The sequence below is a fragment of the Saccostrea cucullata genome, unplaced genomic scaffold (assembly GCF_032062105.1).
Source record: "Saccostrea cucullata isolate Sc308-1 unplaced genomic scaffold, CSIRO_AGI_Scuc_v1 ctg2133, whole genome shotgun sequence".
In the NCBI taxonomy this organism is placed as follows: domain Eukaryota; kingdom Metazoa; phylum Mollusca; class Bivalvia; order Ostreida; family Ostreidae; genus Saccostrea; species Saccostrea cuccullata.
The window spans coordinates 93,491-165,579 of record NW_026924360.1 but is presented as its reverse complement, the minus strand read 5'-3'; the positions used below and the strand labels follow the sequence as shown (position 1 = coordinate 165,579).

Sequence of the window (72,089 nt, the reverse complement as noted above, 5' to 3'; positions counted from 1 at the left end):
GGTTGAACATTTACTGGAACCTGCAATGTATCTTTGTTTGTAAGGATTCTTATGAAGTTTCGGAATCCAATATATATAAGGTAGTTCAAATTTATTTTGGCTCTGTGGAATATTAAAAGTATTCAAAACTGACAGGTGATTTTGAAGAATTTCTTCCTTAGAAAGAGTAGTATATGTATAAGTAGGATTACCACTTGTAGAATTAAATCCAAGTTCTTCTAAAATGCAATTTATATAATGAGCCTTACAAATAAAGACAATGTTGTTACCTGCTTTGTCGGCAGGAACCAGTACGTACTGATCGTGTAATCTATCTAATTCTTTTTTCACTTCTGGTTTATTGAACACAGAAGGATAGATGGTTTTCATTTTGCCCCTCAATCTTCTAATACGTGACTTTAACATGGATCTGATACATTTAATCCATTCTGACAAGGTGTCAATGTCTTCTTTTTCATATCTAGTCCATCGTCTGGCGTAATTTTCAACAGAATCCATAATATTTATGAAATTCCGACGCCAGTTGAAGGATCGGGGTTCCCTATATTTAGGACCTTTTAAAATAAGTGATCTAAGGTCCTCATTACGAACTATATTTACGTCACCTGTAATAACGTGTCCAGCAGGACTATAGTTATAGGGTGAAGAAGAACATGAACACGAAAGGGGATTATTTTTCAGATAGTCGATATCCAGGCCATGTAAAGTATTTTTGTAATTGAAAAGTTTGGAAGCAATGGTTGATGTATATTTGTAGGAAATACAAGGCGAAGTCTTTAAGCATATACCATAATTTCGTTGATTTCATGGAATCAATGCCAAAACTTGTCATAACTACCTCAAGTATCTTTCGAAATTCCTTGGATATTTCATAAGTGGTTCTGACCTTTACCAAAACGACATGCCAAAACGAAAACGACTAAAAGTTTAACAAACCATATCCAGAACATTGTTGGTAAGAGTATCTCAAAGGATGCATGAGTCCAATACAGGATGAAGATCCTCACTGCCCCTCCACCATTACAGCCACGACACATTGCTGAGCTTGTCGACCTTCTTCAAGAAAGGAAATGGATGAAATTTAAAAAGGTAGGTCATTAAATAGAGCTACCTTTTTCGATTTCATCCATTACCTTTCTTGCTGTGGCCTGAATAAGGATGACACGCTCAGCAATTAAAAAGATATAAAATTGCTTCACTCAACAGATACGTTGCTAGTGAGATCTGTTTGCGACAAGGACATCGGCTAGGAGTGGAAGAGTACTGGAAACTCTATACCTACATTGCAGCACTCCAGAACACGGACATCGACTAGATACCAGCCGAGTGATAATGGGACAAAAGATTCGTATTGTTTCAGTCCATGAGCACAAGACCGCTGATAAATTCCTTGCCAAGATCATCTTCAATCTTTTCCTGCAGATATTTATGGAGAAGTACCTGCGACTGGTAAGATGCAAGATCCGTATTTAAACTAGGGGCACGAGTGATAATGTCCTTCTGCAAAATTCTGGAGATGGAATTAGAGCATTGCATGAACAGCACAAGTTAGGTAAAGAAGATTGTATAACTGCTTCAGATGCTAGAAGGGTGGTTGAATCCTTTAATAATGCAAAATCAGGTGAGGACCAAACGGGCATTGCAGACTTCCTGTACCATTCAGAGGACACAAGGGACAAGGTGTTCAACTCTATCGACTACGAAAAACCCCTAAATATATAAGGAAATGACGTCACACTTCAACTTACCAAGGGAAGGAACTCCTCCCTCTACGTCTCTATCACACTGACTAATGGGACGAAGTTCTATGAATTATACAACCAGATCTCTGTTGATGATGAAACCAACAACTACAGACTTTTTCTTGGAAGACCAGCTACCAGGACCCTGGGTAGATAAACGGAAAAAATGTGTGAATGACGATCAAAAAGACTGAGATATATCTATGTGGAACAAAATTGTTTATTGACGGAATTTGACATGACAAAAGAAATAATACTCGTTATGTGAATTGAGTATTCAAATTATCTTCTCATTATTTGATCACTTGATTGTTAAAAATATATATTAAATGCATGCTATTATTTATTATTCACTATACATTAGCCAACCCCTCCAAACACAAGAACTGTGACTCAAGGATCATGAATTTGTAAGCTTTCATACTTTCCTAAATACATGTAAATACTGAAACTGCATGTTGTCCAACAGACAAGAGAGACTTGCAAGGGAAGGTCAAGGTTACTTATCATCAATATGAGATATATAGTCAGAGCGTCAGTCGCCATTTTTCATTGTAAACAGAAGTCTTGGGAAGTTTTTATTGTTTTTTTATGCGTCTTATGCGACTGAAATCCGGGAATAATTAAGCTTAACATGCCTCGGACATTGGATCCTAACCAAAGATTAAACCCAGCATTTCTAGGTAATTTTACAAGAGGCTATTCTCGGAGAACTTCTCTATGTCTAGCCTTGAGTGTTGTCGTCTGTATAAGTGTAATGCGCCTAAATACACTCCAAACCTATCATCGGTTGGATTACAGGACGGGCGACAGCTTACTTATATCTTAAATCTAGTTGTGATTTTTTCCTCTTGAGCACCAGACTTTTACATAAATTTGTCACTTAACATGATATGAAACAATATAAACGTGAACCTTACGATCACGTGACTCCGCAATAACCAGCCTCGGATCACAGATGACTACTCTCTGCATTGGTAGCTCACATGTAAGACGGTTTAAACAATTTATTGGCTCCCATAGGTCATCTCATATTTTTGACATTGAACACCTTCCCCCAGTTGTTTTCTATGGTATCGGCGGAGCTCGAGTGGGAAATCCCAGCCATTTACAAGAATTTAATCACGCAATTCAGCGTCATAAGCCACAGCATCTAATCGTCTATTTGGGAGGTAACGGCACAGACAATGAAGTGGACCTAGTACAACAAACTGTTCATGGCTTGGTAGCTTTCCTGACATAAGTGAAAAGACAAAACTGTCTTATTGCTGTGTTACGAGCAAATGCCCTCCTGAAAGAACTCTGTCACAGTGTGAATTTCAGTTATTGGCTACTAAAGTGATTTACTAACTGTACTGACATTTTCTTAGACGGTGTACACTTAAATTCATGGGGAATGCGAAAATATTTTCGCCAAATAAGGGGAATTTTGTTACAGATTCACCAACATCTTTGAGTCATGATGTCAGGTGCGTCTGGCTAAATTGATTCATTTGGAATATATTTACATACTCATGACTCATCATACCATCAAAAATATATAGCTTGTGTACAATCATTACTTACATAATTTGTTATTAGGTTATTGTATAGACTCACAAAGGTTCGGTAATATAATATTATGTCATTCAAACTAAGGGTCAAACATTTAGTCTCCCTGAACTCATATTAAGCTCCATGAAAAGTCAAATTTTTATGACTCAGCTTGTACCAGTAATTGCAGAGGCAATAAAACCATCTATTGAACAAGCTGTACAGCAAGTCTTCAGTTCCTTAAATAACATCATCAAAAATCAGGCAGAAACAATATCAAAACAAAACAAAGAGATTGAAGATCTGTCATCAAGAATTAACGGTTATGAGAAACACAATTCTGAATTGCAGTGTCAAATATGGAACTTAGAGGACACTGTTGATGATCTTGAACAGTATGGTAGGCGTAATTCTCTAAGATTCCATAATTGCCCTGTACCCGGAGAAGATCGGATACGGATAATACCGTCATCGCCATCTGTAAACAACGTCTTGCAATTGACCTCAAAGATGATGATATCTTCAGATCACATCCAATACGGAAGCCAAACAAAGATGGTAATATCCAAATCATCTGCCGTTTTAAAAACTGGAAGATTAAAAACAAAATATATTTGTCTAAACGAAATCTCAAGAAATCCGGCATCTTCATAACAGAAGACCTGACAAAATACAGACAGGGTATAGTGAAGGAACTTGCAAGTGCTAAAAGAGCTGAAAGAGTTCACTCTTTTTGGACCAGTGATGGCAGAATCTTCACCAAGCTGTATGACAAAGGTCATAAATATCTAATCCGCTCTGTTAAAGATATACACGAACTTCCGTGGACATCATCTCACCCTGAAGCTGAAACATCCGACAACCAGTATTAGTGTGAATTCACTGTATACCTTTTGTCACAACATGTTCAAAATAAACTGATTTGATTACAGACTCACTATAAATATTAAATTATAAATTCCACTCAAATAAATAAGTCCTTATCTCTCCTTTTGGCACTCATTAGAGTATGACCGCTGTTTTTTGCAGAGTCATGTATATAGTTTTCACGCTGTTTTCATTTAGCAGATATGTCCATATGCATTTTGCTCTTTTCCGTGACACACACCTGTCACTTTTGTACCCGTTGTTAACATTTTTCATTCCCAACTTGTTTCCTATATTTTTGTATATACTCTTTCGTTTGTTGTTTTTGTTTTTTCATCATTTTTAGCTCTACTGGTCAGAGACCAGAAGAGCTTATGCGATAGTAATGCGTCCGGCGTCCGTCCGTCTGTCTGTCTGTCTGTCCGTCTGTCTGTCCGTCTGTCTGTAAACAATTTTTCAAAACGCTACTCCTCCTACAATTTTAGTCTGATTTCAATTTAACTTGGCACACAAGTAGACTACACTAAGATACATAGAATAGTGCATGGGTTTTTAATTTTGATGAACGGTGTTGCCATGGTTACTAAAAATAGAATTTTTTGTGAAATTCCTTTAAAACGCTACTCCTTCCACAGTTTTGGTCTGATTTCAATATAACTTGGCACACAAGTAGACTACACTAAGATACATAGAATAGTGCATCTGTTTTTGATTTCGATGAACGGTGTTGCCATGGTTACTAAAAATAGAATTTTCTGTGAAATTCCTTTAAAACGCTACTTCTTCCACAGTTTTGGTTTGATTTCATTATAACTTGGCACACAAGTAGACTACACTAAGATACATAGAATAGTGCATCGGTTTTTGATTTCGATGAACGGTGTTGCCATGGTTACTAAAAATAGAATTTTCTGTGAAATTCCTTTAAAACGCTACTCCTTCTACAGTTTTGGTCTGATTTCAATATAACTTGGCACACAAGCAGGCTACACTAAGATACATAGAATAGTGCATCGGTTTTTAATTTCGATGAACGGTGTTGCCATGGTTACTATAAATAGAATTTTCTGTGAAATTCCTTAAAAACGCTACTCCTTCTACAGTTCTAGTTTGATTTCAATATAACTTGGCACACAAGTAGACTACACTAAGATACATACAATAGTGCATCGGTTTTTAATTTCGATGAAGGATGTTGCCATGGTTACTAAAAATAGAATTTTCTGTGAAATTCCTTAAAAACGCTACTTCTTCTACAGTTTTGGTCTGATTTCAATATAACTTGGCACACAAGTAGACTATACTAAGATACATAGAATAGTGCATCCGTTTCTAATTTCGATGAAGGATGTTGCCATGGTTACTAAAAATAGAATTTTCTGTGAAATTCTTTAAAAACGCTATTCCTTCTACAGTTTTGGTCTGATTTCAGTATAACTTGGCACACAAGTAGACTACCCTAAGATACATAGAATAGTGCATCGGTTTCTAATTTCGATGAACGATGTTGCCATGGTTACTAAAAATAGAATTTTCTGTGAAATTCCTTTAAAACGCTACTCCTTCTACAGTTCTAGTTTGATTTCAAAATAAGTTGGCACACAAGTAGACTACACAAAGATACATAAAATAGTGCAATGGTTTTTGATAAGTACATACCAGTAGAGCTACAGTCTCGACAGAGACTTCTGGTTACTTCTTAGATATTAGTCACAGTTTATCCTACATGCAATATTTTGATATTTGTCATTATTTGCGGCTCCGACATTCAACGTTCATCCTTTGTTCAAAATTTTTAGCCAATGACAGGTAACACAATGTCACAATATCGAGCCGCAATAGGTATCTATTATTCAAAAACTAGATGCACAGTCAAATCAATGTTATTTTGTATATTTGATTTTAAAAAATTATTTTCGTATCTATTACAATTGTATAATTATTACCTACACAGGTCCAGATGTATAGCAAACCAGATTATGAAAAGCTCTATCCATGTAATTTTTAGCCTGCAAATTATTCATTTTCTATTATTATTGTCCGGCGACATTGAAACTAACCCTGGTCCGATTGGTGCTTCTATTCATAGTTTAGATATTTTTCATCTTAATATTAGGAGTATTAGAAACAAAATAGAAAGTTTAACTACTTATGTAACTGACTTCGATATATTATGCTTTACAGAAACACATTTGGACTTTAGTATAAGTAATAGTGAAATTTCAATTGAGGGATTTAATACAATATTTAGAAAAGATAGGAATTCGCATGGAGAGGGAATTCTTGTTTATATATCAGAATCTCTTCGAGTTATTAGACGTGATGACCTTGAACCTATTTCAATAGAATGTATCTGGTTAGAAGTGTGTGTACCTACCTGTAATTTTCTTCTGTGCTGTGTATATCGTCCACCTAACAGTAGCAAATCCTTTTGGGATAATCTCATATGGTCTATTGATAAAGCTTCTGATATTTCCAGTAAATTGATTTTAGTTGGAGATCTTAATGTAGATTTTTTCAACATTCCTCGAACACATATCATAAACGAAATTTTGTTAAAATATAATCTCACAAACACTATCCGTGAAGCCACTCGTATCACGGGCTAGTCGAACACACTTATTGACCCAATTTTAGTCAACCCAGATATGTCAGTTCTTCACTCAGGCGTGTTAAATACAGAAAGTACAATCAGCGATCACAAAGCGACATACATTTTCCTCAAATCTACCGTTAATCTAAACCAATCTTATGAACGCAAAGTCTGGGTATATAAAAATGCAGACATGGAAAAACTTAACTCACTCATTGAAAATACTGGTTGGTTGAATCTCATTTGTAATGCACAAAATGTTGATCAAGCAACGGAAAACTTTTCTTTAACATTTATGAATATAGTTAGACAAGGTATACCTGAACAATCTGTTATTATACGGCCCAAAGATAAACCATGGTTTGATTCTGCATTGCGCAAAACTCTTCGAACAAAAAATAGACTTAAACGAAAAGCCCAAAAAAGCAAAAAGGAATCTGATTGGACAAATTTTAAACAAGTGAGGAATAAGTTTAATAATATGAAAAAAACATGCAATAGAAAACTACAACAATAATCTAGAATTACACCTTACGGATGCTAGCAAAAACAACTCGAAATTATACTGGAAAATACTGAAGGACGTTTTTAAAACTAAAATTGCCACTGATATTCCACCATTACAATATATAACTGATTGTGGTCGAACAGATATTGCTTATTCAAACGAAGAGAAAATAGAAGCACTTAATAATTATTTTACATCTGTATCATGTGTTGATGATAGTGGGTTAGAACTACCTTAGACATATCATGTATGTAACAGTAAAATTAGTAGTGTATGTATTACTGAACAAGAAATAATTGATATTATAACTATACTTCCTACAAACAAAGCTATTGGTCATGATAATATAAGTCATAAGATGTTAAAATCAGCAAAGTTTACTATTGCTAAACCTCTTTGTTTATTGTTTAATAGATCTCTAAATGAATGTATTTTTCCCTCTGCTTGGAAATTAGCAAATGTACTTCCTCTTTTTAAAAAAGAAGATCCATCTGTGATGTCTAACTACAGACCAGTGTCATTGTTGAGTTGTGTTGGGAAAATCATGGAAAGAGTTGTGTTTAAATATATTTATAATTATTTTCATGACAACAATCTTTTTTACAAATACCAGGCTGGTTTTTTACCTGGGCATTCAACTGTATACCAGTTGATAGAAACATATGATAATATCGTTAAAGCTATTGATGATGGAAAATTTTGCTGTATGAATTTTTGTGATCTATCCAAAGCATTTGATCGTGTTTGGCACAAAGGTCTTCTATTTAAGCTTAAGACATATGGAATTACTGGTAGTTTGTATAAATGGCTTGAGAATTATTTGAACTGTCGATACCAAAGGGTGATGCATCGTAACTTATTATCAACACCCAAACCCTTATATGCTGGTGTTCCCCAGGGCTCAGTCTTAGGACCACTTTTGTTCTTAATTTACGTTAACGATGTTGCAGATAATATGGTTACTTTTTGTAGATTATTTGCTGATGATAATTCTTTGCAGCATTCGTCTCATAATATGAAAAGAATTGAAAGTGACTTAAACAAAGACTTAAATGCTCTGGATCTATGGTCTAAAAAATGGTTATTGAAATTTAATCCCTCTAAAACTAAAGTAATAATGTTTAGTACAAAGAAAAATATAGAATATCCTAAGCTTCTTTTTCAACAATGTGAACTAGAATTCATTACTGAACACAAACACCTCGGAGTACTTTTTTCACACGATGCCAGTTGGTCACCACATATTGATAATATTCTGTCTACTGCCTACAAAAAATTGTCCCTTTTGAAAAAATTAAAATTTAAAGTAAATCGTAAAACACTCTCACTCATGTATACATCATTCATAAGCCCGCAACTTGAATACGCTTCAGTGGTGTGGGGGTGCTGCCAACAGGGTGATAGTGATAAGTTAGAAAAACTTCAACTTTATGCAGCTAGAATTGTAACAGGGTTAACAACTATAGCTTCTAAAGATTCACTTTATTTTGAAACGGGATGGGAACCGCTTAGTTGTAGAAGACAAGAAGCTAGATTAAAAACAATGTTCAAACTTCATAATAATTTAGTGCCAGAATACTTAATGGACATACTCCCAAATATGCGCCGTAACACATCTATCTACTCGACAAGAAATTCTCAAAATTATGATATTCCAAAGTGTCGATTACAAACTTATAAGTCTACGTTTATTCCTACTGTAGTTAATGAATGGAACTCCATTCCACTTGAAACTCGAAATTTACAGTCAATGTCGAAATTCAAATCTATAATTAGTAATAAAAATTCTAGATCTGCCCCACCTTCTTACTTTGATTACGGCAACAGAAGACTAAATGTTCTTCAAACCAGACTACGACATAATTGTGTATTAAATAACGACCTTTATAGATGCAATTTAATATCAAGTCCCTTATGCACGTGCGGTAAAGTTGAGGACACATATTATTTTTTTGTATGTCCCAAGTATGCGAACGCCAGAAATGAATTTTTACATAAATTTTTACAATTTGACAAAATCCACATACTAGATACACATGTCTTATTATGGGGGGCTGATTCACTGAATGCTGCTGAGAATGAACGTCTCTTTTCTTTTGTTCAAACATTTATTAAGCATTCTGGTAGATTTCCTTGTTAACTACTGTACCAATAATAATATATGAATTTTTTCAACTTTTATATATTTATACATATATGCAAAATGCATCAAATTGTTTACTTATGCAAATACTGAATACTTTATACATGTATAGCATGTTTAACTGTGACAATATCAATGTGTAATTTATATGTATAGGGAGAGGGCGTTATAAGTTTTCAGAACTTGTGCTCAATCCCATTGTAATTATATTACAATAAAATATGTTCAAATCAATCAATATTATGTCATGCATATAGATTAACTGTATTACTAGTGTATCATTTTGTTTATATCACTTTCATTTTGTTGCCCCGTCCATGTTTATTGGACAAGCCTACGTATACCGATTACCATAGTTAGTTTTCCAGACAGTCAATTACTACAGGTAAGGTAGGCTTAATACTCTGTGTACAGCCCAGAGAGCAGCACAGAGTCGTACATTGCCCTTTTTTGACAGAGGGCGAGGGATCGGCAACATCTAAGACGCGCTAGACGAGACACCGACAAAGGATATCTTTGAATAATAATATATGTGACGCGCCAAGCAAAAACCTCCCTTATGTCTATTATGACGTAACGTCAAAAGACGCGTCTAAAGTCAACAAGGTAAATGCGTCGTAAAAACGTCTCCCTGGGAGAAAAAAAATTATCCCTAGTGAAACAAGGGGATGTTGTTTTATTTATATTATAAGACAGATTCTTTGGTGTAATTTGAAGTAGTTTATGCATTACAAACTTAGTCTCCGTCAAGTGTCTGTGTGATCTTTCCTTTTCACAATTTAGTGTGTATTTTTTTTTTTAAAGATTTCCAGTGGTGGCTGAAAAAATCCAGTAAGGCCGTTTTTAAAATGAAATTTGTTTGCCCTCTCCCTATTCGGGTTTTAAAAAATCGCATTGGGCTTGAAAATTATAATGTACAGCATTATTTTACAAATAAGAAAACGATTACATGAATATAACATTTCTTACAATTTATTACATTTAAGGAACATAACATGATGGATAGAGTAAATCAGAAACCATAACAAAACAAAAAAGAAACTTCCTGTATTCCAGTGGCTGACACTCAGCTTTTTTTAAAAACCTAACCTTGTGATACTTTTGTTGTACGTTTTACTTTTCCTAATTTTCGAAAAAAAAAAAATTCATTATTTCGAATTAAATTGGATCAAGTTAGCCTGTCCCTTTAAAGAGATATCAGAGATAGCTCGTACACTTCACATTTCGTGTTGTTAAAATAGATACATCAAAGTTACTTTAATTTCCTCCCGATTAGCTGTTTAAATATATCAGAATGAAAATGGCTTTTAAATTAGGAATAATTACATTCATTTAGTCAGGAACATGTACAATTTCAAGTGATAAACTTCGATTGCAATAGATTGCACAGGTACACTTGGTTCGTACTACTCGTTGAGTTCTGCGAGAATCGTTTTCCTCCCCGACGTGCTGTGGAGAAGCTGGGAGTGGTGATTAATTCTCCTTTTGCTGATTTTCTCGACTGGATTTGCTTGTCACATGTAAATCAGATGGCTGATCCTCGCTACCACAGTCTTCACATTTTTTCTCTCACTTGACAGTCACGTTTCACACGCTTATCTGAATATTACAATATCCATAACATATCTGGTCACAGAAATTTTCTGCGAATTCGCAGGTACGTTAAGGCTACAACCAAATATTCTACTTGCCTTTATGATATGACGTCATAGTTAGCTATCTGACGTGAAGTTTAGAGATATAAGTTTCTTATAATTGATATCTAAGATTGATTTGAGGTCGTAAAAATTAATCAAAAAATGCAGTGGCATAATACAAACAGAATTTTGTCGTTTCTGGGTCTCTGTAGTTATTACAGGGGTTAAGTACAACACCCGTGACGTCATAACTGTTGATCATGCAGTAGCAGAGTGAAAGTGAAACGTAACGAAAATTCATGTAAACAAACACAAGAAATCGGAGTTCAAAAGCATTTAGAATGAATATCATGTGTGATTCATGTGGGAATAAAGCTTATGAATAAGGTATGGTAATATATTTCAACAATTTCTCCGTAAAATTAAAGCAGGGAGGGTGTTTATTTGCCGATCAGCCTTTCCTCTGTCGTTTGTAGCAAATAAGATGCACAAGTTCAACACTACGCCGCACACTTTGAAACTTAATTTTTGTTTCTATCTAAAGTTTTTATTCTTTTGTTTTTGGAAAGTGCTGCTAGAATCATATGGTTTACGGGAATTAATGCATTTTTTTCGATGTTCTGAACAAAATGTAAAAATTTTGGGAAGGTTTCATCAGAAAGTATTGAATAATTATTTCTGTGAGAGAACAGTAGGATTTTAGCAGCACTTTTCATGGTACTAAGATGTTTTTACATAATTACTATTACAGATTGAAATTAATCATCCCTGGGGTAGTGTTGAACTTTTCACTTTTTCATTAAGGTATATTTTCTAATTATAGACGTCACGTGGTGAGGTCGTGGTGAAGTGCTCCATTCAGTATTAATCCCATTTAATTCTATAGATTGCATAATTATAATAAAAGTTTAATGCTTGACTTATCCGATTTACCAGGGTTACATAATTATGAAAAATTCTTAATTCGCCGAATTTTGGTCCATATGCTGCCTTAACATACCCGCGTTTGCATTGGTTTTACCCGAAAGGTTTTGCATTGGTTAAGGGAATGAGACGTCTTGTTAATCGGACATGTTCTTCCAAAACTCACATCCGTTTTCATAAATCTTATAGGTTGTCTGAGTGGGGTCGTACTAAACGTCTCTTCCCTTTTCAAAAGGTATATGTAGCGCAGGCCGAGCTGCAGTGAAGTCGGCTTATACTGCCTAGTATCTACATATTTATTGTCCGAGCGGTTTTTCCTTTAAGTTCCAACTTTCCTTAGTATTGTGCTAAATGATAAGTCCGTATTAAAGTTCACTTATTATACCCCACGCAACTAGTTGCGGGAGGTATAATGTTTTTGACCCGTCCGTCAGTCCGTCAGTCAGTCCTCTATTTTTGTCAGCGCAACTCCTCATTAACCGCTGGACAGAATTTCGTCAAACTTTGCAGGTATTTAGGACACAATGTGTAGATGTGCATATTACCAGAAAATTCTGATTCCATTATTTTTTCCGGGAATTTCCGCACTTTTTAACTTAGGCATTTGGCCATACCTTGAATATAGAAATGAACAGTTTGTCAGCGCAACTCCTCATAAACTGCTGCACAGAATTTCGTCAAACTTTGCAGGTATTTAGGACACAATGTGTAGATGTGCATATTACCAGGAAATTCCGATTCCATTATTTTTCCGGGAATTTCCGCACTTTTTAACTTAGGCATTTGGCCATACCTTGAATATAGAGATGAACAGTTTGTCAGCGCAACTACTCATAAACCGCTGCACAATATTTCGTCAAACTTTTCAGGTATTTAGGACACAATATGTAGATGTGCATGTTACCAGGAAATTCTGATTCCATTATTTTTTCCGGGAATTTCCGCACTTTTTAACTTAGGCATTTGGCCATACCTTGAATATAGAGATGAACAGTTTGTCAGCGCAACTCCTCATAAACTGCTGCACAGAATTTCGTCAAACTTTGCAGGTATTTAGGACACAATGTGTAGATGTGCATATTACCAGAAAATTCTGATTCCATTCTTTTTTCCGGGAATTTCCGCACTTTTTAACTTAGGCATTTGGCCATAGCTTGAATATAGAGATGAACAGTTTGTCAGCGCAACTCCTCATAAACCGCTGCACGGAATTTCGTCAAACTTTGCAGGTATTTAGGACACAATGTGTAGATGTGCATGTTACCAGGAAATTCCGATTCCATTACTTTTTCCGGGAATTTCCGCACTTTTTAACTTAGGCATTTGGATATACCTTGAATATAGAGATGAACAGTTTGTCATCCTCATAAACCGCTGCACAATATTTCGTCAATTTTTTCAGGTATTTAGGACACAATGTGTAGATGTGCATATTACCAGGAAATTCCGATTCCATTATTTTTCCGGGAATTTCCGCACTTTTTAACTTATGCATTTGGCCATACCTTGAATATAGAGATGAACAGTTTGTCAGCGCAACTCCTTATAAACCGCTGCACAGAATTTCGTCAAACTTTGTAGATATTTAGGACACAATATGTAAATGTGCATATTACCAGGAAATTCCGATTCCATTATTTTTCCGGGAATTTCCACACTTTCCAACTTAGACTTTTTGGCCATATTTAGAATATAGAGATGAACTGTTTGTCAGCACCACTCCTCTTAAACTGTTGTACATATTTTTTTTTATCCCAAAGAGTTTCGCCTATTATTCAAGAAAATTTCTCCCCCCCCCCCAACCACTTCAAATTAATGTTTGGATATGTATAATGCCAAGAAATTTTGATTCCATTATTTATCTAGAAACTTCATCCCAAATTTAAATGTCCTCATATGTAAGACATTTTGATGTGAAAATTTTTTTGCAATTATTGCCCTTTTTGATCTATACTATGTATTTAAAGTGGACTGTGCCTTTCATTATATCCTTCACCGTCAAGTTTTGGGGGAGCGTGGGGTATGTGAGCTAGCTCACTTTTTCTTTCATTTATTTACATGTGATTGCCTACACACAATTTTTACACACACGCTTAGTCCAAATTTCACAGTAGAAATAATAATAAAATAATCCAAATGAAAATAAAGTATATTAAATCCTACAGAAAATAAAGGAAAAAAATCCGTGGTCAATTCAGTGTATAAATAATGGACTAACAATTGGTATGAAAAACGTCAGTCAGCATTTCATTCAATGATAAATTGTATTTGCTGACAAGGTCATTGTATCGACCATAGAATTTACGAAATGATGACTTTTCAACGAGACTGTTGATATTCTTGTTTCATCAACTTGCTTGTCAATAATTTACCTCGTTTTAGAAATTGTTCATACGTAGAGCATGCTCTTGTGTATCGAATTAACTGAGCTATTTATACTCCCTATGCAGGTGATGAAGGTATATTGCTGCATAGGTAAGGGAAGTTGACGATAGAAAAGTTAAAGTCATCACGTTTATCATATAGCTTGGTTGTTAGATTACCATTTCTGTCTTTTTCAAGTAAAATATCCAAGTATGAAGCAGAAGTGTCGGACTCTGTGGTATGCCAGTAGAATAAAATATATGGAGATATATATTTTAAAATGTAAAAAAGAAACATATGTGTTAAAAGCATTTTGTTTACTAATTGCGACAGGACAGACTGTTGTGACACCTTGAGTTACAAAGTAAATTTGCTTTTAGACATTTACATGTTCTGATGCAGCCACTTTTACATGTACATTTCATGAAGCCTTGTCCATATCCCCAACAGATTGTAGCCGAGCAGCTTCCCTAACACTAATTTCATTTTCTCTATTAATGTCATCAACCATTAAAGAATGTACTGATGATGGTAAAAAATGATTTCGAGAAAATGCTCCATGAAGAATACCATGTTTTGTGCCCAGTTTGAACTGTGCATTAGCCTCGATGAGACAAAGAAGATTTCTGGGGTCTCCGCGTCCTCTGTCTACAGCTGGGATGGGTATCGTTACATTATCATGGACCTGAACGGGGCGTAAAATTTGGTTGCTTCTCGTGATCATTTTCTGGGCTTGCTTACACATATTTGAAGCACTGGCATGGCGCTCTCTTTGAATGTTCTGTGATCGACAACAAATATCACAACTGTTCTGATTATTGTCATCAGTTTGAAACTCGTTTGGATGTTAAACTTTCAAGGATGCAGAACTTTTCAATTGATCCTGGTAATTCATAATCAATCTGTAATTCCCATCTGCCAAATGTCAAATGTTTCTTCAATGAAATAAAGTAACGAATTGAATCTTCTTCAGATTTCCTTCTCTTAATCAATTTTTCAAGATCTCCTATTTTTAGGACTACAAATCTGTAAACAGATGAAAGTATTTAAAGTAAATGTGTAAATGTTCTGCTTATAATTTATGTGCATAAAATATGCAAATACATGTACTCTATCATTATTGCTACCCTCTTTATTAAATTTACCCATGCAGTGAAAGCAAGCTCTATTTTTTTTGTCTGTTTACAAGATTTTATCAATTTATATTTATAATATTATAAACAAAGCACAAAATTTTTGGTCACTAAATCTAATGTACAATTATCTATTTAAAAATCACAAACCTTGAAAGAAGATAATAATCTTCTCTTGTCTTCTTTGGATTCTGTTCCAGAGTCAGCAAATTAAGCCTTTCTACAATTCCATTCAATTTTTCTTTTGGTAATAAGAGCTTGTCGGACTTATCATTTTGAAACCATGTATAGAGTTCCTGCGTAAAAATCCTCTCCTTTTCATTAGCCATTTTAAATGGAAAGTGAACCATCCAAAACCCTGTGGGCTTTATATCAAGTGTATGTACAACAAGCAAATGAACTCTACTCACGGAGTATTAGTCGGTAAAGGTAGAGCAAAGATTTAAATGACTGTACATCAATAAAAACAATTCATAGTATTAAAATAGACCACCAACACACTGTCATTAAATTCATGAAAAAAGTATAGAAAATTTTAGCAAATACATGTATTTCCTAATTAAAAACAGTAAATACATGTATTTCCTAAGCAGTATGGGAATTTCATGTATTTCCTAAAATTCAGTAAATACGTAAAATTCCTGATTACACATATTTACTGTAACATATATATTGAATTCCGAAACTTCATAAGAATCCTTACAAACAAAGATACATTGCAGGTTCCAGTAAATGTTCAACCAAGCATCTTTCGTTACTTCTCACTAAAATATTGACAGTAGTGAAGGAAAAACTTCAAGTGTACGGTACAACTATATATTCAAGAAGTGGTGTAAATCAGATGTGGATACTTAAATTCTAAAGAACTTTTGGACAATTTGAAATCACAAGACTTTACACAAATCAACAGCATAAAAACTTACGCTTTTTCAACTTTATACACAACAATTCCGCACGACAAATTAAAATCCAGGCTTTTTGATATCATTGACAGCTGCTTCTTCAACAAAAATGGAACTCTCAAGCAAAGCTTCACAGACTTGTATAGAAAAATCTAACGTTGTAGTAATTGCTATCTTTGTTTTGTGTGCTTTAAAAAAAAGCGTATCCCCTAGTTCGAACAAAAGAACAAAAAAAACCCACACATTTGATAAACTACAGAAGCCTCAAAATTGAATTGATTTGTATCATTTTCGTAGAGTATAATTTTCTTTCAGAATTTAAAAAAAAAACTTTTTGGGGGGATAGGATGCGGGTGAGCTTTAAAACAAAGATTTACGGATGTTATTTCCATCAATATACCTACGTAGATATGATAAAACGGTACAAATATAATTTAGTCTTACACAATCATAGATTGCAGGAATCCAAAATCATTTATTAAACTTTGCATGTTACAAATATACAATATATATATATAAAAATAAGTGAAATATTTTGTACCATTCTCTAATAAAAATGAATAAAAGCGAATGGATTGGAGGAAACTAAATGTGCGAGAATCTTTCTATTCAATAAAAAGTAAAACGAACAAATATAAAATCTCGAAAAACGTTTTATCCTCTCTCCCCCAACTTGGCTAAAAATAAAAGGGGGGTTCTAATCCCCGGACCCAACCCCTGCCCCCTTCTGGATCCGCCAATGTTGACCATGTTATCATGGGTAGCCTTTCAGTTTCCCATGCCGTCCAGCAAATATATGAAATATAAGTTGTTAATACAAATGTATTCACTTCAGAATAAATATTGGAAATTACAAAAAGTCTAGAAAAACGCAGATTTTAAGCAACCACAAGACAAAAATTTGATATCAACCCTAGTTATTTTATACGCCCGTGTAAGACAGGACGTATATCTAGTATTTCATAGGCTTCATGTCCGTCCATCTGTCCATTCCTGTCCGCGGCTCATAACTTGAATACTTTTAAGGTCTATGATTATCAAACGTTTAATTGACACTTCTTGGGTAGACGGTATGTCGCGCACAAAAAGTAGGTCGCTCTGACCTTTAAAAAAGATGCTATAGCCAAATGTTTACAATTAAGGTAGATGTGTTTTTTTACCTTTAATTTAAGTGGTTGTTTTTATTTTCTTAATTGTCTTTTAAATTTCATAATCCAAAAAAAGTGTGAAAATATAGCTGTATCTTATTAAAAATGTTAAATTAAGTTAAAACTTTTATCATATAATTAAGCCACAAATGTTAATGTTTTGAGAGGAATTCAGTCTGTCCCAAAGGCATAATAATCAAGCACTGGTCAAGAAGAATTTTGATAGCAGAAATGTACATGTCAAATGAGAGAGGTTATCGAGTTTCTTTTTGGGAATAACCGGTAAGAGCTTCTTTAGATTTGATCAGGCAGCTATTATTTTATTTTTTCCCCAACAACCTGGGCAAAAAATAATCGCCCCGTAGCTGCTTGTGTTAATTTAGGGTTCATAGTGGCTTTAGTCCATATAAAGATCTTTTAATCGGTTTAATATAATTAAAAGTAATTAATGTTTTAGTGTACGATTACAACTAAGTTAGTATCGTATTATATTATTAAAACTAATCTTCTGCATATGCTCGTCTAATGAACTGAAAAATTTTCCGATGGTTGTTATGGTTTTCACGGCAGGTTGACATTTTTACACATTTTTAGATCTACCCATGCCCCCATTCAGACCATCATCCCAGTATTTCAAAGTCATGCAATTTGACTGACTTCCCCTTGCATTTAGCAATGTTAACCTAAAAACCACAACATTTATTAACTTGGTAAAATATACTACAAAACATGATGACAACTTTTCAATTGTTATTTTAGAAAAATACCTGAGCATTTTGAATTCTTCTTCACTTGGCAACTTTGCTTAATTCCGAGAGACAGTATGTCTCTTATACTTTTTATAATAACCGATTCATCAGCACCAGCAAAAAAGGATGCCCAGAAAACTTGTAACACTTCAGTAAATATATTCATTTCTTGAGCTTCTTGGTCTTCTCTTTCCAAGTACATGTAGTAATTTGATTTCACAACTTTGCATTTATCTGTTATAAGGAAACAAAGGGAATTCAAACAGATCTTTACTGTATAAGCGGTTTGAAATTGAAGCATATAATCATTTATCATTTAACATTTTCCGACAAGAGTTCAAACTGCATGATGGATGGATTTTCTTAGTCATAATTTTCTTCAATTACAAAAAGATTTGGGCAAGTTGTCTAAGATTAGACATAAGTGAGCTTCGTATTTTCCCCTGTTCTCTGCACGCAATGAATTTTGAAATTTAAGAAATCCATACCTTTTTATCCAGTCATCTTTGAAAAGTCTTCCAACTTCAATGAAAACAATTATGAAAATCATGAAAACATTCCAGTATCTCCTGTCTATAATTGTCAGAATAACCTGAATCCGGTTGCAGAAGTCTCACACTGCATGACGATGGGTATTCAGTTGTTTCTTCACTTTTAAAAGCCTTTATTTCATGTAAAAGATAAGTAAAATCAGGATTTTTCTATGAAAGGACAGAGGCTTCTGCCTTTCGAATTCCCTCCTTTTTTGAATTTTGGAATTCTCAATCTTTTATTATTTATTACTTATGCAAGCTTTTTGATATCATTGACAGCTACTTCTTCAACAAAAAAGGAACTCGTAAGTTTACTTACGCAGTACGCAGCTAGGTTAAGGCCGCCCATAGGAAATAAGCCTTAAAATATTCCGAAAAAATCAATATAATGTTAATATTTTTTTTATTAGCATTAGTTTTAATTTAATGGGAACTATACTAATACATATGTATGTATGGGGTCTCAACCGAGTTCGGCCAACGCGACTTCATGTACATCAGCTGTTTGTCACGTGACACGTTTAAAATTAGAAAAAATATGTACGGATACAAAGATCGTAAAAGTTCAACGATATACGGATAATTTTTCACTATGAAATTGATTGTGTTTTATTTAAGACAAATTTCTTATCCCGAAAAGTGCTGGGAGCAACTTCTCACTGCCCGGGAATTATATAAAATTTAGCCGACTTTTGATAAAGTATGTGCATTTATACTATACGCATTGAAGAAATGTAAAACTACGGAAAAAATAGACAGCGTACAACTTGCTCCCAGCACTTTTCAAAATAGTAGGCACAGTACCTACATGTGTATAAAATATTATAATTTATAATCAAGCGGATATCGTTGAACTTTTGAGATTTTGGAGGGGTTTTACATATGATTGTAGTACGTTTCTATATAAAAGTGCATGACTGCGGCTTTATAAGAGACCTAATAGTTATCCATTAAATAAGACTATAAGCTATTGATTAATGCATTCAAAAATATGAATCAATTATAGTAAGATCACGCTTATATAGATTTAATTTTCATATTTTCAGTTCCACGTATAGCTTTATCTGCGTCTCAAGTACAGAGAAACTGCGTGTCAAACTAGCCTATGACGTCATATCTGTTAGTACAGCGAGATCAATTTGGCTTTGATTTTACATTCAATTAGTGTTATACTGACAAGATAAGTTACACATTGATTAATATTTACAATAATTATGAGAAATCAAAGTATGAAAGAGTATATGAAAAAGAAAATAATTATTAATTCGCCGCGATTCATTTGTACAATTTCACCGTGACGTCATAATCGAATTCCCGAGGCTTTGCATACACTGTTCTACCTTTGGGTAGCCCTTAACCTAGTTGCGTACGGTTAAGGCAACCCATGGAAAAAAATATGGTAATGAAGTCATAATGAGGTTTGACGTCATGACAGTTGCTCCGCCCTGATTGATCCTTATAAGGAAATAGAGCTCAAAATAACTATTTACCGATATTTGCAAGAAATTGTAACAAACGGCAATATTTCCATGTCGAAATAAATAATTATCAGTGATTTTCTCCTTTATAGAATGGCTTGTTTTTTAAAATAATCCGATTTCTTATGTGCCGTTTGGCTGCATTCGGCTTCAGCCAAGCGCTTGCACTCGATGACACGGAATGTTATTTACATCTAAAAACGTGGCGACATCAGCTGAGATATGCAGTGGATTTATATGCAATAATCAGACAATTTCTTTAAAGAATTAGGGATAAGATAAGAGACAAGGCATTGTTTATCCCTATTACGAGAATATGAGGACATTATTACAGAAAATAATGGAAGAGTGAGACGATCTGCACCAGCTTCCTAGATCCATCACTGCAGTGCATTCAGCCCAGGTATGTATGCACATGTTTGAACATTATGTAGATATGCTTCTGTCTGTTAACATCGAAGAAAAAAACGATCGCGAGTGTGTACGTGTATATTTAGATGTATTATCACGGTCAGTGAAAAACTGATGCAGTGCAGTGTGTGTCGCCCCCCCCCCCCCTCCCATCAGCCCACATAAAGTTGATCACTTTGTTTTGCTAAAAATTTAATTGTACTAAATATAGAGTCGATTAGCTTATTTTCTTTGAGACGACATGTGTAATAAGGGTGTTAATTAGTAATACAACCTTAGACTAAATTAAATTTGAAATTTCATTGCTGCAATCAATGTGTTGACAATGATTTACTGAACATGTAATGTTGTTGTCGTTTTGGCATACAAACATGCTAAATGTAACAAATATTATTTGTATCATTATGATGAAAACAAAGAACCTCCACTTTAGATCTATGGGTTTAAATTTTTAGAATTTCTAAATTAATGGTGAATAAAATATTTATTTTTTTTAGTATGATTTCAATTTTTAAGTCAATTAATTTCTGTCATTTATACATAATTTTTTAAAATCATATGACATATTATACTTTTATTATTGTAGCAGTCAAGGGATCCAGGCTTGAAGTATAAATAAATACAAAATGAATCAATTTCTCCACAGGGTATGTACACTTATAAGCTTACAAATTTTTTTGACCATGCTTGTTTGCATGATTAGGCCGATATTTATTTTTCATTTTGGTAAAGATGGAAGAATGTTTTTTTTTTCATATTCTAATCATTTGTTTTTGTAAATGTCCGAGGTTTTAATTTCCCAGAAAAGTTTTGTAAATGAATACAGCTTTGTTTCCATTTAACTTTTATATGACTTTTAATTCACTACAGTTTACAATATATCATGAATTGTTTTGTCAAATGTAAAGTGATTTTACTTTACAATGTATTTTATTTAGTAATCTCATAACAATAGCATATATAATGTGTTGCAGATATTCCTAAAGAATTAGACCAATGGAATCATTCATGATCAGGCAGCAAGTTAATCCCTGATGTAAGGAAAATGGTATGCTCCATATTAGCCATAAACCAAATTACCATGCAATATTCCTGGCAAACAATATATAGCAGTAGAATTGCAAACATTTAATTATACATGTTTCCATGCATTGATATGAATTTAATTAAATTTTAACCACCAATTTACTCTTAGTAATGGTATGTTACTACATGAATGTCCTGATTTTATCATACATGTATTTTCAGAATTGATTTCATCCACAAGAACATGAAGTGATGGAAAAAAATTGCAGCACCCCAGTATTCCTTGTACAGTCTATCTTAATTTGAAAAGCTGTTTATGAAATAAAATTTCTTCATAAAAAATAATTTGACTTTTTCATATTCATGTACTTACTGTACAGGTGTTGAAAAGGCTATTAAGATTTGATGGTCTTGACTTGCATATATTTGTGTGGTGCCAGGCTGTCAATGTCCATCAAGATTTTTTATCAGCATGTACATTGTGTTAATTTGTTTTTCTTAATAATAGTAACTAAAAAGGAGATTAAAGGCCCCTCTAATTGATTCAAAACAAGAAAGGGGACCACCATTTTATTCTAAAGGGAAGTGGGGGGGGGGGGAGTTGGAAAGTTTTACCAAGTCATTATGTTTTTTATTTCTTTTCATGTCAATGAAGGACAGGTCTACTAATATTTACTTTCAATATGATGAAAGACAGATTATTTATTTTCCTCCCTACTGAAAAATGTCTGACAAGCTAAACAAAATTATAGGAGGGGGAACACTGGTCTGGGGCAGATTAATTTTTTTTATCCTATTTGGGACACATTTAATTTCAACATTTCAGATCTACCCCCCCCCCCCCTCTTTTGGAATAAAATGGTAGTCCCTTTAATAAATACAGGAATTTGTATGTTTTCCACTTAGTCTTAGTTCTTAAAACGTATGACTTAAATCCCATAGGAGTTGAAGGTTTTAAAGAAAGCCATGATATAATCTTGTATGCGAAAAAAAAAAATTTGTACACAAGTGTATGTACATTAGTGACAGAGGGGAATGATTATCGAATTAATTATTGATGGAGGCTATCAATTGACTATTATAATTAAATATTCCCATTTTTAATCACAAACGGCGTTTTAGATTACATGCTGCGGCAAACTTACACCTACATTTAGCTGCATGTGTGTTTACACTGATTCGAGGAAATGCGGAAGGTCTGAAAGACGTCTTATATCATACCTAATTCACACATTGTATAGAGAACGAAGTCACAAAATAGAAAGTAATATCCAGTGTTTAATGCATACTGTTCGATTAAGTAAAAAGATCCCGGCGCATTATGCAACTAAAGGCCTGCATGGTTATTTAAAATCTACGAGGTAAACAAACTTTATCAAGTACGGAAGAGTTATCTCCCATGCTGGGTCAACGATGCGTTTGAAAACTATATTTAGACTGACAGTACCAAGATGTAAATTTTTAATCAAAAAGTTCAAGGGCAAGGCGACAATCTAATAAGTAGATTTTTATTTTAAATTATTCATTATACTGTACATTTTTCAGAAAGTGATGCTCATTTCTTTGTAATCCTTAAGGTAATTTATAATTTCCGATGATATTGGGAAAATACCCCTTTTTAGCTCTACTGGTCAGAGACCAGAAGAGCTTATGTGATAGTAATGCGTCCGGCGTCCGTCCGTCCGTCTGTCTGTCTGTCTGTCTGTCCGTCTGTCTGTCCGTCTGTCTGTAAACAATTTTTCAAAACGCTACTCCTCCTACAATTTTATTTTGATTTCAGTATTACTTGGCACACAAGTAGACTACACTAAGATACATAGAATAGTGCATCGGTTTTTGATTTCGATGAACGGTGTTGCCATGGTTACTAAAAATAGAATTTTCTATGAAATTCCTTAAAAACACTACTCCTTCTACAGTTTTTGTCTGATTTCACTATAACTTGGCACACAAGTAGACTACACTAAGATACTTAGAATAGTGCATCGGTTTTTGATTTCGATGAACGGTGTTGCCATGGCTACTAAAAATAGAATTTTCTGTGAAATTCGTTTAAAACACTTCTCCTTCTACAGTTTTGGTCTGATTTCAGTATAACTTGGCACACAAGTAGACTACACTTAGATACATAGAATTGTGCATCGGTTTTTGATTTCGATGAACGGTGTTGCCATGGTTACTAAAAATAGAATTTTCTGTAAAATTCCTTAAAAACGCTACTCCTTCTACAGTTTTGGTCTGATTTCAGTATAACTTGGCACACAAGTAGACTACACTTAGATACATAGAATAGTGCATCGGTTTTTAATTTCGATGAACGGTGTTGCCATGGTTACTAAAAAAAAAGGAATTTTCTGTAAAATTCCTTAAAAACGCTACTCCTTCTACAGTTTTGGTCTGATTTCAGTATAACTTGGTACACAAGTAGACTACACTTAAATACATAGAATAGTGCATCGGTTTTTGATTTCGATGAACAATGTTGCCATGGTTACTAAATATGGAATTTTCTGTAAAATTCCTTAAAAACGCTACTCCTTCTACAGTTTTGGTCTGATTTCAATATAACTTGGCACACAAGTAGACTACACTAAGATACATAGAATAGTGCATGGGTTTTTTGATTTCGAACGGTGTTGCCATGGTTACTAAAAATAGAATTTTCTGTAAAATTCCTTAAAAACGCTACTCCTTCTACAGTTTTTTGTCTGATTTCAGTATAACTTGGTACACAAGTAGACTACACTAAGATACATAGAACAGTGTATCGGTTTTTGATTGTGATGAACAGTGTTGCCATGGTTACTAAAGATAGAATTTTCTGTGAAATTCCTTTAAAACACTACTCCTTCTACAGTTTTTTGTCTGATTTCAGTATAACTTGGCACACAAGTAGACTACACTTAGATACATAGAATAGTGCATCGGTTTTTGATTTCGATGAACGGTATTGCTATGGTTACTAAAAATAGAATTTTCTGTGAAATTCCTTTAAAACGCTCCTCCTCCTACTGTTTTGGTCTGATTTCAATGAGATTTGATTTGGTACACAAGTAGACTACACTAAGATACATAGAATAGTGCATGGGTTTTTGATTTCGGTGAAGGTGTTGCCATGGTTACTATAAATAGAATTCTCTGAAATTCCTTAAAAACACTACTCCTTCTACAGTTTTGGTCTATTTCAAAATAACTTGGCACACAAGTAGACTACACAAAGATACATAAAATAGTGCAATGGTTTTTGATAAGTACAAACCAGTAGAGCTACAGTCTCGACAGAGACTTCTGGTTTCATATACTACTGACTGTTTCAGGTGAATAACTCAAATGTATCGGAAAACCAACTGAATGAGCATCACTTTTGCGAAAGTAAAGATACATAGGAACAATTTAAACCACTGTGCAGTTAGTTGTTTGTTTTCCTTGCCCTTGAACTTTTTGGTCAAATTTAACATATCATTTGTTGACGTAAAATCGGAGTCCACGTGACTTTAGAGGGTCACATGATCACAAAAATTCCTTGGGGAATAGCGATGGACATACTCTTCAAGATAACATAAAGCTTTTTTAACTAGAGTGTCTTGCTGAAAAATAAAATAGTTAAATATTAATTGTATCGTTTTCGGGGACTTTTTATAGAAAATGTTGCCTTAACTGTACAGCGACCTCGCCATTGGTCATTTGAAAAATTATTTTGTTAAAACAGATTCTGATTGTACACATAAGTACTCTGAAGTTGACATCAAGAAGATGCTTGAGTTTCTGATTGACAATATCTATGTGGTTTTTGGAGACCAGGTATTCCAACAATCTATTGGAATTCCCATGGGTACAAATTGCGCTCCGTTATTAGCAGACTTATTTTTATATTCATATGAAGCAGAATTTATACAAAATCTTTTACGTGAAAAGAAGAAAACACTTGCTGTGGCCTTCAACTCGACATTTAGATATATCAACGACGTATTGTCAATTAATAATGATAATTTCCTTTCCTACGTTGACACGATATATCCTGGTGAGCTTGAAATAAAAGATACCACAGAGTCCGACACTTCTGCTTCATACTTGGGATATTTTACTTGAAAAAGACACTAATGGTAATCTAACAACCAAGCTATATGATAAACGTGATGACTTTAACTTTTCTATCGTCAACTTCCCTTACTTATGCAGCAATATACCTTCATCACCTGCATACGGAGTATTTATATCTCAGTTGATTCGATATGCAAGAATATGCTCTACGTACGAACAATTTCTTAAACGAGGTAAATTATTGACAAGCAAGTTGATGAAACAAGAATATCTGCGGTCTCGTTTGAGTTCATCATTTCGTAAATTCTATGGTCGATACAATGACCTTGTCAGCAAATACAATTTATCATTGAATGAAATGCTGACTGACGTTTTTCATACCAATTGTTGGTCCATTATTTATACACTGAATTGACCACGAATTTTTTTCCGTTTTATCCTGATTATGACAACGAGCACACGGCGGGTGTGACCGGTCAGCAGGGGATGCTCACTCTACCATGGCACCTGATCCCACCTCTGTTGTTTCGGTTTCCGTGTTTGCTCTGCTCTACATTTAGTTTTGGCTCTAGTGTGGAGAGGACTCAACGTACTACATTTAGTTTTGGCTCTAGTCTGGATAGGGTTTCTCGCACTATCATTTCACAGTGCCATATGGTATACCTTTTATACAAAGACTTATTTTAAAAGTAGAATTCATATTTTACAAGGAAAAAAGAATGTTTAATAGTGATTTGTAAACTTTCTGTATAAATCTAAACAATTTTCCTGCATTACTACAACAAATGTAAACATCATCCGTAAAATCAGTCAGGACAACGTCCTCTGGCATTGTATTTTCAAGCTCATCTGCGAAATCTGGATCCAAGTTAGCGCAATCAAGATCCTCCTCACCTACTTGAACATTATTGTCAGCAACAATCTTTAGTAAAGAGAAAAGCATATTTTCTTTAATCTTTGTTTCAAAAGAAATAAATGAATAAATTACATAAATATCTGTTTAATTTTATTGACATTTGTATTACCTCACAGGAAGATGCTGGACATATCGTAAGTTGTTTCCTTGTTTGAAACACTTTTGGATAGACGTTTGTAACTGTTACCGTGTCCCGCAAATTGTAAAGCAGTCCGTTCTGAATAGTAATTTCTTCTCTGTAAGTCCAATACTCTTTTGCTTCTGTGGGCCCACTGTTTTTGTCTTTAGGCCATCATTTTGCTACGAGTGTTTTTAAGTCTGCAATGCACTGTCTCTCTCTGTGGATGTTTTTTTTACTAGCAGACTTTCGTAGGAAATATTTATGGTTTCTGTCAGTCCATGTCATCAAGTTCTTTCATCAGAATCTCTGATCACATTTTGTCCGTTGTCCGTCCGTCTGTCTGTCCGTCTGTCTGTCCGTCTGTAAACTTTTCACATTTTTGGCTTCTCCTCAAGAACCAATGGGCCAATTTTAACCAAACTTGGTACAAAGCATCCTTGGGTGAAGGGGAGTTCAAATTGTTAACATGAAGGACCAAAATCTCTTACAAGGGGAGATAATCAAGAAAAGACAAAAATAGGGTGGGGTCACTAAAAAATCTTCTCAAGAACCACTGGGCCAGAATTGATTGATTGTATATTGTTTAACGTTCCTCTCGAGAATTTTTCACTCATATGGAGACGTCACCGTATGCCGGTGAAGGGCTTCAAATCTTGACCTTTACTCGGCACTCAGGGCCATTGAGCAGTGAGGGATCTTTATCGTGCCAGCGCCTACCGCTGTCACGGGGCCTCGGTTTTTAAGGTATCATCCGAAGTACCCGCAACTTTCACTCCAAAATGCCGAGCGCATGGCGAAGGAACAGTTGCTACCAATTTTAACGACCAGGTCGGTCGGGGCCGAGATACGAAGAAGGATATGGAAATAACGAACAGTATTCAATCTCAACGTCCATTAAACAAATATACATAATAAGAGCAGAGCAAACACGGACCTCCGAAACATCAGAGGTGGGATCAGGTGTCATGGAACTCACGAGTTCCCGATCACGGAGCGAGCGCTCTACCGACTGAGCTTCCGTGAATGGTCACTGGACCAGGAAAGCTGAAACTTATGCGGAAGCATCCTTGGGTGTATATATTAAATTGTTAAAATCGTGACCGGGGTAGAGGGGGGACACTATAGGGAGTCCAAGATTTACATAGAAACTTATTGGTTCACTATTTCTAGATAATTTGCCATCTTAAAATTCTTCAATTTTTTTTTCAGTTTTGTATGAATGAATCATCACACTAACTCAAAAAATAAAGTGCCGCGCCACAGCATGATACGCCCGTCAAAAAATTACAATTTTCTTGAACAGTTTAGGTGCAAGAAAATCCCATCAACCTTAATTCTAAAATTTTTCCATTCCTTAAAATATTTATCCATCCCTTGTGATCTAGGCATCAATTATAATAAATATTACACCACTGATAGATTTCTGTGCTGGTTGTGTTAGACCTTGTCAAATGCCCATCATCAAATTAGTCTTAACAACTTAATCTATACCAAATTAATTTTGAAAAAAAGGCTGACCATCAAAAAATATGTTATAAACTGACCAGCAGTTCTTCTGTATAATCCTCAAAGGGCTGCTTAATCACTAATCAGAGCGACTGAGACAGCAAGCCTTCCTACATTGACCTCATTAATTAATCTTTAACTGAATGCTTGTCTACTCATTACTACCAAGAGATGAATGGGTGTGCACTATCTTCTATAATTTTTTTTCCAAAGACATTTTAAATACTCTCAGATTTTTTGTTTGGTTGAGATTTAATGTCCGACATGTTTTAGTATGTACAGGGTGTTTCACAATATATGTCACACAATCTGAATATCGAACATGATACCAAAAATAACAAAGCACTAAAGTTAAGCACATTGATCTAAAATTATTATGTTGCAAAATATCAGGAAAATTATAATAAACCAGGAAGTAACTGATGATATAATCAGTGATGTCATAATTTTAGCTATTCTCAAAATTGCGTAAAACGTGCAGCAAAATTTTGTTGTAATTTTTTGTTATAAGAACCGTTTACGATATTTTAACAGGGGTCCCAAGTCAAGACCTTTAATATGGATCCGTGGCATATTTATGTTCCCCAAACGGAGTTTGGGAACATATTGTTTTTACTCGGTTTCTTCTTATTATGTTCCCCAAACGAAGTTGGGGAACATATTGTTTTTACTCTGTTTCTTATTATTAAGGTCTTCCGTTTCCAACGGAAGACCTTTCTGTTATTCTTAGGTTTCTTTTCCACAGTTTTTTTCTTTTTTTTCTTACCGATTTTGTGCACGCGAGTTCTCAGAAACGGCTTGCTCGATTTTCATAAAACTTTCAGGGTTGATGGAACATGAAAAAATCTAGACATATATTTTTTTATTTTGATGACGTCACTTCCGGTTCCGAGATTTTTGCATTTTAGTGAATTTTAGAGGGTCAGTTTGTCCGCAAGTTTTCTCGAAAACGGCTTAAGATAGAAATTTGAGATTTTCAGTGATAATAGAGTATTAATTTAGTTGTGCGGAACGTATTTCATATTCACCGAAATTGCTGTGTACGGAAGCTCGTTATGGCCCAAAAATAGTCCTTTCGCGAATTAAAAAAAATTTGACACCTTTTCAACGATAACTTTTTATCTAGAAATATTTTGTTAAAACATATATAACAAAAGAAGTGTAGAATTCCAAGATCTTTCAATCGATATCTCAAAAAAGGGCTGGCCCCTAAAATTAAGGGCTTAGAGGGGCCAAACGCTTTTCTTTTATATCTCAAAAAGTATTGAGAATTTGTAATACGTCAAAGAAGCAAAGTTGTTCAAAATGTCAAGCTCTATCCACTGAAGTCGACAAAATACGTCCAGTGACGTCACTTCCGGTTAAACCGGAAGTAGTCGGAAAACACGTTTTTTTGCCTTTCATGACCAGTTTTTGGGTAACATGTCTCTGAGAGCAAAAAAGTAAATTTTCCGTCCGTCGTCGTCACTTCCGGTCAAACCGGAAGTAGCAAAAATGGCTAATTTTTGCATTTATTAACATAAATTTAGAGGATTCAAACCATTTTTGGACATTATTACTCATTTTTGTTGAAAATGAAAGCTACTTCCGGTCAAACAGGACGGAAGACCTACTCGTTGCTTTGCAACGAGCTTTGCTCTAGTTATTATTATTATTTTTTTTTCTTATTTGTTCTCCGGTACTTTTTTGTCCGCGAGTGTTCTCAGAAACTGTTCATCCAACTGACCTAAAACCTTTTTAGGGTTAATAGGTGTGTAGTGTAGGTGTGCGGAACGAAGGTCATTTTGTGCGCATTCGCCTCCCCGTGCGTGCGCGTGAAATGAGTGAATTGACTGATAAACTTAATATAGCTATAACTTTTACATTTTTTGATGGAATGATTTGAAACTCAATACATAAGGATATATTAATAGGGTTAATAATATGACATTGTCAAATTAGCACGAACTCACGCGCATGCACGTGCACCTTGCTCTGATTGGCTGAAACAAAAATCTCAATATCTCTTTTGTTTTCCGACGAAATGCTTTGAAATTTTTAACATTGTCATGAATTAGGATATCCTACAACATGATATGGAAAAAATTTCATGAAATCACGCGCATGCACGTGCGCTGCAATCTGATTGGCTGAAACTTTAAATGGCTATATCTCCTTTATTTTTTTACGAAATGCTTTGAAATTTAAAATATAGATATGCATTAGGGCATCCTGCAATTTGATATATAAAAAAATTAAAGAAATCACGCGCATGCACGTGTGTTGCAATCTGATTGGCTGAAACTTTAAATGGCTATATCTCCTTTGATTTTTGATGAAATGCTTTGAAATTTAAAACATAGTCATGCATTAAGATATTCTACAATGTGAGTTAGAAAAAATTCTTGAAATCACGTAGATGCACGTGTGCTGCAATCTGATTGGCTGAAACTTGAAATGGCTATATAATTCCCTTGGCTTTCAACCAAACAGGATGGGATTTAGAACATAGATAGATATAAAAGCCTCTAACAAGAAGGTATGGTCATCATGCACGTGCACGCACATGCGTGCATTTGGAACGAGTGAAATTAAAAATACACTTGAATGAGTGAGTTTAAATACTTTTGGACTAAATGCTATAATATAAAGTATATTTAACTAGTGCTAATTGTAACGGGGACCGTTACAGATGTTCCCCAAACGCTCCCCAACTCCCTTTTATAATCATATTCCCTGTAGGCGTAATTAAATAAGACAAACTCTATGCACTTGAGACTTTAACAACGTTTACCAAGAAGTGTACCATGTTCATTCAAATTTAATTATTGCACACTTGTGCATGTGAATGCATGTGCGTAATGACCATATCATATTGTCTACACAATCTATATATTTTAATATGCTAAATATAATCCAAAAGTATATTAAAAAAACGGTCATTCAAGTGTATTTTTGATTTTACCCATTTCACGTGCACGCACGTGCATACATGAGCATGGTGACCATACATTCTTGTAGAAGTCCATTACATCTATCTATGTTCTAAATCCCACCCCGTTTGGTTGAAAACCAAGGGAGTTATACCTGTTTAAAGTTTCAGCCAATCAGATTGCAGCGCATGTACACGCACATGTATGCATGTGCATAGTGACCATACCTTCTTGTAGAAGTCCAGTATATATATCTATGTTCCAAATCCCATCCTGTTTGGTTGAAAACCAAGGGAGTTATGGCTGTTTAAAGTTTCAGCCAATCAGATTGCAGCGGACGTACACGCACGTGTATGCCTGTGCATGGTGACCATACCTTCTTGTAGAAGTCGATTATATATATCTATGTTCCAAATCTTATCCTGTTTGGTTGAAAACCAAGGGAGTTATAGCAATTTAAAGTTTCAGCCAATCAGATTGCAGCGCACGTGCATGCACGTGTTTTCATGATAATTGCTATATACCGTGTTGTAGGATATCCTTATGCATGGCTATGTTCAAAGTTTCAAAGGATTTCGTCAAAAAACAAGAAAGATATAGAGACTTTAGTTTCAGCCAATCAGAGCAAAGCACACGTGCATGCGCGTGAGATCTTGCTATTTTGACCATGTCATCTTGTCTATAGTACTAATATATCTTTACACTATGAGTTTCAAAGCATTTCATCAAAAAATAGAAAAGTTAAGGCAATATACATTATATTGGTCATTTCACATGATGCACGTGCGCGCTCTTGCAAGCACGTGCGCACAAAATGACCTTGATTCCGCAAATCTACATAACATGTCTACTGACCCTAAAAAGGTTTTACCTACATCGGATCAACAGTTTACAAGATCACTCCCGGACAAAAAAGTACCCAGGAAGAAGAAGAAGAAGAAGAAAAATAATAATAATAAGAAACAGAGTAAAAACAATATGTTCCCCAACTTCGTTTGGGGAACATAAATATAAAGAAAGTGTAGACAAGATTATATGATCATTATGCACGTGCATTCACATGGGCACGCGTGAAATGTTAAAATTTGAATATAATTGGTATTCTTTTGGGAAAACGTTGTTAAAGTCAACAATGCACAGATGTTGTCTTATTTAATACGGCTTACAGGGAATATAGCACCAAAAGGGAGTTGGGGAGTGTTTGGGGAACATCTGTAACGGTTCCCGTTACAATTAGCACTAGTTATTATGTTCCCCAAACGAAGTTGGGGAACATATTGTTTTTACTCTGTTTCTTATTATTATTATTATTATTATTATTTTTCTTCTCGGGAAAATTTTGTCCGCGAATGATCTTGTAAAGTACACATCCGATTAAGGGGAAACCTTTTTAGGGTAAGTAGGCATGTTATGTAGATATGCGGAATCAAGGTCATTTTGCGCGCACGTGCTTGCAAGAGCGCGCACGTGCAAAACTTGAAATAACCAATATATAATGGATATAACCGTAACTTTTCTATTTTTAGACAAAATGTTTTGAAACTCATAATGTAAGGATATATGAGTAGTATGCACAAGATGACATGGTCAAAATAGCAAGATCGCACGTGCAAGCACGTGCGCTTCGCTCTGATTGGCTGAAACTAAAGTCTCAATATCTTTCTTTTTTTTTTGATAAAATCATTTGAAACTAGTGCTAATTGTAACGGGGACCGTTACAGATGTTCCCCAAACGATCCCCAACTCCCTTTTGGTGCCATATTCCCTATAAGCTTCATTAAATAAGACAAACTCTATGCATTTGAGACTTTAACAACGTTTACCCAGAAGTGTACCAATTTCATTCAAATTTTAGCATTGCACGCGTGCGCATGTGAATGCACGTGCGTAATGACCATATAATCTTGTCTTCACAATTTATAGATTTTAATATACTAAATAATATCAAAGTATTTAATCCAAAAGTATTAAAAAGATACGCTAATTCAAGTGATTTTTTTTATTTTACTCATTTCACGTGCACGCACGTGCTCACATGAGCATGTCGACCGTACTTTCTTGTAGAAGTCCATTACATCTATCTATGTTCTAATTCCCACCCCGTTTGGTTGAAAACCAAGGGAGTTATAGCTGTTCAAAGTTTCAGCCAATCAGATTGCAACGCACGTACATGCACGTGTATGCATGTGCATGGTGACAATATCTTCTTGTAGAAGTCCATTATATTTATCCATGTTCCAAATCCCATCCTGTTTGGTTGAAAATCAAAAGAGTTATAGCTATTTAAAGCATAAGCCAATGAGATTGCAGCGCATATGCATGCATGCATTTTCATGATAATTGCTATATATCTTATTGTAGGATATCCTAATACATGCCTATGTTTAGAATTTAAAAGGATTTCGTCAAAAAGCAAGAAAGATATTGAGACTTTAGTTTCAGCCAATCAGAGCGAAGCGCACGTGCATGCGCGTGAGGTATCGCTATTTTGACCATGTCACCATGTCTGTACTTCTAATATATCCTCACATTATCAGTTTCAAAGCATTTCATAAAAAAGTAGAAAATTACGGCAATATCTATCATATTGGTCATTTCACGTGTTGCACGTGAGCGCTCTTGCAAGCACGTGCGCGCAAAATGACCTTGACTAGGCAATTCTACATAACATGTCTACTGACCCTAAAAAGGTTTAACCTACATCGGATGAAGAGTTTACAAGATCATTCCGGGACAAAAAAGTACCCAGGAAGAAGAAGAAGAAAAATAATAATAATAAGAAACAGAGTAAAAACAATATGTTCCCCAACTTCGTTTGGGGAACATAATTTTGAACATAGTCATACATTAGGGAGATCTACAACCCGTAATAAAAGAAATATCATGAAAGCATGTGCATGCACGTGTGCTTGCAACAGCTCGCACGTGCAACATGAGAAATGTCCAAAATAATTGATACAGACGTAACTATTTAAATTATTGATGATATGCTTTAAAACTCATATTAGAAGTATATATTAGAAGCATAGACAAGATGACATGGTAAAAAAAGCAAGATCTCACGCGCATGCACGTGCGCTTCGCTCTGATTGGTTGAAACTAAAGTCTCAATATCTTTCTTGTTTCTTGACGAAATCCTTTGCAATTTTAAACATAGGCATGCATTAGGATATCCTACAATAAGATATATAGCAATTACTTTGAAAACGCGTGCATGCACGTGCGCTGCAATCTGATTGGCTTATGCTTTAAATAGCTATAACTCCCTTGGTTTTCAACCAAACAGGATGGGATTTGGAACATGGATAGATATAATGGACTTCTACAAGAAGACATGGTCACCATGCACATGCATACACGTGCATGTACGTTCGCTGCAATCTGATTGGCTGAAACTTTGAACAGCTATAACTCCCTTGGTTTTCAACCAAACTGGGTGGGATTTAGAACATAGATAGATGTAATTGACTTCTACAAGAAAGTATGGTCGCCATGTTTATGTGAGCACGTGCGTGCACGTGAAATGAGTAAAATCAAAAATACACTTGAATTAGCGTATTTTTTAATACGTTTGGATTAAATACTTTGATATTTAGTATATTTAAATCTATAGATTGTAAAGACAAGATTATATGGTCATTACGCACATGCATTCACATGCGCACGCGTGCAATGCTAAAATTTGAATGAAATTGGTACACTTCTGGGTAAACGTTGTTAAAGTCTCAAATGCATAGAGTTTGTCTTATTTAATGAAGCTTATAGGGAATATGGCACCAAAAGGGAGTTGGGGAGCGTTTGGGGAACATCTGTAACGGTCCCCGTTACAATTAGCACTAGTTATTATTTTTTTTCTTATTTGTTCTCCGGTACTTTTTTGTCCGCGAGTGTTCTCAGAAACTGTTCACCCAACTGAGCTAAAACCTTTTAGGGTTAATAGGTGTGTAGTGTAGGTGTGCGGAACGAAGGTCATTTTGCGCGCACGCCTGCACGTGCGTGCGCGTGAAATGAGTGAATTGACCGATTTACTTAATGTAGCTATAACTTTTACATTTTTTGATGAATTGCTTTAAAACTCAGTACATGATAATATATTATTAGTGTTAATAAAATGACACTGTCAAATTAGCACGAACTCACGCGCATGCACGTGCGCTTTGCTCTGATTGGTTGAAACAAAAATCTCAATATCTTTTTTGTTTTTCGACAAAATGCTTTGAAATTTTAAACATTGTCATGAATTAGGATATCCTACAATATAATATGGATAAAATTTCAAGAAATAACGCGCATGCACGTAGCTGCAATCTGATTGGCTGAGACTTTGAATGGCTATATCTCCTTTGTTTGTTGACGAATTGTTTTGAAATTTAAAACATAGTGATGCATTAGGATATCCTGCAATATGATATACAAAAAAATTTAAGAAATCACGCGCATGCATATGTGCTGCAATCTGATTGGCTGAAACTCTAAATGGCTACATCTCCTTTGTTTTTTGACGAAATACTTTGAAATTTAAAACAAAGTCATGCCATAGGATATTCTACAATATGATATATAACAAAATTCTTGAAATCACGTGGATGCACGTGTGCTTCAACCTGATTGCCCGAAACTTGAAATGGCTATAATTCCCTTGGTTTTTAACCAAACAGGATAAGATTTAAAACATAGATAGATATAAAGGCCTCCTACACTGTACAAGAAAGTATCGTTATCATGCACGTGCACGCACGTGCATGCATTTGGAACGAGTGAAATTGAATATACACTTAAATGAGTGATTTTTAAAATACTTTTGGACTAAATGCTTTAATATAAAGTTTATTTAAATATATAGAAAAAGTAGACAAGATTATATGATCATTACGCACGTGCATTCACATGGGCACGCGTGCAATGTTAAAATTTGAATATAATTGGTATCCTTTTGGGAAAACGTTGTTAAAGTAAAAAAAATGCACAGTTGTTGTTTTATATAATGAAGCTTACAGGGAATATGGCATCAAAAGGGATTTGGGGAGCGTTTGGGGAACATCTGTAACGGTTCCCGTTACAATTAGCACTAGTTATTATTATTATTATTAAGGTCTTCCGTCTTCAGCGGAAGACCTTACTGTTATTCTTAGGTTTCTTTTCCACTATTTTTATTATTGTTTTTTTTTTCTTACCGATTTTGTGCGCGCGATTTCTCGAGAACGGCTCGATCGATTTTCATGAAACTTTCAGGTCTGATAGAACATCTAAAAATCTAGATATATATTTTTTTATTTTGATGACGTCACTTCCGGTCCGGAGATTTCTGCGATTTAGTGATTTTTAGAGGGTCACTTTGTCCGGCAGTTTTCTCATAAAGCACTTAACACAGAAGCATGAAATTTTCAGTGATGCTAGAACAACCTTTGGAGATGTGCACTAAGTATATCACAACTACCGGAAGTACGAAGTGTCGACGCTCGCTATGGCCCGAAAATAGTCCTACCAAGAATTTCAAAATTTTTAACACCATTTCTACGATAACTTTTTACCTAGAAATATTTTGTTAAAACACGTAGAACAAAAGAAGTGTAGAATTGCATGATCTTTCAAACGATATCCAAGAAAAAGGGCTGGCCCCTAAAATAAAGGATCCAGAGGGGCCAACATGTTTTATCTGATATCTCAAAAAGTGTTGACAATTTGTTATGCATCATAGAAGGGAAGTTGTTCAAAATAATAAATAGCAGAGGCAGAGATCATTTAAAGTCGTTAAAATACCGTCACTTCCGGTCAGGCCGGAAGTATTTGTAAATGGCTCGTTTTTTGCACTCATAATTGTAAATGTCTATCAATCTCGATATCATCTTCTTCAGAATAAGACGGAAGACTTATTTGTTGCTTTGCAACAAGCTCGTCTAGTTATTATTATGTTCCCCAAACGAAGTTGGGGAACATATTGTTTTTACTCTGTTTCTTATTATGTTCCCCAAACGAAGTTGGGGAACATATTGTTTTTACTCTGTTTCTTATTATTATTATTATTTTTCTTCTCGGGAAAATTTTGTCCGCGAATGATCTTGTAAACTACACATCCGATTTAGGTGAAATGTTTTTAGGGTCAGTAGACATGTTATGTAGATTTGCGGAACGAAGGTCATTTTGCGCGCACGTGCTTGCAAGAGCGTGCACGTGCAACACGTGAAATGACCGATTTAATTGATATAGGAGTAACTTTTTACATTTTTGATGAAATGCTTTAAAACTTATAATATAAGGATATATTAGTAGCATAGGCAATATCACATGATTAAAATAGTAAGATCTCACGCGCATGCACGTGCGCTTCGCTCTGATTGGCTGAAACTAAAGTCTCAATATCTTTCTTGTTTTTTGACAAAATCCTTTGAAATTTTGAACATAGCCATGCATTAGGATATCCTACAACATAATATATAGCAATTATCATAAAAACACGTGCATGCACGTGCGCTGCAATCTGATTGGCTGAAACTTTAAGTAGCTATAACTCCCTTGGTTTACAACCAAACGGGGTGGGATTTGGAACATAGATGGATATAATGAACTTCTACAAGAAGGTATGGTCACCTGCACATGCATACACGTGCGTGTGCGTGCGATGCAATCTGATTGGCTGAAACTTTGAACAGCTATAACTCCGTCGGTTTTCAGCCAAACGGGGTGGGATTTAGAACATAGATAGGTGTAATAGAATTCTACAAGAAAGTATCGTCACCATGCTCATGTATGCACGTGCGTGCACGTGAAATGAGTAAAATTAAACATACACTTGAATGAGCGTATTTTTAAATACTTTTTGATTAAATACTTTAATATTTAGTATAGTAGAATATATAGATTGTGTAGACAAGAAAATATGGTCATTACGCACATGCATTCACATGTGCACGCGTGCAATGCTAAAATTAGAATGAACTTGGTACACTTCTGGGTAAACGTTGTTAAAGTCTGAAATGCATAGAGTTTGTCTTATTTAATGAAGCTTACAGGGAATATGGCACCAAAAGGGAGTTGGGGAGCGTTTGGGGAACATCTGTAACGGTCCCCGTTACAATTAGCACTAGTTATGTTCCCCAAACGAAGTTGGGGAACATATTGTTTTTACTCTGTTTCTTATTATTATTCTTATTTCTTCTTCTTCTTCTTCTTCTTCCTGGGTACTTTTTTGTCCGGGAATGATCTCGTAAACTATACATCCGACTAAGGTGAAATGTTTTTAGGGTCAGTAGACATGTTATGTAGATTTGCGGAACGAAGGTCATTTTGCGCGCACGTGCTTGCAAGAGCGTGCACGTGCAACATGAGAAATGACCGATTTAATTGATATAGGCGTAACTTTTAAAATTTTTGACGAAATGCTTTGAAACTTATAATATAAGGATATATTAGAAGCATACACAATATGACATGGTCAAAATAGCAAGATCTCACGCGCATGCACGTGCGCTTCGTTCTGATTGGCTGAAACTAAAGTCTCAATATCTTTCTTGTTTTTTGACGAAATCCTTTGAAATTTTGAAAATAGCCATGCATTAGTATATACTACAACATGATGTTTAGAAATTATCACTAAAACACGTGCATGCACGTGCGCTGCAATCTGATTGGCTTAAACTTTAAATAGCTATAACTCCCTTGATTTTCAACCAAACAGGAGGGGATTTGGAACATAGATAGATATACTGGACTACTACAAGAAAATATGGTCATCATGCACATGCACACACGTGCATGTTCGTGCGCTGCAATCTGATTGGCTGAAACTTTAACAGCTATAACTCCCTTCGTTTTCAACCAAACGGGGTGAGATTTAGAACATAGATAGATGTAACGGACATCTACAAGAAGATATGGTTACCATGCTCATGTATGCACGTGCGTGCATGTGAAATGAGCAAAATCAAAAAAACACTTGAATGAGCGTATCTTTTTAATACTTTTGGATTAAATACTTTAATATTTAGTATATTTAAATATATAGATTGTGTAGACAAGATGATATGGTCATTACGCACATGCAATCACATGCACACGCGTGCAATGCTAAAATTTGAATGAACTTTGTACACTTCTGGGTAAACGTTGTTAAAGTCTCAAATGCATCGAGTTTGTCTTATTTAATGAAGCTTACAGGGAATATGGCACCAAAAGGGAGTTGGGGAGCGTTTGGGGAACATCTGTAACGGTCCCCGTTACAATTAGCACTAGTTATTATTATTTTTCTTCTTCCTGGGCACTTTTTTGTCCACGAATGATCTCGTAAACTACATATCCAACTAAGGTGAAATGTTTTTAGGGTCAGTAGACATGTTATGTAGATTTGCGGAACGAAGGTCATTTTGCGCGCACGTGCTTGCAAGAGCGCGCACGTGCAACACGAGAATGACCACTATAATGTATATTGCCGTAACTTTTCTATTTTTTGATGAAATGTTTTGAAACTCATAATGTAAGGATGCATTATTAGTATAAACAAGATGACGTTGTCAATATGGCAAGATCTCACAAGCATGCACGTGCGCTACGCTCTGATTGGCTGAAACTAAAGTCTCAATACCTTTCTTGTTTTTTGACGAAATCCTTTGAAATTTTGAACATAGCCATGCATTAGGATATCCTACAAAATGATATGTAGCAATTATCATGAAATCACGTGCATGCACGTGCGCTGCAATCTGATTGGCTGAAATTTTAAATAGCTATAACTCCCTTGGTTTTTAACCAAACAGGATGGGATTTGGAACATAGATATATGTAATGGACTTCTACAAGAAGGTATGGTCACCATGCACATGCATACACGTGCGTGTACGAATGCTGCAATCTGATTGGTTGAAACTTTAAACAGCTATAACTCCCTTGGTTTTCAACCAAACAGATTGGGATTTGGAACAAAGATATTTGTAAGGGACTTCTATAAGAAGGTATGGTCACCCTGCACATACATACACGTGCGTGTACGTACGCTGCAATCTGATTGGCTGAAACTTTAAACAGCTATAACTCCCTTGGTTTTCAACCAAACGGGGTGGGATTTAGAACATAGATAGATGTAATGGACTTCTACATAAAGGTATGGTCACCATGCTCATGTATGCACGTGCGTGCACGTGAAATGGGTAAAATCAAAAATACACTTGAATGAGCGTGTGGTTTTTTTTTTATATACTTTTGGATTAAATACTTTAATATTTAGCATATTAAAATATATATATTTTGTAGAGAATATGATATAGTCATTACGCACATGCATTAACATGCGCAAGTGTGCAATGATAAAATTTGAATGAACATGATATACTTCTAGGTAAACGTTGTTAAAGTCTCAGATGCATAAAGTTTGTCTTATTTAATTACGCTTACAGGGAATATGACCATAAAAAGGAGTTGGGGAGCGTTTGGGGAACATCTGTAACGGTCCCCGTTACAATTAGCACTAGTTATTCTTTTTTTTTCTTCTTTGTTCTCCGGTACTTTTTTTGTCCGCGAGTGTTCTCAGAAACTGTTCACCCAACTAAGTTAAAACCATTTTAGGGTTAATAGGTGTCAAGAGTAGGTGTGCGGAACGAAGGTCATTTTGCGCGCATACGCATGCACGTGCGTGCGCGTGAAATGAGTGAAATGATTGATATACTTATTATAGCCATAACTTTTACATTTTTTATTGAAATGCTTTGAAACTTATTCTATAAGGATATATTTATAGTCTAGATAATATGACATGGTCAAATTAGCACGAACTCACGTGCATGCACGTGCGCTTCGCTCTGATTGGCTGAAACTAAGATCTCAATATCTCTTTCGTTTTTAGACGAAATGCTTTGAAATTTTGAATATAGTCATGCATTAAGATATACTACAATATCATGTATAGCAGGTATCGCGAAAACACGCGCATGCACGTGTGCTGCAATCTGATTGGCTTAGACTTTAAATGGGTAGAACTCCCTTGATTTTCAACCAAACATGATGGGATTCAGAACATAGATAGACATAGTGGACTCCTACAAAAAGGTAAGGTCATCATGCACATGCATGCACGTGCATGCACGTGAGATGGGTAAAATTAAAAATACACTTGATGAAGCATATTTATGCGATATTTTTATCTATATATATATATATTTATGCGTAAACGAAGTTTCGGGGGTATATAGTTTTTGTCGTGTCTGTCTGTCTGTCTCTCTGTTTGTCTGTTTGTCCGCAAAAACTTTAACCTTGCCCATAACTTTTGATTTAGTGGAGCTATGACTTTCATATTTCATATGTGTATTCCTTGTGACAAGACCTTTCTTTGGGTACCACCAAATTTGACCTTTTGACCTTGACCTTGGAGTTTGACCCACTTTTACATGAAAAATTTTAAAATTTTTCTTTGGCCATATCTTTTGAACAGTAGACACCAGGATATTTATACTTCACATATGTAATGTTTGTTAAAAAACCTTTCACTGGATACCAACAACCTTGACCCTTTGACCTTGACCTTGTAGATTTTGGTACTTGTGAAAAAACTTTAACCTTGGCCATAACTTTTGAACGGTAAGGGATAGGGCTTTCATACTTCATATATGTAATCCTTGTGAAAAGACCCTTCATTGGATATGAAGATCCTTGATCCTTTAACCTTGACCTTTGAGCTTGACCTACTTTAAAAAAGCAAACCTTGACCATAACTTTTAAGAGTTAGGGCTAGTGCTTTCATACTTTACATATAGGTTCCTTATGACAAGACCTTTTATTTGATAACAATAACTTTGACCCTTTGACCTTGACCTTGGAGTTTGACCTACTTTTTAAGAAAATTTTTAAAAGTTTACTTTGGCCATATCTTTTGGACAGTAGACACCAGGACTTTAATACTTCACATATGTAATGTTTGTTAAAAGACCATTCACTGGATACCAACAACCTTGACCCTTTGACCTTGACCTTGTAGATTTTCTTACATGTGAAAAACTTTAACCTTGGCCATAACTTTTGAACGGTAAGGGCTTTTATACTTCATATTTGTAATCCTTGTGAAAAGATCCTTCATTGGATATGATGATCCTTGACCCTTTGACCTTGACCTCTGAGATTGACCTACTTTAATAAAACAAACTTGACCATAACTTTTAAAGAGTTAGGGCTACTGCTTTCATACTTTACATATTTGAACCTTATGACAAGACCTTTCATTTGATAACAATAACCTTGATGCTTTGACCTTGACCTTCGAGGTTGACCTACTTTTTAAGAAATTAAACGTTAACCATAACTTCTGAACGGTTAGGGCTAGGGCTTTCATGCTCTACATAAGTATTTTATGTGGCAAGACATTTCATTTGATACTAATTACATTGGCCTTGGAGATTTTTTTACTTATTAAAAACCTATAATATTAGCTTACTTTCAAATTTCACAATTGTTTTCCAGTGAGAATACCCTACTTTTGGTACCAATTAATTAAATTTGCATTTAATAAAAGCTTAATCTTTGCTATGTTGCCATACGGGGGGGCATCAGTGTTTACAAACACATCTTGTTTTTAATACTTTTTGATTAAATCTTTATAATTTTATTATATTAATGTATATAGATAGTGTAGACAAGATAATATGGTCATTACGCACATGCATTTACATGTGCACGCGTGCAAATGCTAAAATTTGAATATACTTGGTAAACTTTAGGGAAACATTGTTAAAGTGTAAAATGCGTAGAGTTTGTCTTTTTTAATGAAGCTTAAAGGGAATATGGCACCAAAAGGGAGTTGGGGAGCGTTTGGGGAACATCTGTAACGGTTCCCGTTACAATTAGCCCTAGTTAATTCATGGGATTGTCATAATGTATACGTAATACATTCGAGGTTTTTATTCTGTTAGACAGGGGGATCCGAGGAATTGTGATTTGCTGATCATGATCTAAAACACGTTGACAAACCGAAACCTCATGGTTTTATTCATGTTATTCAATCAATGTGTACAATGTTACCCCTTCTGTATATATCTGTCTTAGAGCTTCTATGTTCAATCTCCATGTGTGTATCACAAAAAGTAACATCCGGTCTTTTGATGTTACACAGCTCTTCGGCCCTGAAAAATCCTGCATATCCAAGCACAAAGAGTAATCTAATACGCAAATCAGATAAATCTGACAAGTTACTTCTTAAATTAAAAACTTTGGAATTAATATTAGATGTAATCGGTTGTTTCTTATTGACTGAAGATTTTTTAAGAGTTCGAAGCTCCCTCAAACGTTATTTTTACAAGTTTGTCAGAACACGGGTTTGGAAACAAATTTTTCTCATGGTACCATTGCACTGCATAAAAATGGGAGGTTAAATCTGAAGTTATATGCAAGAAGGATATGGAAATAACGAACAGTATTGAATCTCAACGTCCATTAAAGAAATATACAAAATAAGAGCAGAGCAAACACGGACCCCCGAAACATCAGAGGTGGGATCAGGTGCCATGGAGGAGTGAGCATCCCCTGCCGATCGGTCACACCCGCCGTGTGCTCGTTATCATAATCAAAATATAACAGAAAAAATCCGTGGTCAATTCAGTGTATAAATAATGGACTAACAATTGGTATGAAAAACGTCAGTCAGCATTTCATTCAATTATAAATTTAGAATTTACGAAATGATGACTTTAAAGGAGACTGTTGATAGTCTTGTTTTATCAACTTCCTTGTCAATAATTTACCTCGTTTAAGAAATTGTTTGTACATAAAGCATGCTCTTGCATATCGAATAAACTGAGATATATACACTCCGTATGCAGGTGATGAAGGTATATTGCTGCATAAGTAAGGGAAGTTGACGATAGAAAAGTTAAAGTCATCACGTTTATCATATAGCTTGGTTGTTAGATTACCATTAGTGTCTTTTTCAAGTAAAATATCCAACTAAGAAGCAGAAGTGACGGACTCTGTGGTATCTTTTATCTCAAGCCCACCAGGATATATCGTGTCGACGTAGGAATGGAAATTATCATTATTAATTGACAATACGTCGTCGATATATCTAAATGTCGAGTTGAAGGCCACAGCAAGTGTTTTCTTCTTTTCACGTAAAAGATTTTGCATAAATTCTGCTTCATATGAATATAAAAATAAGCCTGCTAATAACGGAGCGCAATTTGTACCCATGGGAATTCCAATAGATTGTTGGAATACCTGGTCTCCAAAATCCACATAGATATTGTCAATCAGAAACTCAAGCATCTTCTTGATGTCAACTTCAGAGTACTTGTGTGTGCAATCAGAATCTGTTTTAACAAAATAATTTTTCAAATGACCAATGACGAGATAAGTAAACTTACGAGTTCCATTTTTGTTGAAGAAGCAGCTGTCAATGATATCAAAAAGCCTGGAATTTAATTTGTCGTGGGGAATTGTTGTGTATAAAGTTGAAAAGCCGTAAGTTTTTATGCTGTTGATTTTTGTAAAGTCTTGTGATTCAAATTGTCCAAAAGTTCTTTAGAATTTTTAAGTATCCACATCTGATTTACACCACTTCTTGAATATATAGTAGTACAGTACTCTTGAAGTTTTTCCTTCACTACTGTCAATATTTTAGTGAGAAGTAATGAAAGAGGCTTGGTTGAACATTTACTGGAACCTGTATGTATCTTTGTTTGTAAGGACTCTTATGAAGATTCGGAATCCAATATATATAAGGTAGTTCAAATTCATTTTGGCTCTGTGGAATATTATAAGTATTCAAAACTGATAGGTGATTCTGAAGAATTTCTTCCTTAGAAAGAGAAGTATATGTATATGTAGGATTACCACTTGTAGAATTAAATCCAAATTCTCCTAGAATGCAATTTATATAATGAGCCTTACAAACGAAGACAATGTTGTTACCTGCTTTGTCGGCAGGAACCAGTACGTACTGATCGTGTAATCTATCTATTTTTTTTTTTCACTTCTGGTTTATTGAACACAGAAGGATAGATGGTTTTCACTTTGCCCCTCAATCTTTTAATACGTGACTTTAACATGGATCTGATACATTTAATCCATTCTGACAAGGTGTCAATGTCTTCTTTTTCATATCTAGCCCATCGTCTGGCGTAATTTTCAACAGAATCCATAATATTTATGAAATTCCGACGCCAGTTGAAGGATCGGGGTTTCCTATATTTAGGACCTTTTAAAATAAGTGATCTAAGGTCCTCATTACGAACTATTTTTATGTCACCTGTAATAACGTGTCCAGCAGGACTATAGTTATAGGGCGAAGAAGAACATGAACACGAAAGGGGATTATTTTTCAGATAGTCGATATCCAGGCCATGTAAAGTGTTTTTGTAATTGAAAAGTTTGGAAGCAATGGTCGATGTAGGAAATACAAAGCGTAGTCTGTAGCTTGAAATATGGTCGAATACAAGACTGGACCCTTTTGTGATTAAGAATATTACTTATATTAACCGCGTCAATTCTTAATTGGCATATTGAAGTTTAAGGAAAAGACGGATTGTTTTAGCTGCATTTTCTTCCATGAATTGTGAGGGTTTAAAAAGCCTATGATGTGCAATATCCATAATCACAGAACCGAGCCTATATTCAGGTGTCGAGGAATCTAAATTTTGATGTTCCTTGGTCTTTTCAAGAAGACTATTTAAAAGTTTCAATGGAACAGAGTAAAGTTTGGTTCGAATATGATGTAGACCTAAGTCTGTTGCTCATATCACTGACCTAACGAAGCTGTTGAGAAACGTTGGTTTAGATTAACTTCAGTATACTTTATTTAGTTTTTCTTTCTATATTACATACATATAATACTACTGTAAAAATAGTTTCAATGTATCATATAACTATTATTTATTATATAAAAAAACAAGCATTCAGAAAGGCGGATTTTACGCGGGTTAATATACTCGTAGCGCTCCATTCCTTAAAAGTAAAGGGCCTCGGCTCTTCGTGGCCTCGCATCCATTACCTTTTAGGAATGGAGCGCTACTCGGACATTTACCCTTACATAATACCCGGTTTGGTTAGGCCTAGAAAAAAAATCGTACAAAATTTTTTGTTTCCGTCTTCCCGACCGAACCTACTTCATAGTACCGACCTTAAATATTTATTAAATGCTTTTGTCCCATGAATAGATTTTACACAAGTAAAAAAAAATTCCAAGAGGTACATATTAAATAAACCAAATTTGTTTCAGTTATAACACAGGTGATAACGGATGTTTTGGATGTTTGGAAAAATTGAATAGTGAAGTTGTTATGAACAAAGTCACAAAAGTACTCAACTCAAACGAATCTATTTCTGTTAATGATAATTTAATGGTAACAGTAGGCTCTATCAACATGCCAAAAGGCGGAGCCAAGCTACCAATAACATCACTAGTTGGGCCAAAAAACTCACTGGAACGGAAACTGTTTAGTTTTTATATTGAAAACAATGATAATCTTTGTTAAGCAATTGTTATTGTGTTGTGCTTTTAGAAAATATGTGAAAAACTTGATGCAAAAACTTGGAAAAAAGTGTCTGAAAATAATTCTGGTTTGTCCACCCATGAATCATTATTAAACATCGAAAGGTGTCAACAAAAATCTACTACAACATTTTGTTGTAAAGTAGAAAGAAAGCGCAATCTAAATTGGCCATGTTTCTCTGCAAAAATGCTGACGTTCCAACAAATAGATATATAGGATTAAATGACATCCAGAAGTTTGAAACATTTCTAGACTGAAATATTTAAGTAATTTCATCACGCGTCGGAAACAACTTTGTGAGAGTAGTCGATGAAAATGAAAAGTCTTAATTTATATCTATATCATGTTGGGAATAAAGATGAACAACACTGGCACGGTATTGCAAATATACTAGGAGTTTATAAGGCATACGTTTGTGTATTTATCTGTATTGTAATTTTTTTTCCAAAATTAGTTAATAATGAACGTTTTTTTATTGCGACTTTCTAGTATAAATGTTACTCAAAAGCGCTTTACAATGCATTTGTTCAAAGGTCAAGTTCAATTACAACCAGGTAAAAAACCATGATAAAATAAACAAGCTTATTCAGAGAATTATACACCACCCCCATGAATTTTTAGAAATGAATTTATACATGCATATTGAAACAAATAAAAAAAAGACTAGTATATAGGCCTAGATATGAGAAAAGATATTTAAAAAGAAAAAAAAGAGCGCGGAACATCCGGTACTCGATCTCGGAACCTCATTCGAAGCAAACGACATACCTCTACACAACTGAAGCGCTGCATCAATTGCTAAGGAAATTATATACGTGCGGAAACGGAAGTGTTTTAACAGACAGAATTTGCGAATGTTGACCTTTTGACATCAAAATCAGTAGGGGTCTTCCTTAGTCCATAGGGAGTTGCTATGCAAAATTTCATTGCAAAAGCTCAAAGGGTTCTCGAGATATCGTGTGGAAACGAAAGCATTACAGACATAAAGACGGACAGACAGACCCAAATTAATATACCCCAATTTTCAAGCAGGGGACACAACTGGATAGTGCCAAGCTTTTTATATGCAAAAGATCAAATCCATACATCTTTCATTTCTAGAGATAAAGAGTGTAAATAAGCACTGTCATGTTAAAATACACAAGCTCAATTTCAGGCAGATGCACAGAAAAACATGTAGTTAACATTAGATTCATATCAAAATAAATAACACAATATGGCATACCTCAACAAAGAGTGTAATAAAATTTCAAACATCCGCTATAAATAGCTAATGAGAAAACTGCGACAAAGATTTGTAATGTATGAAACGGACAGACGCACAGGCAAACAGGATATTGATATCCGAGATGAGCGAAAATATATCCCACCATATGGCATGCCTCAGAGAAGATTGTGTTAAAATTTCAAGCATCTATAATAAGTAATTGCTGAGAAAACTGTGACAAAAATTTGTTATGTATGAAACATGTCTGAAATAGACAGACACACAGACAAACAGGAAGTTGACATTGGATTTAAACGAAAATGTATCCCACCATATGGCATGCCTCAGAGAAGATTGTGTTTAAATTTCAAGCATCTACGATGAGAAGTTGCTGAGAAAACAGCGACGAAAATTTGTTTCGGACGGACACACAGACTGACAGACAAACTAGGGTAAAAGAGTATACCCCCCTCTCCTTCGGAGCAAGGGTATAATAATACTTTAAAGACTTAATAGGAAATCAGTTTATCTTCTTCATCTGACTTTGCTATATTTTATTTTATATTATTTATATTTATTATTTATATTCATATATATTTTGTATAACAACGTGTGATGGATTTCAAGATAGAAATAGTGAACAAAATTGTAATTTTTTTATGAAGTAATTTCCAATGAGGCCATATCAGTCACTACGATTGACAAGATGACTGTATACTAAATATGGGAAAGTTCCTTGTCCAGTATGAGGTTCTCAGAAATTACAAATACATTTTCTTGTATTCGGGGTAAGCATTTTAGAGGGAGAGAATTGAATCTATTGACAAGTATAGCGAGTTCCAGTGAAACTTATTTCATGGATACTTGTATTAGCCTTTCTGCTTATAGCAACATTTAAGACCTGAAGGAGAAAGAAGGAATATATACAAATTTTGAGGGAATGATTATGTAGGAATATGATGAGATGGTCAGGGGAAAAGCTTTCATAGACGAATGAGGCAACTGCCTCATTGGACTTTTCAGCAGTACACCAAACCTACAATTAATAATCTGTAGCAGAAAATATTTGATTTCTTCTTAAGCTTAATTGTTTTGTTATATCACTGTTTTGCAGGGGATGTGAATTCTGTGTCTTTATAAATTTGTTGAAAATATTACAAAGGTATTAGGATTAAAAACAAATTAAGATAATTAATTTCTGCCATGTTGTATTAATTCTTAACTTGGGGTTTTGCTGAAAAACCTCATTTTACGGTTACCAAGCTTAGAGAGTTATCTCTCTTATGGCCACCTGCATACCTTTAGCTCAGGTAACCCTGATTTAATAGGTGATCTAGGGATCAGATAACCCTGCCTTAAACCTGGCTTGAGCTGTATACAGGTGAGAAGTTGTTGGGTTGCAAACCTGTGACTCAACCATTTCTTACCTGAATACAGCTTACGATTAACTCATTCCTTGAAAATAATGGCAAAAAGACAGAAGTCAGCAAATTTTTCTGAGTTAGAAAAAGAAATTTTGTTAGAGCTTATCCATGCTAGGAAGGACATCATAGAAAATAAGCAGAATGACGGCAGAATGGTTAGTAAGAAGAACACAGAATGGATAAATATTGAGAAAGAATTTAATTCTAGACATGGTGTAAACAAGAGAACCATAACACAGTTGAAATCGTTATGGAAAAATCTAAAAGCCAGAACAAAGTCTGCCGTAGCTAAGGAGAGGAGAGACAAGATAAAGACAGGTGGAGGACCATCCGGGAAAAGCCTGCATAACATTTCCAGCACCATATCAGAAATGCTTCCTCAACAAATTAATAGTTTGCGAAACCCATATGACGATGACGCAAGTCTCCATGGGGATGAACCAGAAGATGACAATGAAGATTCAGATGATAATGACGAGGTATACTAGTATTTTGTCAACATTATTTGATTAAAAGAATTTTAATGGAAATATCTTTTCATATACATGTTATATGCTCTGTAGATTTTTCAACCTTTATATATAATTCTGTGATCCCAATATTGTTGTCAAATTACGAAAACATGAAAAAGATTTGGCGCACCTATCATTTTCAATAAATCTTCATAAATATTAGGCTATTAAAAGTGGGATTTTTTCAAATAGATGTTCAAACAGAAAAACATTACATTAATGATATATTTTATTTACTCATAATATTTACAATAAATGTTTCACTGTTCACAGATATTGACAACGAACACAGTTCAAGAGGATGCGCCGATGTCGCAGGAATCCTTCAAACCACAACAACCAGCGTCCAGAGTTCCTGGTTCTAAACGAAAAGCTGCTCCCGGACGTCAAGACCAAGTCAAAAATAGACTCCTGGAATAAGCAGAAATAGAACATCAGAAAAAAAGGCAATCCTCCAGTTGAAAGAGGACATACTAAAGTTAAAGAAACAGAAACTAGAGAATGAAATAAAATCTAGTGAACCTAAGTTGCCTGTAGCTCCAGCCACTACTTATGGAAGTACCACTACTTATGGAAGTACAGATTCGAACAACAACTGTGGATCTTTCTGGCAACCATATGCTCAGTGAATGAAAGAAAAAGTGAGCTAGCTCACATACCCCACCCTCCCGCATAACTTACATAGTACAGATCAAAAAGGGCAATAATTGCAAAAAATCTTCACATCAAAATGTCTTGCATATGAGGACATTTAAAATGTGGAATAAAGTTTCTAGATAAATTATGGAATCAAAATTTCTTGACAATATACAAATCCACACAATAATTTGAAGTGGGGGGGGGGGTTGAGAAATTTTCTTGAATAATAGGCAAAACTCTTTGGGATAAAATTATGGAATATGTCCAAAATATCAGCATAGGTTGACGAAACTATGTACAACAGTTTAAGAGGGGTGGTGCTCAAAATATGGTAAAAAAGTCTAAGTTGAAAAGTGTTTAAATTCCCAGAAAAATAAAGGAATCGGAATTTCCTGGTAATATGCATATCTACATATTGTGTCCTAAATATCTGCAAAGTTTGACGAAATTCTGTGCAGCGGTTTATGAGGAGTTATGCTGACAAACTGTTCATCTCTATATTCAAGGTATGGCCAAATGCCTAAGTTAACAAGAGATGTTTGTTGTGACCGGTCGGCAGGGGATGCTCACTCCTCCATGGCACCTGATCCCACCACTGATGTTTCGGAGGTCCGTGTTTGCTCTGCTCTTATTTTGTATATTTGTTTAATAGACGTTGAGACTGAATACTGTTCGTTATTTCCATATCCTTCTTGTAAAACACTTATGCCCCCCTCCCCCCCAAATTGGATTTTTCCTAAGTCCAAAAGTGCATAACTCTGTCTAAAATGGTACAATCGTACCCAAAACAAAACTTGACTTAGATATTCAGCTGAAAAATCTGTATACTAAATTTTATTTCATTATGTGCAACCTCTGCAAAGAAAATGAACGGAAACTGCAAATAATTGGAATTTTTCTAAGTCAAAGGGGCATACCTCTGACAAAAAGGTTGTGATCGAACCCAAAACAGAACTTGTCCTAGATATTCAGCTGAAACATCCGTATACTAAATTTCATTTGAATATGTGCAACCTCTGCAAAGAAAATGAATGGAAACGGCAAATAAGTGGAAATTTCATAAGTCCAAGGGGCATAACTCTATCAAAAAAGGTGCGATCAAACCCAAAATAGAAATCGACCTAGATATTCAGCTGAAACATCTGTATACTAAATTTCATTTCAATATGTGCAACCTCTGCAAAGAAAATGAACGGAAACTGCAAATAAATGGAATTTTTCTAAGTCCAAGGGGCATAACTCTGTCAAAAATGGTGTGATCGTACCCCAAACAGAACTTGACCTAGATATTTACCTGATAAACCTGTTTACCAAATTTCATGTCAGTATATGCAGCGGTTGTAAAGAAAATGAACGGACAGCAGCAAAGCAAAATGCCCTCCCTTCTTCGAAGGGGGGCATAAAAAGTGTGGAAATTCCCGGAAAAAATAAAGGAATCGGAATTTCCTGGTAATATGCACATTTACACATTGTGTCCTAAATACCTGCAGAGTTTGACGAAATTCTGTGCAGCGGTTTATGAGGAGTTGTGCTGACAAACTGTTCATCTCTATATTCAAGGTATAGCCAAATGCCTAAGTTAAAAAGTGTGGAAATTCCCGGAAAAAATAGAGGAATCGGAATTTCCTGGTAATATGCACATTTACACATTGTGTCCTAAATACCTGCAAAGTTTGACGAAATTCTGTGCAGTGGTTTATGAGAGGTTGTGCTGACAAACTGTTCATCTCTATATTCAAGGTATGGCCAAATGCCTAAGTAAAAAGTGTGGAAATTCCCGGAAAAAATAAAGGAATCGGAATTTCCTGGTAATATGCACATCTACACATTGCGTCCTAAATACCTGCAAAGTGTGACGAAATTCTGTGCAGCGGTTTATGAGGAGTTGTGCTGACAAACTGTTCATCTCTATATTCAAGGTATGGCCAAATGCCTAATTTAAAAGTTCGGAAATTCCAAGAAAAAATAATGGAATGGGAATTTTCTGGTAATATGCACATCTACACACTGTGTTCTAAATACCTGCAAAGTTTGACGAAATTCTGTGCAGCGGTTTATGAGGAGTTGCGCTGACAAACTGTTCATCTCTAAATTCAAGGTATGGCCAAATGCCTAAGTTAAAAAGTCCGGAAATTCCCGGAAAAATAAAGGAATCGGAATTTCCTGGTAATATGCACATCTACACATTGTGTCCTAAATACCTGCAAAGTTTGACGAAATTCTGTGCAGCGGTCTATGAGGAGTTGTGCTAACAAACTGTTCATCTCTATATTCAAGGTATGGCCAAATGCCTAAGTTAAAAGTGTGGAAATTCCCGGAAAAAATAATGGAATGGGAATTTCCTGGTAATATGCACATCTACACATTGTGTTCTAAATATTTGCAAAGTTTGACGAAATTCTGTGCAGCGGTTTATGAGGAGTTGCGCTGACAAACTGTTCATCTCTATATTCAAGGTATGGCCAAATGCCTAAATTAAAAGTGTGGAAATTCCCGGAAAAAATAATGGAATGGAAAGAACTATATGCGGTATTAACCAACATTTGCCCCCCAAAATCAAACTTTGATGGAGTAATATTTAATTAAGTCCTTAAACAGGGGAGTATATGCTGACTTCAAAGCACTGAATAATTTCATAAGTAATGACGTCATATGTACGTAATGACGTCACAAATATGACGTAAATTTCAATTTTTTATGAATTTTGCAGAAAAATGTACATATTTCGTCGATATTTTAAATAAAAGTCACCGAGCGCATGTGTGTTCAGGATAAATATTTTGATATAATGTGTAGAATGATAATATCAATGAAATAGGTCAATATTGTTCCTGAACACACATGCGCTCTATAAATTTTAAAGCTTAAATTGTTGAAATTTTGTCCATTTTGTCATCTTTCTGAAAAAGGATATAAAATCGGACTAGTTTGTGACGTCATAAAAACAGAAATTGTGAATACACTGCTCTGGAACTATAATATTTTCTGTTAACTTATATTTCTCGTACAATTTATTGAATTCAGCACATTTCAGGAAGTTTTCAAAATTTGACTTTTGTGGGGGCAAACATATGCAATATACCGCATATAGTTCTTTCCTGGTAATATGCACATCTACACATTGTGTCCTAAATACATGCAAAGTTTGACGAAATTCTGTGCAGCGGTTTATGAGGAGTTGCGCTGACAAACTGTTCATCTCTATATTCAAGGTATGGCTAAATGCCTAAGATAAAAAGTGCAGAAATTCCCGGAAAAAATAATGGAATCGGAATTTCCTGGTAATATGCACATCTACACATTGTGTCCTAAATACCTGCAAAGTTTGACAAAAATTCTGTACAGCGGTTTATGAGGAGTTGCGCTGACAAACTGTTCATCTCTATATTCAAGGTATGGACAAATGCCTAAGTTAAAAAGTGCGGAAATCCCGGAAAAAATTATGGAATCGGAATTTCCTGGTAATATGCACATCTACACATTGTGTCCTAAATACCTGCAAAGTTTGACGAAATTCTGTACAGCGGTTTATGAGGAATTGCGCTGACAAAAAAAGAGGACTGACTGACTGACTGAATCACGGGTCAAAAACATTATACCTCCCGCAACTAGTTGCGTGGGGTATAATTATATATAACCTACATTAAACATTTAAGAATTGAAAAATTAAATTCATTATAATTAAACTTACTTGTTTGCTTTTTTTTTTTTTTTTTTACTAAAAATGCCTTATTAAAACTGCTCTTAAAGCCTGCCCTCCTTGGTTAGCATTTTGTGGCACCGGAACTGGAACTGCTGTGTCTCCTTCATCCTCATCATCTGGTACCGGTATGGCAGCTTTCTTGGCAATGTTGTACAACACTGCGCAAGCAATAATTACGTTCAAAGTTGTAGAAATCTTAAACCTCAACTGATTTCGAAGGCAAGGAAAACGTCTTTTCCAAATGCCAAACACATTTTCAATCTTAACTCCACTGTTACTTAAAGCAAAATTAAAGCGTCTCTCTTGTGGTGTCCTACAAGTAAGAAGGAGTGTTATTAACTAAGGTTTGAGAGCGTATCCATTATCTCCAATTAAAATCCCAGGAATATTTCTTCTTTAAAAATTAGCACAGACACTACTGTTCTCAAAAATCCGACTGTCATGAGTACTCGCCGGCCATCTTGCAACCACATTTGTTAGCATAAGATCATTGTCACAAATGGCCTGTACATTGATGGAGAAAAATTCTTTCCTGTTGCGAAAAATTTCTGCCATGTCACCTCCGGGTGATTGTATTGGGATATGGGTACAGTCAATTGCACCCACAATTCCGGGAATACCACTATGGTTCATAAAACCTCTTTGGATTTCAGTAAATTTATTTCCTGAAGGAAATACTACATAATTCTTGTAAAGCGATGCCAATGCAGATGAAACTCTCTTCACAATTCGAGAAGCTGAACTTTCATGAACTCTAAAGAGATCTCCAGAAACTCTGAGGAAACAGCCAGTTGCATAAAACCTTAAAGTTATTAGTAGTTGGTCAAGTGGTGATATTGATGAAACCTTCTTTTGTTTTGGCTCCAGGTGTTCCCCAATTTCATTTAATAATTCAATTACACATTCCTTTCTTAAGCGAAATCTGTCAATAAATTCTTCCTCCAAATAATTCAAAAAAGCGTTTGTCCTGTCTCTTACAATTCTTTATCGCCTGATAAGTCTTTCCACTACATAAATTTGGTCTATTTCATCAAAATAATACTCCATCACTTATAAGCCTTCCTTTAAACCTGCCCATTACCTGGTTTACATTAAACCACAATGCTGAGCTCTACTCAGATAAATCAGAGAGGTCTGCAAGTGATTTGATAATTTTGAACCTGGTTTAAGTCTAGATTGCCTTGACCCAGGCTTAAGCCAAACATGTACAAGTGGCCATTAGTTTCTCCCAAATAAGTTTTGTATGAAAATTCACATAATTATCTTTATAAATGTGAAGAAATAAGTAAATCGTGTACTTTTATGAATGGTCTTTGATGTAAATGTGAGAATAATCATTATACAATTGATCACACCTCTTTGAAGAGTTGATCATACTTATGAACAAAAATTTGAAAGTTGTTGTGTTAGCATTATTTAAAAAAGATTTGTGGTTCATTTGAACTATGTTCTCCCTCTATAATACCTGGAAAGCACATCAATGTGATGTTGAAAACGATTCTTTCTTAGTAAAATTCCCATATCCATGCTTTCAATTGACTTGGTATTCCTAAATGAGTCTTTTTGATATAAACACAAAAGAAAGACTGTAACGAGCCAGGTTATTGTATGCATCCTTGAATACTGCTGTTTCATGGTAATACTATTTCCTTTCAAAGGAGTTTTTCTGCATCATTTAGAGATCCAAATGAAGGAAATTCTGTGACTATTAAAGTGAAAGGAAGATAAATAATTATAATAAATACATATACTACACCTGTATATACAGTGGAACCTCATTCATCCGGACGCTTTGGTTCCTAGTGAATTTGTCCGGATATGTGAAGTGTCCTGATACCTGAATCACCAGTTCAACACTTATAAAGTTCAGTTTTTAACTTGTAACCGAAAGAAATGGATGGGACGAGGTACGGAAGTCCATCTTCTTAGCATCGTTCTAACGTGGTGCAGCCCAAGGTGATCTAGCTCATTTAGAGCCGGGAAAACGTCGTTTATTGGTGGATTTAGCAACAGCGCTAAGTTGCCATTTCGGATCGGAAATTCCGAGTCCAGCTTAAGAACCTTGCAAGGAAAAGAGACCAATCCCTTTCAGAATTAGCACAGTATGTAAAACGCCTAAGTAGAAAAGCCTACCCGAGTGCTCCGCGAGATTTGCTGGAAACATTGTGTCGAGATCATTTTATTGATGCCCTCACGGATTCTGACATGAGACTGAGGATTCAAGCTCACCAAAGGACCATTGATGATGGTAAAAAATATTCTGTGCTTGAAGCTGATGAACATACACCAAACATTAGCAAAACAAATGTTGAATATCAAGCAGATTCGTGTCAATTACCTCTTGCAGCTTTGTTGACATCACTGTCGAAAAGCTGGAATAGTAGATATGTGGTGTGACAATAACGACACTTGTCATCTTTTACAGTGGCTAGAATCTGTTGGTTTCACTGCTTTTTCACTGTACCAAGCATTACAGTGTTTCCTGTAGATATGTAGCAGCAAACACTGCATGGATGCTTCACATTTTAAACAACTGGATGGAAATTGAAATTCAACCAACTCTGGACAAATCCGTTATTCGTCAGTATAATCCCATTATATATAAGTTGTGAACCACATTTTCTGATGGATACTCAGTTATTTTAAAATTTGACCAGTGTACACAATATTCAGTCCAGTTCTGTGCCATTTACATGGATTGATGAACCCATGTTCATGCTCTTTTCTTCATCCTTGGATTGCGTTGTTTCCTTTAAGGTAGAAGAACAAGGAAAGACTTAAGCCTTCGTATTAGCATTATGAGCACAACACCAACAGACTCCCCAGCAGTACTTACCGGTGATCATTGGATTACTGTTGCAATAAAATGTGCTAGGATTTGTATCTGTGCAATATCAAATTTCGACAGTATCTGCTATATAATGATGAAAGTTAATAACATAATTTAAACCTTAGCGTATTAGTTTTCTAGATCAGATTCCAATCATTTGTGAAATAATAAAGATGGATTTATTGATTATATACTGTTAAACGTCCCTTTGAAGAATATTTCACTGATATGGAGACGTCACCATACCGGTGAAGGGCTGCAAATTTAGGCCTATTCTCGGCACTTACGGCCTTTGAGCAGGGAGGGATCTTTATCGTGCCACACCTGCTGGGACACGAAGGACCGCCCCATTTAGAAGCCTGTAGTGACCTATAAGTCTGCGAGCTCAGCTACAGGCCAATACAGGGGCTCGGGAACCACGAGGGATCACTAAGCCAGTATCAGGTTGCAAACTCATTTATTGTTAGATCGTACCAAAGTGTTTCGTACCACACTCCTCCCCCTCATAATTTTTAAGAGATGTACAGTGCGTTATTATATTTATGAAATAGTCAGCTGGGCCAGAAAAATCAAGCCACTTTGACTATATACAAGTAAAAAATCATCAGAAGGGAATAAAAGTTCATTTGGAACACATCCTGGAAGAAAAAGCATAATTATACAAATAATGAAAAAAAAACATATAAATTCTACAGAGGGAGGAGTGGATAAGAAGGAAAAGATATTCAAATACATATAATTCTAATTAAAATTTCCAATGACATCATGATTAATCGTCCAAAAGACAAAAATCCTTCATCCACTTAGGTGCCTGTCGTTTTCGAGCGGGTCTTTGGCAGATCTCCAGATCATCTGATGATTCATTCTCATGTCCTTCATTTGTGGGGCTTACAGCATCATCTTCGTAAGAACTGGACTGCAGTAATTCCTCCTGTACTTGATTTTGCTGTTTGGATTCCTTGTCACTGGGTTCTGGGTGAAAAACTGAATGTCGTAGCCTTTTAAGCCATAAGGGTAGATCTCTGTCTTGACAAAGTTTTAATCTGTCATGGTGGACCACCTTGTTTTCCTTTTTCCCTTGGATTCTGTATAGCACATGATTAATCTTATAAACAATGACAAAAGGGCCTATCCATGGCTTCCTCAACTTCTTCAATTGGCCTACTTTGGAAGAGGTATCCACCATATATACCACATCACCCACCTCATAGCTTCTTGTGTTTGATTTTATGTCATAGGTCCTCTTCTGACGGAGTTGTGCTTCCCCCAAGTTGTCCCTCGCAGCTTGATGACACACTGAAAGAGCCTCCTCCAAATTTTCCACATATCCTGCTGGGTTTTGCCCTGGTATCTTCCTTCCTAACATTATATCTAAAGGTTGAGAGACTTCTCTCCCCAGCATCATTCTGTTTGGTGTGAATCCCGTTTGTCGATTGACAGTGGCACGGATTGCCCCAGCTATTTGTTGGAGGTGTAGGTCCCAATCTTTCTGTTGAGAGATGTTTTCCATATAACATCGGATGGCTTGGAGAACAAGACGATTGTATCTTTCGACCTGTCCATTTGAGCAGGGTCTGTATGGGGTGGTTCTCGTCTTTGTTATTTGGAGTAGTTTACACACTTCCTGAAATAAGCGGCTCTCGAAATTTCTACCCTGGTCAGAGTGAACCTGGAGAGGGCACCCCAATCGAGATACAAAACCTTCCACAAATGATGTTGCTACTGTCTCCGCTTCTTGATCAGGCAGTGCGTAACACTCTAACCACTTGGTGAATTGGTCAACTATCATTAAAATGTACTTGTTCCCTTTGCCGGACTCCACAAATGGACCCATCAGGTCAATATGCACTCTTTCTAAGGGTGCTCCAGCATGGTATTGGCCAAGGCCTGCTTTGGCATGTACATTGGCTTTCTTGTTGACATTACATACTGGGCACGTTCGGACATAAGACTCGCAATCTGAACTCATTCCAAACCAGATATACTTTGATTTCACCTTCTGTAGGGTTTTCTGCTGTCCCATATGGCCTGCTAATTTGTTGTCATGAGATCCTTCTAGAACACAATTTTGTAGTGACTTTGGGACCACAAGCAATAGTCGGGACATAGAGCCATCTATCCACTCATAGAAAAGGATACCATTCAAAATTCGTAGTTGCGATGAGCAGTTCCAAAAGTATTTTACAGCTCTACTGGCAAGGGACAGGTCCAGTTCAGTTGGAACATAGTTTTCCGTCTTCCATTTCATTAGAGTACTTGTGTTTAAATCTTGCATTTGTGCATCTCTGATTTCTTCATCTGTTAAGGCAGAAGCCCAGTTACATGCATCCTTGTCTATGGTGTTAGGTGTTTCCTTTGGTTTATCAGTTTCTTGAAGGGTCCTAACTGCTAGGGGGATTACATCATCAACATCCTCCTGGAAGCGTTCCCATTGAGTATGCATCCGTCGACAGTAACTGCAGCCCCCACAAGGTAGCCTACTGACATCACAACCAGCATTGTAACAGTCACAGGACAGGTCATTTGTTGACATTCTGGAGAGGCCATCAGCGTTCTGGTGTTTCTTTCCACTTCGGTGCTGGATGGTAACATCATATTGTGATAACTCTTCTAGCCAGCGAGCTAGTTGCCCCTCAATATTTTTGAACCCAATTAACCATGCCAGACTGTTGTGGTCTGTCCGCAAAATGAAAGGTCTGCCCAGTAGATAATATCGGTAGTGACGAGTAAATGCTACAACAGCTAGCAACTCCCTCCTAGTAACGCAGTACTTCCGTTGAGTAGATGTCAAGGTCTTGCTGTTAAAACTGATTAAGACTTCCTTACCACACTGAATCTGGGACAGTTCTGCTCCAATAGCCATGTCCGAAGCATCCGTGTCCAATATGAACATGCCATCATCAGAGGGATATCCCAGAACTGCAGGGTTAGTCATTGCCTCTTTAAGGGAAATGAATGCTGTGTCCTTCTCTTTATTCCAGATAAACCTGGTCTTTGGCCCTGTGAGAGTGTACAGAGGTGCTGCTATCTCTGCAAAACTCTTTATATGCTCTCTATGGTAGTTAACATACCCAAGAAATGCTTCAAGGTCCTTCTTGCATTTGGGTGTCGGCCATTCTGCCATACATTTCACACTCTCGGTAGTGACGCTGACCCCTTTTTCTGTAACCAAGCGACCAAGGAATTGAAGCTCCTTCCTGAAGAGATGACATTTTTTTGGTTTTAGTTTGAGGTTATGGGTCCTAAATCTTTCAAATACTGCTCTTAGATTTATTAAATGTTCCTCAAAATTCTGACCTAAGACTATGACATCGTCTAGGTAAGCAAGGCATTCTTTTCAGTTAAGACCTTGTAAAACTAACTGTATCACCCGTTGAAAGGTTGCAGGGCTATTGCATGTTCCAAATGGCATTCGTACAAATTCAAATAGGCCATACCTTGTGATGAATGCCAACTTGTGTCTATCATCAGGGTCTACCTCTATCTGATAATATCCCTGTGCCATGTCAAGCGTGCTCATAAAGTTGTTTTTTCCAAGAGTGTCTAGACATTCCTCCATGTTCGGGAGTGGGAAAGCATCTTTCTTGGTGACTTTATTAACTCCCCTAAAATCAATACAATACCTAACAGTCCCATCTTTTTTCCGCACCAGGACCGGTGCTGACGACCACTCAGAAACTGACGGAACGATGATACCTTTGTCCAGCATACTTTTCAGATGCTCCTCTTCCTCTGATTGGAATCCTAGTGGTGTGCGCCTCAATTTGGATTTCACCGGGTGGGCATTGCCAGTGTTTATCTTGTGTTGGATCCCTTTGAACAGTCCCAAGTCAAAGTCTCCTTTAGAAAAAATGTCTTGGAATTCCAGAAGAAGGTGTTAAACACTTTGACTTTGCTCTGAGGTTAGATCTCTTGTTGATCTATCTGCTAGGTCTATCAAGTGGTCTGGTAATTCAACAGGAAAACATTCATTTGTCTTGCTGTGGTCTTTGTAGTATTCCACCATTGGCGACTTGGTCCACTTCAGAAACAGTCCCAATCACTACATTTTTCTGAAGTTTAACTGGTCTTGTTGACAAGTTGCGCAAGAGGACTGGCACTTGATCACTGTTATCAACTAAAGCATGTGGTGAAAGCAATCCCTTAACATTATGACATGGTTTGAAAACCAAAGTACCAGCTATGTGTTGGTCCAAATTGCCAAGAACCTGCACTGATGAAAATGGTTCAACTCTCACTTTTTGACTTAATTTCACTCTAGCTATTTGAACTTGTTTACCTCCTGCATCTAGTAGAGTTGCATTCATCCGTTTGCCACCAAGGACTATCTGTATTTCATTAAGGTCAATGGTAGCGTTTTGTGCCTTTAGAAAATCCAGACCTAATATGACGGGATCAGATATGTCAGCTATAAGGGCAGTCCAGGTGATTGGGTCTTCTTGTGTGTTCCCAATACAAATCTGAATGTTTTTACAGTAGTTAGCCTCAACAAAGTCAGAATTTCCTGCACCCTTCATGGTTACTTTTTCTCCACGAACTAAGGGTGGGGTGAAAGTGTTGGCGAAAGCTTGGCTGATAACTGTTATCTGGGCTGCCGTGTCGACAATAGCTTGAACAGGTTTTCCGTTAATAGAGATCCCTAGCATCAAGTTGTATGGATGTGTTTGACTGTTGTCATACATTCGTATGTCGTAACTGGTTGGACTAGTCCTGGTTTCTCTCTTCGGTGATCTAGGGGATGGGGAACGGGACCTGTGTGACCTTTGGCATTCTCTAGCAAAGTGACCTGGTTGTCCACAGTTGAAGCACTGTGCTGCTTTGAGTGGTGAAGAGCTGGAAACAGAACTAGAAGTACTGTCTGTTTTCCGTGGTGGAGATTGTGACCTTGTGGAAAGTTGTTTATTCATTAGGTTAATGATTTTATCCACTTTAGCGTTGGTCGCCTCCAGCCCACTTTTGAGTTCAGCTATTTCTTCTGAAAGTTTGTCTACTCTGCTTTGGGGTCGTATTGGTCTAACTTCAAATTCATTCAACAAGCCCAAGTCACTATCAAGGTCATCCTCTTCAAAACCAACCTTCCTCACCTCCGGCTTCTTAGCGCCTAAGATTAATCTCTGATTATTGAGTGCAGCCTTTACCAATTGTAAGGCCGTCTCAAGGTCAGGAGGGTCTTTGTCCATAGTTGTAAGTGCTGCTCTTTTATTTTCGAGGCCCTTCAGGAAAGTGTCAGTAGCTATTGTTTCTTTTACACAGTCTGGAGCCTGTGGGTAGCCTTCACTTACCATCTCCTGGATTTTTTCTGCAAATTCATCAACAGATTGGTCACCTTGCTTGATATCCTGGAGATTCCTCCTAATTGTGTGAGGGAGATCTCGCTGGCCAAATCTTGTTTTCATCTTTGCACAAAGTGATGAGAAACTGCTCTGTACTTGGGCTGAACATGTACAGTAATACTTTAATGCTTTGTCACGCAAAGATTCAACTAGGCGTTCCAGTCGTTGTTCATTGTTCCAGTTATATCTTGTCGCTATCATGTTGAACTGCACAATGTATGGATTCCATTCCGATTTTCCATCGAAGGTAGCCATCTTTGGTGGGGGAGGACCCATAGTTTGATAACTCGTCATGAGATTGGGCTTCTGTCCACTTTTCACTTTTTGCGAATTTCCATCTGTGGTTACCTTAGCAGCAGTGTTCCCACTGGGCGGGCCAGACAAAAGCCAGCCACAATTAGCAGTAGCACTGTCACTAGGTAACGAGGTGTTTTCCTTTTTGATGTCCATTTTAGGTTTCATCCATGGATTACCACCACCATAAACACCATGTGGAGCCAAATTACCGACAGCATTTTCATTTATTTTCAGTAACTTTTCTTCATATGTTTTTCTAAGGTTTTCCTCAAACTGTGTTTGCATGAGTTCATAGTGTTCTGGCGAAGCCTTCATTTGCTCCTTAAAATCGCTCGACATTTTTTCCATTCGGTCATCCCATTCCTTCTTAAGTGCCTGAATTAACTGTGGTGGTGTGTCTAGAGAAACTTTTTCTTCATCCAATAGAGTTCTTATGGTACTATAGGTGCCCTGTAGGAATTGGCGTATGTCATCCTCCGTTATAAAGCCCTTTTCCTCCCGTAGTTTAAGGATAGCTGTGGCTCTGTGCTGACCAATTCCTTCGAGTTCAATTAGGTCCTCATAAGACGCAGTATTCAAGTTTATAGCAGGCATTATTCTATTGATTTTAAATCCTCCTCAGATACTTGTATGTCCAAAATGTCTTCTGGTAAAACTCTGAAACAACTTCTGTTAATGTCCTCAGTCAACCTTCTGCTCCAGATCAAGGCCAATTCTGTACCTGGATGGATGCCGTCATAAAAAACAGAAAATTTGTAAGAAATCCTTACACCGTTGTTCTTCTTCTTGCGATTGTCTGTGTCCTTGCGTCTGCGTGTTATGTCCTTATTAAATCGCAAAGTAGATTGTCCAATTTCTGAATTTATTGCACGAATATTTGCATTTAAAGCTTCCACTTGCCTGCGAATTTCAATGTCTTGGCTTTTGAATAAGTCTGGATTGGAATGACCTTTGTGCCGATTATATGCCACAATTGAGTAGCACGGTATTTCAATGAATTTCACTTTTATATCTTGGAACTTGGATACAATTGTTATGGCTCTTCGGTATTGTGCGGTAATGGTATCTACGACAGTATTGTCCCAGCAGCGAACTTGAGTAATTTTCCCCTCTTTTCTGGTAATGTCACAAGTCCCAAGCCAAATATAAATCAGTGCGGAACCAAAGGCTCTGGACTCCAATCTGTGTTCAAGTTGATCTATGGCCTTTTCAGTTTGCAGGCCACTTTGGCACCAAAACTCGACAAATCTCAGGGGGGTCTTATTTTTAAGAGCAAAACCTTTGCTGTCTGACAGAAGAATTGGTGTGTGACACAGTGACCCTTGTGGTGTTGTTTGTGGCTTACTGAGAAAAGCTTGTATTTTTGGTCCAGACAATGACATGAACAAAATAGTATGCAATATGATTATATGAAGATTGAAGGGTTGAATACAAAAATAATATGACGTATGAAATTAGAAATTCAAACAAAAACTCCAAAATAAAATTGCTTGAATGATATCGCAAAAATTTGTATGTAATTGAAAAAAATTTCGAATTGTGACAGCTATGGGTTTCCGTACCCAAGTTTACAAATTAAAAATCAACACTGACGCTAAATGGAGAATGAGATAGAAGTATAAAATTTTAAAAATGATTGTCAAATAGTAGCGTAGTAATATTGTCACACTTGATAAATTAATTTCTCCTATACTGCGAGAAACCAAGTTTGACAAAACGCGGGAATGTCCGAGTTTCCTCGACACTATTGCCTTACGCTAATCAAAATACAACAAAAATAGAAAAAGGATATGTATATTTTTCAACTGGACGTAGAATCGGTCACTTCTGACACCAGTTGTAGTGACCTGTAAGTCTGCGAGCTCAGCTACAGGCCAATACAGGGGCTCGGGAACCACGAGGGATCACTAAGCCAGTATCAGGTTGCAAACTCATTTATTGTTAGATCGTACCAAAGTGTTTCGTACCACAAGCCTTTTACGACAAGTAAGGGGGTACTGAGGACCTATTCTAACCCGGATCCCCAGGGGGTGAAATAATAAAGAATACATTTCATAATGAGGCAAACAATGCCATTTTGATTGAAAAATGCAAGAAGTATGATATAATGAGAAAAAATGATCAATTATAGCTTTACTACTCTGATATGTCAATAACCAGAAGTCTCTGTCGAGACTGAAGCTCTACTGGTTTGAACTTATAGCAAAGGAAGAGAAAAGTACTTAAGCAGCTGGGATTTGAAACTTTACGACAGCAATAAATAGCATAATGATCGCTGCTAAAGTCTCTTTATGTTCTTAGTGTATTCTACTTGTGTGCCAAGTTATACTGAAGTAAGACCAAAACTGCAGGATGAGTATCAATTTGAAACAATGTTACAGACATTTTTATTTTTAGTAACCATGGCAACACCATCCATCAAAATTTAAATTTGATAAAAAGAATTATGTATCTTAGTGTAGTCTACTTGTGTGCCAAGTTATACTGAAATCAGACCAAAACAGTAGGAGGACTAGCATTTTGAAATAATTTTACAGAAATTTCTGTTTCTAGTAACCACGGCAACACCGTTCATCAAAATCAAAAACCGCTACACAGAATTATGTATGTTAGTGTAGTCTACTTGTGTGCCAAGTTATACTGAAATCAGATTAAAACTGTAGGAGGAGTAGCATTTTGAAAGAATATCACAGAAATATCTATTTTTAGAAACCATGGCAACACCGTTCATCGAAATCAAAAACCAATATACAGATTTATGTATCCTAGTATAGTCTAAAAGTGTGCCAAGTTAAACTAAAATCAGACCAAAACTGTAGGAGAAGTATTTTGAAAGAATATCACAGAAATTTCTATTTTTAGGAACCACGGCAACACCGTTCATCGAAATCAAAAACCGATACACAGAATTATATATCTTTGTGAAGTCTACTTGTGTGTCAAGTTATTATACTGAAATCAGACCTAAACTGTAGGAGGAGTAGCATTTTGAAAGAATTTTACAGAAATTTCTATTTTTAGTAACCACGGCAACACCATTCATCGAAATCAAAAACCGATATACAGAATTATGTATCTTAGTTTATTCTACTTGTGTGCCAAGTTATACTGAAATCAGACCAAAACTGTAGGAGAAGTAGCATTGTGAATGAATTCCACAGAAATTTCTATTTTGTAGGTCACCTGACTAAACTCAGGTGACCTATTGCTATCCGTTGTTGTCCGTCGTCGTGCGTTAACATTTGAACATTTTCAGCTTCTTCTCTAAAACCACTGAACCAATTTCAACCAATTTTGGCACAAAGCATCTATGGGTGAAGAAGAACAAAAATTGTGAAATTCATGGTCCCTGCCCCCCTGGGGCCTGAGGGGTAGGGCCAAAACCACTAAAATTATTGCAGTCTTTAAAAATCTTCTTCTAAGCTCAAACTGTTTATTTGATTGTAATCAGCATTGAGTCCTCTACCAAAATTGTGAAATTCATGTAACGTGTGCCGAATACACAAATCTATTTTTGACTCCCGATGACACACTTACAACAACACACCAGTCAAAACGAATTAAAACTTTAACAAATTTAAACAAAGTATTTCCTTCACTTACCTAATCAGCAGAAGGAGTAAAAATTCAGAAGTTTCTGGAAAGAACAGAACGACGCCATCCAAAAACAAGCCTCGCAGAAGGTTATAGACTCCCATGAAAACCAAATAAAGGAAAAGGAAAATGAAGCCAACAGGGCTAAGAACATTAAGCGTGTAGTTTTTGCTACTGAGGAAATTACTGATTCATTTGTTTCGGTATTGTCATACAATAAACCCACTAGTTAATATTATGTATCATTCTTTACTTACTTCCGACATTTCAAAATGCGCAGACTCTCACTCAAGAAACACAGACCACTCAAAATAGACTTACCGGTACCAATGAAAAAGGATGAGGATATATCCTGTAAGCAGGAACAATTAAAACAACAAAGTATAGTTCCTGATTCAGAAGATGAGGATAATTATGTTTGATGACCCGGCACTCACAAACATTGTGTCAAAAACTGTCAACAAGTTTGACCTTGAATTACATAAAAGACTAAAAATTCTATGTGCCCGTGAGGAATGTCGTACGCCATAACCCCAGGGAAAAAACTACCTTCAGACATGAAATGGCAGTTGGAATGTAGCCCTTATCTAAGGGATCCCGAGCTTACAAAATCCTTTTAGAAGTTTGGGACAATTAAAACCCAGCCCATGAAGGAAGAATTTCTAAAATCATCAGTTGATTTTAGTGGATAATCAAATCAACGACCAGTTCAGGGAAATCCGGGAAGAGGCGTTATGTATGAGAGGAAAAACAACTCTTGCTGCATGTTGGGCTAAAGGCGAACTTAACAACAAAACTAGAGAGTCGAATGAGAAATTCGACCAACTCCTGTTGGAATTTAAGATGAACATCAAATCGAAAAGGAGCACAGTCAATCATTAACCGTATTGAGTCCGTGGGACATATCCACCCTAGAAAGAAAGGAACAGAAATTCCGTCCGTACTAAATTCTTTCATAATTATGTGACTGAGTAACTTCGCTTTTCAGTTTGTACACATGAAATGATAAAACTACATTTTTGTTTCGATTTGGATTAATTAAAGAGGTAAACAAGCTTGCAATATAATTTTTGATAACTAATAATCTTTTGGTCTGTTTGTCATGCACAATGGGATTTTATGTAGCACGTAACCTATCACGTGCGCTGGTTCTTAAATACATTAATATCAGAATGGCACGTCGTTTTAATCGCAAAGCAAAACCCAAGCGCTAATTGCGCAGGGCTAATGATAACAAAACCCATAAAGAAAGAAGAGAGAAAACAAAAGTTCTCTTAGCTCAGGAACATGTATTTAATCTCACATGGGACAAATTGGCTGATGAAAAATATCTTTTGCAGGCGATAGGACTAAAATTCATTCCCTCGCCTAGTTTAGGCAACTCCCAAAATTCACTCATAAGGGATTTCAATGAATTTTCTTGAAAACTGACATGCTGATACATGTTCTGTTGATGTTTTATGTATTTCTTTTATGTCACAAATTTGTCTTCGTACTTGTGTTTTATGCGCATGCTCAGTTTTATTAGGTCACCTGAGTAAACTCAGGTGACCTATTGCTATCTGTTTTTGTCCGTCGTCGTCCGTCGTGCGTCGTGCGTTAACATTTGAACATTTTCAGCTTCTTCTCTGCAACCACTGAACCAATTTCAACCAAATTTGGCACAAAGCATCTATGGGTGAAAGGGAACAAAAATTGTGAATTTCATGATCCCTGCCCCCCTGGGGCCTGAGGGGTGGGGCCAAAACCACTAAAATTAATGCAATCTTTAAAAATCTTCTTCTTTACTCCTGGACATCAAGCAGTCAAACTGTTTGCATGATTGTAATCAGCAATGAGTCCTCTACCAAAATTGTAAAATTCATGGCCCTGGGGTCAGGGGTTCTAGTGCTAGGGCGGGGCTAAATTAGTAGGTAGTGAAAATGCATTATTTCTTTGAAAATCTTCTTCTCTGCTCCTGGGTATTAAATAAACCAACTAAGTACATAGTTATGATGAGCAAGAGTTCCTCTACCAAAATTGTGAATTTTATGGCCCCAGGGTCAGGGGTTCTGGTGTTAGGGCGGGGCTCTATTGATTATATAGTGAAAATACATGAATTCTTTGAAAATCTTCTCCTCTGCTCCTGGGTATTAAATAAACTAAGTACATAGTTATGATGAGCAAGAGTGCCTCTACCAAAATTTTGAATTTTATCGCCCCAGGGTCAGGGGTTCTTGTTTTAGGGTGGGGCTCTAATGATTATATTATAGTGAAATGCATGAATTCTTTGAACATCCTGGTTGATATGCTAATGATCTAATTACATATTTAAGGCAAGGATTTATTTTATTTTCAGTTTTACAAACCCTCCGCTCAAGGTTTTGAATGTTCAGAAAAAAATAAAACAATTTTTTTCTTTCCGATGTCAAATTTGAGTCGGGATCGAGATTTCACATTTACGAACTCGCACTTCCGGTCTTAAGATGAAACGGCGGGTAAAAGCGAGATCTGAAAGATAGCTTGGTTTAGTGTAAAATTCATCGATACGAGTGCCATTCAAAAAGTTTCACCTGTTCAAAGGACAAATAAAATGCTGACGACTTTGTTGCACAATGACATGTTGGTGAGATAATTATGTATTCGTTTCAAAAGTATCTGTCTGTAAATTATTTTCCTCCCCCAGGTTTTAAACTGCCCGTGGTAGCTGTTGCATATTGCCAGCGGGCAGCAACATTGTTTAGGTCTCTGTTATAGCATACAGTCTAAGCATCATTCTTCAGAAAAGGGTTGCTTATGCATCAGATGTAATGAATAAAACTATGGGAGAAGTTCAGTCCATTTGAGGAAGAAATTGTTAAGGCAAGAATATTCAAATATATACAGGCATGTAGTATCATTTGTATCAGCCAGAAAAATTATTTTACACTTGATTAAAAAAATGTTCACCCTACACCCGCAATACTCCCTGTCTGTTTTATGATAGGATTAAATTTTAGAACAATGTCTACACATTCACCTAACACATTAAAAAAAAGAAGATATATTGAAAGACTTTTAAAGAATTGATTTTTAAAAATATATTTTGACCAACATTACAAAATTTATATAACTGGCCCAAACTGGCAGATGATGAAATAAGCAATTAAATGTTTTACTTTCCTATTTGTAAGCATTATGTGTCCAGTGGTAAGGAGCCTATTATAATAGCATAAAAAAAAGAATGTACAAATGCTAATAATTGATTTATCAACAAAAAATTTTGATTTCCTTCTCCTTTGGCACATTTTTATTCTCATGTTCATAACTAAACCGAAAAAAAAAAAAGCTGGTCTTATAATGAAGAAAGGGGCCTCTTTCAAAATAGATACTTTCAGGGACGCTGGGTCAGGGGTACCAGGGGGGTACTTTGACTAAAAATAAATTAATGCTTTGAAATCTGCCCTTTGATAAGCAATGGTGCCTTCTTCAAAATTTGTGAATTTCATGGCTTTTGGATTAAAACACAAACCAAATACAATCGCTGGAATGTTGTTACATGATACTTAGGTGACCTATAAGGCCCGTGGGCCTCTTGTATAAATTCAGGTTTTCCGTCAGCTCGTTGTCTGTCTCAAACTTCAGTCTAAGTCAAAAACTGGTCATTATCAACATGGTGGCAGCGGTGAAAGTAGTTTGGCAGAACTGAAACAACTTAGTTTGATTACGTTTTATACTTAAAACGTGTAAGTATCAGTGAAATTGATACAAATTACCACTCCACGTGTGACCGATAAAAAAGTATTGCGCCCCCTGACGAGAATGAGGAAGAGCAACAAGCTACTCCGAGAGCTTTGATCAATCCAAACTTACTACTTCCAACTGGTAATGTGTCAGAAAACTATAAGTCTTGGAAACGACAAGTACAAATTTATCTGATAGCAAGCGGAACTACTGCATTATCGGAGGAAATTCAGACTGCAACGATAATCAATTGTGGAGGTGAGAGACTTTTGAGAATTTATGATCACTCTGAATGGGCACCTGGTGAGGATAAGAACAAATCTCAGGATGTGTTTAATAAAATTAAACAGTACTGTAATCCTCGCAAAAACGAAGTCGCAGAATCGCAAAAATTTTGGAGTACAAAGTATTTCGAACCTTTTGAACAGTTTCTCACTGAATTGCGTATAAAGGCAGCGTCCTGCAATTTCAAAGAGGAGGATCGCATGATTAGAGACAAAATTGTTTTCAGTTGCACAGGAAAAATGCAGCAGCTCTTATTGAGGGATGATGATTTGGACCTCAAGAAAGCAATTAAGATTTGTCAGTCCTATGAGCAGGCTAATCGACAAGCTGAAGAGATGAAGAAAGAGAACCATGCAAGTGTGCACAAAGTAAGTGAATCTCAGACACATTGAAAAACTGTGAATAAAGTTCCGTATAAGAAACAAGGATTCAAAAAACCACAGGACAAGGAGAAATCTTGTAAATTTTGTGGAACCAAACATCCAATGAAAAAAGAGTCATGTCCAGCTTGGGGTAAAACCTGTAACAAATGTCATGGACGCAATCATTTCAGTGTGAAATGCAAGAAGATTAACTTTGTTGACCGGAAACAATATACCGATTCGTCTGATGAAGATGAATATTGGCTCAACGTTGTTAACTGTAACAAAACTACACTACCTTAACAGCTGTCATGAGCGTGAACAACTGTGGTGTTCGATTTCAGCTGGATAGTGTTGCGCAGATAAACACCTTAGAGAAGAAGTATGTTCGGAAGGATCAAGTTCGCCCGTCCGCATCAACTCTTCGTGTATATGACTCAGCACCGTTGAAAACCCTAGGAGAAGTTGATCTGCCTGTTACAAACCCAAAGACTAAAGAAGTAATGAATATGACATTTGCTATTGTTAGCAATAAACTTCAGAGTTTATTAGGACTTAAAGGGATCCAGAAAATAAATCTCATCACTGTGAATGAAGAGAAGTTCATCACAAAGGTGGATAAGTCAGCGTCAGAACTAGGTGACCTTGGAGAAGCTACACTTGTGGTCGATAGTGAGATACAACCTAAGACTCTACCGTGTCGAAAACTCCCACTAGCTATCAAGGACAATGTGAAAACAGAACTTGACGACCTTGTTAAGAGAGGAATTCTTGTTCCAGTAACCACACCAACAAGATGCGTCAATCAGATGGCGGTAGTGCACAAAGCGAATGGAAAACTGAGAATTTGTTTTGATCCGCAGGCTTTAAACTCAGCGCTATTGCGTGAACATTACAAACTACCTGTATTTGACGTACTACCTAAACTTCAGAAAGCCAAGTTGTTCAGCAAACTGGATGTCAAAGAAGCCTACTGGCATGTAAAACTGAATGAGAAGTCAAGCATGTTAACAACCATGATTACACCGTTTGGTAGATACCGATGGTCTAGACTTCCATTTGGCCTGAAGGTCTCCAGCGAAATTTTCCAAAGGAATAGAAGTTCCTACTGATGATCGTCCAAGAATCATGACTGTGTGTGTGGATCCTGACTTGTCAGACGTTCGACTTGATGAAATTCGCAAGGCAACAGAAACGGACTCCGAATTGCAATGCCTGATTGCAAACATCACTGATGGATGGCCAGATAGAAAGAATCTAGTTGAAGAGTCAGTCAAACAGTACTATGACCTTCGTGAAACTTTGAGTGTTTATAATGGTATTGTTGTGAAGGGAGAAGCTATTGTGATTCCTAAATCTCTCAGGTCTAATGTGAAAAATCGACTACATTCAGCTCACCTTGGCTATGACTCTATGATCCGACGAGCCCTTGGAACAGTATTTTGGCCAAATATGCAGAGTGATATAAAACAGTTAGCTGACAACTGCTATGCCTGTCAGGAGATGAAACCTAGACCGAGTAAAACTCCACTCACTCAACATGACAAGAGGCC

The 72,089-nt window shown here is 36.0% G+C and overlaps 1 long non-coding RNA gene and 2 pseudogenes across 1 annotated transcript; 2 read left to right on the top strand and 1 right to left on the bottom strand.

Annotated features, from left to right (window-relative positions):
• The first annotated feature begins 20,481 nt into the window (after positions 1-20,481).
• LOC134266270 (uncharacterized) lies at positions 20,482-22,157 on the top strand. The gene is made up of 4 exons (XR_009991935.1): positions 20,482-20,657; positions 21,252-21,312; positions 21,640-21,713; positions 21,914-22,157. It is a non-coding gene; the product is annotated as an uncharacterized LOC134266270 (long non-coding RNA).
• A 27,163-nt stretch (positions 22,158-49,320) lies between these two features.
• LOC134266269 (myb/SANT-like DNA-binding domain-containing protein 3) lies at positions 49,321-50,420 on the top strand (annotated as a pseudogene).
• A 3,728-nt stretch (positions 50,421-54,148) lies between these two features.
• LOC134266268 (putative nuclease HARBI1) lies at positions 54,149-55,211 on the bottom strand (annotated as a pseudogene).
• Positions 55,212-72,089: the final 16,878 nt, after the last annotated feature.